Below are 60948 nucleotides of genomic sequence, written 5' to 3' on the forward strand. Positions count from 1 at the left end.
ACCGTCACCAACGCGTATTACGACTGTATCGGCGCAGCGTCGAAACCGTCATTGACGCGTATTACGACTATATCGGCGCAGCGTCGAAACCGTCATCGACGCGTATTACGAATATATCGGCGCAGCGTCGAAACCGTCATCGACGCGTATTACGACTGTATTGGCGCAACGTCGAAACCGTCATCGATGCGTATTACGAATGAATTGGCGCAGCGTCGAAACCGTCACCGACGCGTATTACGACTGTATCGGCGCAGCGTCAAAACCGTCATCGACGCGTATTACGAATGTATCAGCGCAGCGTCGAAACCGTCATCGACGCGTAATACGAATGTATCGGCGCAGCGTCGAAACCTTCATCGACGCGTATAACGAATGAATTGGCGCAGCGTCGAAACCGTCACCAACGCGTATTACGACTGTATCGGCGCAGCGTCGAAACCGTCATCGACGCGTATTACGACTATATCGGCGCAGCGTCGAAACCGTCATCGACGCGTATTACGAATATATCGGCGCAGCGTCGAAACCGTCATCGACGCGTATTACGACTGTATCGGCGCAACGTCGAAACCGTCATCGATGCGTATTACGAATGAATTGGCGCAGCGTCGAAACCGTCACCGACGCGTATTACGACTGTATCGGCGCAGCGTCGAAACCGTGATCGACGCGTATTACGAATGTATCGGCGCAGCGTCGAAACCGTCATCGACGCGTAATACGAATGTATCGGCGCAGCGTCGAAACCTTCATCGACGCGTATTACGAATGAATTGGCGCAGCGTCGAAACCGTCACCGACGTGTATTACGAATATATCGGCGCAGCGTCGAAACCGCCAGCGACGCGTATTACGACTGTTTTGGTGCAACGTCGAAACCGTCATCGATGTGTATTACGAATGAATTGGCGCAGCGTCGAAACCGTCACCGACGCGTATGACGACTGTATCGGCGCAGCATCGAAACCGTCATCGACGCGTATTACGAATATATCGGCGCAGCGTCGAAACCGTCATCGACGCGTATTGCGACTGTTTTGGTGCAACGTCGAAACCGTCATCGATGCGTATTACGAATGAATTGGCGCAGCGTCGAAACCGTCACCAACGCGTATTACGACTGTATCGGCGCAGCGTCGAAACCGTCATCGACGCGTATTACGACTGTATCGGCGCAGCGTCGAAACCGTCATCGACGCGTATTACGAATGTATCGGCGCAGCGTCGAAACCGACATCGACGCGTTATACGAATGTATCGGCGCAGCGTCGAAACCGTCATCGACGCGTTAAACGAATGTATCGGCGCAGCGTCGAAACCGTCATCGACGCGTATTACGACTGTTTTGGTGCAACGTCGAAACCGTCATCGATGCGTATTACGAATGAATTGGCGCAGCGTCGAAACCGTCATCGACGCGTATTACGACTGTTTTGGTGCAACGTCGAAACCGTCCTCGACGCGTATTACGACTGTATCGGCGCAGCGTCGAAACCGTCATCGACGCGTATTACGACTGTTTTGGTGCAACGTCGAAACCGTCATCGTCGCGTATTACGAATGTATCGGCGCAGCGTCGAAACCCTCATCGACGCGTAATACGAATGTATCGGCGCAGCGTCGAAACCGTCATCGACGCGTATTACGACTGTATCGGTGCAGCGTCGAAACCGTCATCGACGCGTATTACGAATGTATCGGCGCCGCGTCGAAACCGTCATCGACGCGAATGACGAGTGTATCGAGGCAGCGTCGAAACCGTCATCGACGCGTATTACGACTGTATCGGCGAGGTGTCAAAACCGTCGTTGACGCGTATTACGACTGTATCGACACTGCGTCAAAACCGTCATCGACGCGTATAACGAATATATCGGCGCAGCGTCGAAACCGTCATCGACGCGTATTGCGACTGTTTTGGTGCAACGTCGAAACCGTCATCGATGCGTATTACGAATGAATTGGCGCAGCGTCGAAACCGTCACCAACGCGTATTACGACTGTTTTGGTGCAACGTCGAAACCGTCATCGATGTGTATTACGACTGTATCGGCGCAGCGTCGAAACCGTCATCGACGCGTATTACGAATGTATCGGCGCAGCGTCGAAACCGTCATCGACGCGTATTGCGAATGTATCGGCGCAGCGTCGAAACCCTCATCGACGCGTAATACGAATGTATCGGCGCAGCGTCGAAACCGTCATCGACGCGTATTACGACTGTATCGGCGCAGCGTCGAAACCGTCATCGACGCGTATTACGAATGTATCGGCGCAGCGTCGAAACCGTCATCGACGCGAATGACGAGTGTATCGAGGCAGCGTCGAAACCGTCATCGACGCGAATGACGAGTGTATCGAGGCAGCGTCGAAACCGTCATCGACGCGTATTACGACTGTATCGGCGCAGCGTCGAATCCGTCATCGACGCGTATTACGACTGTATCGGCGCAGCGTCGAAACTTTCATCGACGCGTATTACGAATATATCGGCGTAGCGTCGAAACCGTCATCGACGCTTATTACGACTGTTTTGGTGCAACGTCGAAACCGTCATCGATGCGTATTACGACTGTATCGGCGCAGCGTCGAAACCGTCATCGACGCGTATTACGATTGTATCGGCGCAGCGTCGAAACCGTCATCGACGCGTATTACGAATGTATCGGAGCAGCGTCGAAACCCTCATCGACCCGTATTACGACTGTTTTGGTGCAACGTCGAAACCGTCATCGACGCGTATTACGTATATATCGGCGCAGCGTCGAAACCGTCATCGACGTGTATTACGAATGTATCGGCGCAGCGTCGAAACTGTCATCGACGCGTATTACGAATATATCGGCGCAGCGTCGAAACCGTCATCGACGTGTTTTACGACTGTTTTGGTGCAACGTCGAAACCGTCGTCGACGCGTATTACGACTGTATCGGCGCAGCGTCGAAACCGTCATCGACGCGTATTACGAATGTATCGGCGCAGCGTCGAAACCGTCATCGACGCGAATTACGAGTGTATCGAGGCAGCGTCGAAAACGTCATCAACGCGTATTACGACTGTATTGGCGCAACGTCGAAACCGTCATCGACGCGTATTACGACTGTATTGGCGCAACGTCGCTACCGTCATCGACGCGTATTACGACTGTATCGGCGCAGCGTCGAAACCGTCATCGACGCGAATTACGACTGTATCGGCGCAGCGTCGAAACCCTCATCGACGCGTATTACGAATGTATCGGCGCAGCGTCGAAACCCTCATCGACACGTATTACGACTGTTTTGGTGCAACGTCGAAACCGTCATCGACGCTTATTACGAATATATCGGCGCAGCGTCGAAACCGTCATCGACGCGTTTTACGAATATATCGGCGCAGCGTCGAAACCGTCATCGACGTGTTTTACGACTGTTTTGGTGCAACGTCGAAACCGTCATCGATGCGTATTACGAATGTATCGGCGCAGCGTCGATACCGTCATCGACGCGTATTACGAATGTATCGGCGCAGCGTCGAAACCCTCATCGACGCGTAATACGAATGTATCGGCGCAGCGTCGAAACCGTCATCGACGCGTATTACGACTGTATCGGCGCAGCGTCGAAACCGTCATCGACGCGTATTACGAATGTATCGGCGCAGCGTCAAAACCGTCATCGACGCGAATGACGAGTGTATCGAGGCAGCGTCGAAACCGTCATCGATGCGTATTACGAATGATTTGGCGCAGCGTCGAAACCGTCACCGACGCCTATTACGTTTGTATCGGCGCAGCATCGAAACCGTCATCGACGCGTATTACGAATATATCGGCGCAGCGTCGAAACCCTCATCGACGCGTAATACGAATGTATCGGCGCAGCTTCGAAACCGTCGTCGACGCGTATTACGACTGTATCGGCGCAGCATCGAAACCGTCATCGACGCGTATTACGAATGAATTGGCCTAGCGTCGAAACCGTCCCCGACGCGTATTACGACTGTATTGGCGCAACGTCGAAACCGTCATCAACGCGAAAACGTCATCGACGCGAATGACGAGTATATCGAGGCAGCGTCGAAACCGTCATCGACGCGTATTACGACTGTATCGGCGAGGCGTCAAAACCGTCATCGACGCGTATTACGAATGTATCGGCGCAGCGTCGAAACCGTCATCGACGCGTAATTCGAATGTATCGGCGCAGCGTCGAAACCGTCATCGACGCGTATTACGACTATATCGGCGCAGCGTCGAAACCGTCATCGACGCGTATTACGAATATATCGGCGCAGCGTCGAAACCGTCATCGACGCGTATTACGACTGTATTGGCGCAACGTCGAAACCGTCATCGATGCGTATTACGAATGAATTGGCGCAGCGTCGAAACCGTCACCGACGCGTATAACGACTGTTTTGGTGCAACGTCGAAACCGTCATCGATGCGTTTTACGAATGAATTGGCGCAGCGTCGAAACCGTCATCGACGCGTATTACGACTGTTTTGGTGCAACGTCGAAACCGTCATCGACTCGTATAACGACTGTATCGGCGCAGCGTCGAAACCGTCATCGACGCGTATTACGAATGTATCGGCGCAGCGTCGAAACCGTCATCGTCGCGTATTACGAATGTATCGGCGTAGCGTTGAAACCCTCATCGACGCGTAATACGAATGTATCGGCGCAGCGTCGAAACCGTCATCGACGCGTATTACGACTGTATCGGCGCAGCGTCGAAACCGTCATCGACTGTATTACGAATGTATCGGCGCCGCGTCGAAAACGTCATCGACGCGAATGACGAGTGTATCGAGGCAGCGTCGAAACCGTCATCGACGCGTATTACGACTGTATCGGCGAGGCGTCAAAACCGTCGTTGACGCGTATTACGAATGTATCGGCGCCGCGTCGAAACCGTCGTTGACGCGTATTACGACTGTATCGACACTGCGTCAAAACCGTCATCGACGCGTATTACGAATATATCGGCGCAGCGTCGAAACCGTCATCGACGCGTATTGCGACTGTTTTGGTGCAACGTCGAAACCGTCATCGATGCGTATTACGAATGAATTGGCGCAGCGTCGAAACCGTCATCGACGCGTATTACGAATGTATCGGCGCAGCGTCGAAACCGTCATCGACGCGTATTACGAATGTATCGGCGCAGCGTCGAAACCGTCATCGACGCGTATTACGACTATATCGGCGCAGCGTCGAAACCGTCACCAACGCGTATTACGACTGTATCGGCGCAGCGTCGAAACCGTCATCGACGCGTATTACGAATGTATCGGCGCAGCGTCGAAACCGTCATCGACGCGTAATTCGAATGTATCGGCGCAGCGTCGAAACCGTCATCGACGCGTATTACGACTATATCGGCGCAGCGTCGAAACCGTCATCGACGCGTATTACGAATATATCGGCGCAGCGTCGAAACCGTCATCGACGCGTATTACGACTGTATCGGCGCAGCGTCGAAACCGTCATCGACTGTATTACGAATGTATCGGCGCCGCGTCGAAAACGTCATCGACGCGAATGACGAGTGTATCGAGGCAGCGTCGAAACCGTCATCGACGCGTATTACGACTGTATCGGCGAGGCGTCAAAACCGTCGTTGACGCGTATTACGTATGTATCGGCGCAGCGTCGAAACCCTCATCGACGCGTAATACGAATGTATCGGCGCAGCGTCGAAACCGTCATCGACGCGTATTACGACTGTATCGGCGCAGCGCCGAAACCGTCATCGACGCGTATTACGAATGTATCGGCGCAGCGTCGAAACCGTCATCGATGCGTATTACGAATGAATTGGCGCAGCGTCGAAACCGTCATCGACGCGTATTACGACTATATCGGCGCAGCGTCGAAACCGTCACCAACGCGTATTACGACTGTATCGGCGCAGCGTCGAAACCGTCATCGACGCGTATTACGAATGTATCGGCGCAGCGTCGAAACCGTCATCGACGCGTAATTCGAATGTATCGGCGCAGCGTCGAAACCGTCATCGACGCGTATTACGACTATATCGGCGCAGCGTCGAAACCGTCATCGACGCGTATTACGAATATATCGGCGCAGCCTCGAAACCGTCATCGATGCGTATTACGACTGTTTTGGTGCAACGTCGAAACCGTCATCGATGCGTATTACGTATGAATTGGCGCAGCGTCGAAACCGTCACCAACGCGTATTACGACTGTATCGGCGCAGCGTCGAAACCGTCATCGACGCGTATTACGACTGTATCGGCGCAGCGTCGAAACCGTCATCGACGCGTATTACGACTGTATTGGCGCAACGTCGAGACCGTCATCGACGCGTATTACGACTGTATTGGCGCAGCGTCGAAACCGTCATCGACGCGTATTACGAATATATCGGCGCAGCGTCGAAACCGTCATCGACGCGTATGACGACTGTTTGGGTGCAACGTCGAAACCGTCATCGATGCGTATTACGAATGAATTGGCGCAGCGTCGAAACCGTCACCGACGCCTATTACGTTTGTATCGGCGCAGCATCGAAACCGTCATCGACGCGTATTACGAATATATCGGCGCAGCGTCGAAACCGTCATCGATGCGTATTACGAATGAATTGGCGCAGCGTCGAAACCGTCACCGACGCGTATTACGACTGTATCGGCGCAGCGTCGAAACCGTCATCGACGCGTATTACGAATGTATCGGCGCAGCGTCGAAACCGTCATCGACGCGTAATACAATTGTATCGGCGCAGCGTCGAAACCGTCATCGACGCGTATTATGACTGTATCGGTGCAGAGTCGAAACCGTCATCGACGCGTATTACGAATATATCGGCGCAGCGTCGAAACCGTCATCGACGCGTATTAAGACTGTTTTGGTGCAATGTCGAAACGGTCATCGATGCGTATTACGAATGAATTGGCGCAGCGGCGAAACCGTCATCGACGCGTATTACGACTGTATCGGCGCAGCATTCAAACCGTCATCGACGCGAATGACGAGTGTATCGAGGCAGCGTCGAAACCGTCATCGACGCGTATTACGACTGTATCGGCGAGGCGTCAAAACCGTCGTTGACGCGTATTACGAATGTATCGGCGCCGCGTCGAAACCGTCGTTGACGCGTATTACGACTGTATCGACACTGCGTCAAAACCGTCATCGACGCGTATTACGAATATATCGGCGCAGCGTCGAAACCGTCATCGACGCGTATTACGACTGTATTGGCGCAACGTCGAAACCGTCATCGACGCGTATTACGACTGTATCGGCGCAGCATCGAAACCGTCACCGACGCGTATTACGACTGTATCGGCGCAGCGTCGAAACCGTCATCGACGCGTATTACGAATGTATCGGCGCAGCGTCGAAACTGTCATCGACGCGTATTACGACTGTATCGGCGCAGCGTCGAAACCGTCATCGACGCGTATTACGACTGTATCGGCGCAGCGTCGAAACCGTCATCGACGCGTATTACGACTGTATCGGCGCAGCGTCGAAACCGTCATCGACGCGTATTACGTATGTATCGGCGCAGCGTCGAAACCCTCATTGACGCGTAATACGAATGTATCGGCGCAGCGTCGAAACCGTCATCGACGCGTATTACGAATGTATCGGCGCAGCGTCGAAACCGTCATCGACGCGAATGACGAGTGTATCGGCGCAGCGTCGAAACTGTCATCGACGCGTATTACGAATGTATCGGCGCAGCGTCGAAACCGTCATCGACGCGAATGACGAGTGTATCGAGGCAGCGTCGAAACTTTCATCGACGCGTATTACGAATATATCGGCGCAGCGTCGAAACCGTCATCGACGCGTATTACGAATGTATCGGCGCAGCGTCGAAACCGTCATCGACGCGTATTACGAATGTATCGGCGCAGCGTCGAAACCCTCATCGACGCGTATTACGACTGTATCGGCGCAGCGTCGAAACTGTCATCGACGCGTATTACGACTGTATCGGCGCAGCGTCGAAACCGTCATCGACGCGTATTACGAATGTATCGGCGCAGCGTCGAAACCGCCATCGACGCGTATTACGAATGTATCGGCGCAGCGTCGAAACCCTCATCGACGCGTAATACGAATGTATCGGCGCAGCGTCGAAACCGTCATCGACGCGTATTACGAATGTATCGGCGCAGCGTCGAAACCGTCATCGACGCGTATTACGAATGTATCGGCGCAGCGTCGAAACCCTAATCGACGCGTATTACGACTGTATCGGCGCAGCGTCGAAACTGTCATCGACGCGTATTACGAATATATCGGCGCAGCGTCGAAACCGTCATCGACGCGTATTACGAATGTATCGGCGCAGCGTCGAAACCCTCATCGACGCGTAATACGAATGGATCGGCGCAGCGTCGAAACCGTCATCGACGCGTATTACGACTGTTTTGGTGCAACGTCGAAACCGTTATCGATGCGTATTACGACTGTATCGGCGCAGCGTCGAAACCGTCATCGACGCGTATTACGAATGTATCGGCGCAGCGTCGAAACCCTCATCGACACGTATTACGACTGTTTTGGTGCAACGTCGAAACCGTCATCGACGCGTATGACGAATATATCGGCGCAGCGTCGAAACCGTCATCGACGTGTATTACGAATGTATCGGCACAGCGTCGAAACCGTCATCGATGCGTATTACGAATATATCGGCGCAGCGTCGAAACCGTCATCGACATGTTTTACGACTGTTTTGGTGCAACGTCGAAACCGTCGTCGACGCGTATTACGACTGTATCGGCGCAGCGTCGAAACCGTCATCGACGCGTATTACGAATGTATCGGCGCAGCGTCGAAACCGTCATCGACGCGAATTACGAGTGTATCGAGGTAGCGTCGAAAACGTCATCAACGCGTATTACGACTGTATTGGCGCAACGTCGAAACCGTTATCGACGCGTATTACGACTATATTGGCGCAACGTCGCTACCGTCATCGAAACGTATTACGACTGTATCGGCGCAGCGTCGAAACCGTCATCGACGCGAATTACGACTGTATCGGCGCAGCGTCGAAACCCTCATCGACGCGTATTACGAATGTATCGGCGCAGCGTCGAAACCCTCATCGACACGTATTACGACTGTTTTGGTGCAACGTCGAAACCGTCATCGACGCGTATTACGAATATATCGGCGCAGCGTCGAAACCGTCATCGACGTGTTTTACGACTGTTTTGGTGCAACGTCGAAACCGTCGTCGACGCGTATTACGACTGTATCGGCGCAGCGTCGAAACTGTCATCGACGCGTATTACGAATGTATCGGCGCAGCGTCGAAACCGTCATCGACGCGAATTACGACTGTATCGGCGCAGCGTCGAAACCGTCATCGACGCGTATTACGAATGTATCGGCGCAGCGTCGAAACCCTCATCGACACGTATTACGACTGTTTTGGTGCAACGTCGAAACCGTCATCGACGCGTATTACGAATATATCGGCGCAGCGTCGAAACCGTCATCGACGTGTATTACGAATATATCGGCGCAGCGTCGAAACCGTCATCGACGCGTATTACGAATATATCGGCGCAGCGTCGAAACCGTCATCGACGTGTTTTACGACTGTTTTGGTGCAACGTCGAAACCGTCGTCGACGCGTATTACGACTGTATCGGCGCAGCGTCGAAACCGTCATCGACGCGTATTACGAATGTATCGGCGCAGCGTCGAAACCGTCATCGACGCGAATTACGAGTGTATCGAGGCAGCGTCGAAAACGTCATCAACGCGTATTACGACTGTATTGGCGCAACGTCGAAACCGTCATCGACGCGTATTACGACTGTATTGGCGCAACGTCGCTACCGTCATCGACGCGTATTACGACTGTATCGGCGCAGCATCGAAACCGTCATCGACGCGTATTACGAATATATCGGCGCAGCGTCGAAACCGTCATCGACGTGTTTTACGACTGTTTTGGTGCAACGTCGAAACCGTCGTCGACGCGTATTACGACTGTATCGGCGCAGCGTCGAAACTGTCATCGACGCGTATTACGAATGTATCGGCGCAGCGTCGAAACCGTCATCGACGCGAATTACGACTGTATCGGCGCAGCGTCGAAACCGTCATCGACGCGTATTACGACTGTATCGGCGCAGCGTCGAAACCGTCATCGACGCGTATTACGAATGTATCGGCGCAGCGTCGAAACCGTCATCGACGCGAATTACGACTGTATCGGCGCAGCATCGAAACCGTCACCGACGCGTATTACGACTGTATCGGTGCAGCGTCGAAACCGTCATCGACGCGTATTACGAATGTCTCGGCGCAGCATCGAAACCGTCATCGACGCGTATTACGAATGTATCGGCGCAGCGTCGAAACCGTCATCGACGCGTATTACGAATGTACTGGCGCAGCGTCGAAACCATCACCGACGCGTATTACGACTGTATCGGCGCAGCATCGAAACCGTCATCGACGCGTATTACGAATGAATTGGCCTAGCGTCGAAACCGTCCCCGACGCGTATTACGACTGTATCGGCGCAGCGTCGAAACCGTCATCGACGCGTTATACGAATGTATCGAGGCAGCGTCGAAACTTTCATCGACGCGTATTACGAATATATCGGCACAGCGTCGAAACCGTCATCGACGCGTATTACGAATGTATCGGCGCAGCGTCGAAACCGTCATCGACACGTAATACGAATGCATCGGCGCAGCGTCGAAACCGTCATCGACGCGTATTACAAATGTATCGGCGCAGCGTCGAAACCGTCATCGACGCGTATTACGAATGTATCGGCGCAGCGTCGAAACCCTCATCGACGCGTAATACGAATGTATCGGCGCAGCGTCGAAACCGTCATCGACGCGTATTACGAATGTATCGGCGCAGCGTCGAAACCGTCATCGACGCGTATTACGAATGTATCGGCGCAGCGTCGAAACCCTCATCGACGCGTATTACGAATGTATCGGCGCAGCGTCGAAACCGTCATCGACGCGTATTACGAATGTATCGGCGCAGCGTCGAAACCCTCATCGACGCGTATTACGACTGTATCGGCGCAGCGTCGAAACTGTCATCGACGCGTATTACGACTGTATCGGCGCAGCGTCGAAACCGTCATCGACGCGTATCACGACTGTATCGGCGCAGCGTCGAAACTTTCATCGACGCGTATTACGAATATATCGGCGTAGCGTCGAAACCGTCATCGACGCGTATTACGACTGTTTTGGTGCAACGTCGAAACCGTCATCGATGCGTATTACGACTGTATCGGCGCAGCGTCGAAACCGTCATCGACGCGTATTACGACTGTATCGGCGCAGCGTCGAAACCGTCATCGACGCGTATTACGAATGTATCGGCGCAGCGTCGAAACCCTCATCGACACGTATTACGACTGTTTTGGTGCAACGTCGAAACCGTCATCGACGCGTATGACGAATATATCGGCGCAGCGTCGAAACCGTCATCGACGTGTATTACGAATGTATCGGCGCAGCGTCGAAACCGTCATCGACGCGTATTACGAATATATCGGCGCAGCGTCGAAACCGTCATCGACATGTTTTACGACTGATTTGGTGCAACGTCGAAACCGTCGTCGACGCGTATTACGACTGTATCGGCGCAGCGTCGAAACCGTCATCGACGCGTATTACGAATGTATCGGCGCAGCGTCGAAACCGTCATCGACGCGAATTACGAGTGTATCGAGGCAGCGTCGAAAACGTCATCAACGCGTATTACGACTGTATTGGCGCAACGTCGAAACCGTTATCGACGCGTATTACGACTATATTGGCGCAACGTCGCTACCGTCATCGAAACGTATTACGACTGTATCGGCGCAGCGTCGAAACCGTCATCGACGCGAATTACGACTGTATCGGCGCAGCGTCGAAACCCTCATCGACGCGTATTACGAATGTATCGGCGCAGCGTCGAAACCGTCATCGACGTGTTTTACGACTGTTTTGGTGCAACGTCGAAACCGTCGTCGACGCGTATTACGACTGTATCGGCGCAGCGTCGAAACTGTCATCGACGCGTATTACGAATGTATCGGCGCAGCGTCGAAACCGTCATCGACGCGAATTACGACTGTATCGGCGCAGCGTCGAAACCGTCATCGACGCGTATTACGAATGTATCGGCGCAGCGTCGAAACCCTCATCGACACGTATTACGACTGTTTTGGTGCAACGTCGAAACCGTCATCGACGCGTATTACGAATATATCGGCGCAGCGTCGAAACCGTCATCGACGTGTATTACGAATATATCGGCGCAGCGTCGAAACCGTCATCGACGCGTATTACGAATATATCGGCGCAGCGTCGAAACCGTCATCGACGTGTTTTACGACTGTTTTGGTGCAACGTCGAAACCGTCGTCGACGCGTATTACGACTGTATCGGCGCAGCGTCGAAACCGTCATCGACGCGTATTACGAATGTATCGGCGCAGCGTCGAAACCGTCATCGACGCGAATTACGACTGTATCGGCGCAGCATCGAAACCGTCACCGACGCGTATTACGACTGTATCGGCGCAGCGTCGAAACCGTCATCGACGCGTATTACGAATGTCTCGGCGCAGCATCGAAACCGTCATCGACGCGTATTACGAATGTATCGGCGCAGCGTCGAAACCGTCATCGACGCGTATTACGAATGTACTGGCGCAGCGTCGAAACCATCACCGACGCGTATTACGACTGTATCGGCGCAGCATCGAAACCGTCATCGACGCGTATTACGAATGAATTGGCCTAGCGTCGAAACCGTCCCCGACGCGTATTACGACTGTATCGGCGCAGCGTCGAAACCGTCATCGACGCGTTATACGAATGTATCGAGGCAGCGTCGAAACCGTCATCGACGCGTATTACGACTGTATTGGCGCAACGTCGAAACCGTCATCGACGCGTATTACGACTGTATTGGCGCAACGTCGCTACCGTCATCGACGCGTATTACGACTGTATCGGCGCAGCATCGAAACCATCACCGACGCGTATTACGACTGTATCGGCGCAGCGTCGAAACCGTCATCGACGCGTATTACGAATGTCTCGGCGCAGCGTCGAAACCGTCATCGACGCGTATTACGAATGTATCGGCGCAGCGTCGAAACCGTCATCGACGCGTATCACGACTGTATCGGCGCAGCGTCGAAACTTTCATCGACGCGTATTACGAATGTATCGGCGCAGCGTCGAAACCGTCATCGACGCGTATTACGACTGTATCGGCGCAGCGTCGAAACTTTCATTGACGCGGTTTACGAATATATCAGCGCAGCGTCGAAACCGTCAACGACGCGTATTACGACTGTTTTGGTGCAACGTCGAAACCGTCATCGAAGCGTATTACGAATGAATTGGCCTAGAGTCGAAACCGTCCCCGACGCGTATTACGACTGTATCGGCGCAGCGTCGAAACCGTCATCGACGCGTATTACGAATATATCGGCGCAGCGTCGAAACCGCCATCGACGCGTATTACGACTGTTTTGGTGCAACGTCGAAACCGTCATCGATGCGTATTACGAATGAATTGGCGCAGCGTCGAAACCGTCACCAACGCGTATTACGACTGTATCGGCGCAGCGTCGAAACCGTCATCGACGCGTATTACGAATGTATCGGCGCAGCGTCGAAACCGTCATCGACGCGTAATTCGAATGTATCGGCGCAGCGTCGAAACCGTCATCGACGCGTATTGCGACTATATCGGCGCAGCGTCGAAACCGTCATCGACGCGTATTACGAATATATCGGCGCAGCGTCGAAACCGTCATCGATGCGTATTACGACTGTTTTGGTGCAACGTCGAAACCGTCATCGATGCGTATTACGTATGAATTGGCGCAGCGTCGAAACCGTCACCAACGCGTATTACGACTGTATCGGCGCAGCGTCGAAACCGTCATCGACGCGTATTACGACTGTATCGGCGCAGCGTCGAAACCGTCATCGACGCGTATTACGACTGTATTGGCGCAACGTCGAGACCGTCATCGACGCGTATTACGACTGTATTGGCGCAGCGTCGAAACCGTCATCGACGCGTATTACGAATATATCGGCGCAGCGTCGAAACCGTCATCGACGCGTATTACGACTGTTTGGGTGCAACGTCGAAACCGTCATCGATGCGTATTACGAATGAATTGGCGCAGCGTCGAAACCGTCACCGACGCCTATTACGTTTGTATCGGCGCAGCATCGAAACCGTCATCGACGCGTATTACGAATATATCGGCGCAGCGTCGAAACCGTCATCGATGCGTATTATGACTGTATCGGTGCAGAGTCGAAACCGTCATCGACGCGTATTACGAATATATCGGCGCAGCGTCGAAACCGTCATCGACGCGTATTAAGACTGTTTTGGTGCAACGTCGAAACGGTCATCGATGCGTATTACGAATGAATTGGCGCAGCGGCGAAACCGTCATCGACGCGTATTACGACTGTATCGGCGCAGCATTCAAACCGTCATCGACGCGTATTACGAATGTATCGGCGCAGCGTCGAAACCGTCATCGACGCGTATTACGAATGTATCGGCGCAGCGTCGAAACCGTCATCGACGCGTATTATGACTGTATCGGTGCAGAGTCGAAACCGTCATCGACGCGTATTACGAATATATCGGCGCAGCGTCGAAACCGTCATCGACGCGTATTAAGACTGTTTTGGTGCAACGTCGAAACGGTCATCGATGCGTATTACGAATGAATTGGCGCAGCGGCGAAACCGTCATCGACGCGTATTACGACTGTATCGGCGCAGCATTCAAACCGTCATCGACGCGTATTACGAATGTATCGGCGCAGCGTCGAAACCGCCATCGACGCGTATTACGAATGTAGCGGCGCAGCGTCGAAACCGTCATTGACGCGTATTACGAATGTATTGGAGCAGCGTTTAACCCGTCATCGACGCGTATTACGAATGTATCGGCGCAGCGTCGAAATCGTCATCGACGCGTATTACGAATGAATTGGCGCAGCGTCGAAACCGTCACCGACGCCTATTACGTTTGTATCGGCGCAGCATCGAAACCGTCATCGACGCGTATTACGAATATATCGGCGCAGCGTCGAAACCGTCATCGATGCGTATTACGAATGAATTGGCGCAGCGTCGAAACCGTCATCGACGCGTATTAAGACTGTTTTGGTGCAACGTCGAAACGGTCATCGATTCGTATTACGAATGAATTGGCGCAGCGGCGAAACCGTCATCGACGCGTATTACGACTGTATCAGCGCAGCGTCGAAACCGTCATCGACGCGTATTACGACTGTTTTGGTGCAACGTCGAAACCGTCATCGAAGCGTATTACGAATGAATTGGCCTAGAGTCGAAACCGTCCCCGACGCGTATTACGACTGTATCGGCGCAGCGTCGAAACCGTCATCAACGCGTATTACGAATGTATCGTCGCAGCATCGAAACCGTCATCGACGTGGATTACGAATGTATCAGCGCAGCATCGAAACCGTCAACAACGTGGATTACGAATGTATCGACGCAGCATCGAAACTGTCATCAACGTGGATTATAAATGTATCGCTGCAGCATTAGGCATTAGCTTTTCATAGGGACTCCATGTTGCGAATTAAGAGAAAAGTGGTTTTAATTATAATTTGATATTTTAATTTGCTACATTAATTTTAGGTATATCGTTTGTACACAGGGTTTCAGTACTGAACTTACATTTACTGAATGACGAAATAATAATATCAATCTCTCTTCACACCGTTACCATTCTGCGCCGTAGCTAACTTGTCGAGCATTTCTCGGCGATGTGTCTGATACCTGAAATTATAACAAAACCAATTATTAAATTTTCTCAAAAAGAGTATATTCGGTCCAACGATCACGCCGTCAACAACACCAGACGAATTACAATAGCGTTACTCAACTAAAGTAGAACTACACACTATTTTGAAAGAATTCATGATATTACACCGATCAGCTTCATAAAAATGCTACACATAGAGGTCTTTTTCCTTAGTTTGGCGTGCGTGAGATTCCCGATAGTCATGACGTCATCCATTACTAATTATATACAAATAAACTAAGTAGCTATAGATAGATAGGTACTTAGTTTATTGAATGATGAAATGAAAGAAATATTTATTAAGTAGTAGTAATTTACATTTTGTATAGTGCAATTATTAAAATTCACTTGAATATTAGGTATGTTCTTTCGCAGCGTTAAAAATATCTGGTGGTGTGCTCTCAAAACTTAAATCGCTCATTTTATGTAAACAAAACAATAAAAATATCGAAGAAAAATGGCGGGGACTCGAATAACCTACTTTTTTTTACGGCGCGCGACACACGTTCTGGTAGTGTGGAACGCGCGTAAACGAAAATGTTCTTTTTTTGAAATTCGTACAGATACCACGCATCGAGCAATAAGAATGTGGCTGTCTGTTGAAACCCTTTGCGCATGAAGAGATCGAAAAAAACATAGGAGTGTTATTATGAAATTCAGTACAACATTACAACACTCATTTGGTTGATGTAATGGTTATTAGGACATTGGGTGTTTTAATGTTGGCAATAAGCTAACTGTTTCAGAATCTTTAATAGATGATTTAAAGCATGGGTGTAGATAAAAATATAAAAAGCTTAAAAGCTCGGTTTTCCTTATCATCCCACTCCATTTTAATATCGCAAAATATTGTACAATGTATTGGCGCCAAAATGAGAAAACTCAATGAATATTCATATAAAAATGACAGATTCTAAATTCAAATGTAATATTTTGTTTATTTTTAATTGTAACAGTATTTATGGCTAGACAGTATACCTATCTATAACAGTATAATTTTAAAAATTATTCTAACCACGATACATATGCAATGTGATACAACAAAAAAATCAAATGTATCAACTTACCTACTTAAAATTCAAATAAATAATATTATCTACAATCGACAAAATTGATTCATGACTCAATTAGCTAGTAATTCTTTTTAAATCAACTATTCAGTTTTGTCGATAGTATCTACAATAACCTATGAAACTTAAAAAAGTTTATTAATTCTTTGGTTACCAGCAGAATATTTTGTATAATGTCGTTTTTAACAGACTTCAAAAAGGAGGAGATTCTCAATTCAATCGGTATTTATTTTTTATTTATGTTCACCGATTACTCTGAGATTTATGATCCGATTTATGTTATTCTTCTTTGTTTCGATGTGGAATAAATAGCATTTGGACCCACAAATTTTACATAGTTTGGTCCAGTAGTTTTTGTTTTACGAAAATTTTTGTTTACGTTGATGATATAATTGTTTTTGTGCACGGCTGTTTAAGGATATTTCATTCCGGTTGATTATATATTATTATTATTAACTGATACTAAAAAGTAAAAAATAAAAAAAACTACATTTACGGTACCGACTTAAAACCTATCAATAGGTAGCACATATAAATAATAGTATTTTATTAATATTAAAGGTAAAGGTTTGTATTAAATTAAATTTTTAGTTATTTGATACTTTTCAATTTTTGAAGTCGGTTTTTTTAAACGTAGTTATTTTATGTATTACAAAATTTGTAATTGATATCAATAAAGGACTGCAACACTTTGATTATCGTCGTAGTGACTCGTGATGGAGCTTGGGCAGTTTCCATCAGTTCACTTGTAGTCTCTCGTGGTCTCAGTTTCTTTGAAAGGAAAATTTGTATATTATAGATCAACTTGTCACCGTACCCTAGTGTCACGAGTAATATTAGTTAAATCACGGCTAACTGATTACATTTGTTTGTATCACGGCAAGATACGCCGTTCCTAACGCTTGTCCGCGGTTCTGGCTATTGGCCAGAGAATCTGCTATGACGAATGGCCTGTCATGGTCATAATGGATTTGAACTGATCACGGCCACAAATGTAATATTTGTTATTATTTAACATCTGATATGTTTTCACACATGACTAGCAATGCCAATAATTATGCTAACATATTGTTGGTAGGTACAATTTATCACGACGCGTTCGAATTATGATGCAGCAGCGGTAAAATAAATAAATAATCAATAGTAGTGAAACCAGAAGGTCTTGTGCATCTAATAGTTTAGCTATGATTAGGCAGCTATAAGCGCATTAGCATTCAGATCGTGAAATTTACTACTTTAACACTATTCACACAGGTTTGTTCGAACTCCTGACAGAAAAGGATATAGGGCATCCGGTAGAGTTCGCGAGGAAGAGCTATTTACGAATGTTGAATGGGTCGACATATTATACCGAAACATTGCTTTACAACGAAATAGAAAGAATTTATAAGTACAGAGACTTAAATATAGTGATGCAAAAAGAGAGCCCTTTATCTGGCTTAGCTACGTCCCACATTGTTCTTTGTATCTACAAGATCTAATGAGTAAAGTAATGTGAAAGCTATTAGCATGAATAAGAACAAACAAAAGAGTCGGCCGGTCCCGGTCGGTCGTTAATTCATTAGTAAACACCGCGTCGTACACTAAATGCGATGTTTTAATTCAAACTATTTATATTGCATTCGCTAACGAGGCCACTGCCAAAGGCCGTATTTTGTATATATAGCTTCCGTAAATCACAACAATTTAGAGGTTCAAATAAATTGATACAAGTAAAAGATTTGGGTCTCATTATAATTTTTCGATTATGGCACACATTATATGAATTTGTGAAGGTAGGTTATTACATACAGTCAGATAAGCCTTATTTCCATTGTTTTGTAGCAACCTGAAAAAAGCCCTAAACTACCTACCATACCATTCAATAATAAGTATCTATTTTCAACTCAGATAACAGAATAATTACCATATATAGTACAAGTAGTTTTACTATTATGTTCTATACTATACAGTATACAGTAGTTACTCTGTGTTATGATAATTTTGTTTAAAACCAGTTTATCTACGGTCGGTATTTTAAATGGAAACACTCGTCGTAAAACGTAACTAATGACTATACTATACTTATTACCACTTATCATTGAGTCCGTTAGTTTCAATCAAATGTAAGTGCCTATCTATTATTATATCACTGCAATGGAAGCAACGAGAGAAAATTAAAAGCGTCCGAACAAATATACAAGTTTGTTGTTCTGTCATTCTCAAGGTACCATTCTAAATAAAGAAGACGAACTTTTGAGGAGTGGGTGGTTGCTTACCCAGCATTTGTTTCATGATGTTTCATCTATTAACCTCGTAATATTACGTCCATCAGAAATGATTCCCTACGCGATAAAGACTTTGTAGAATGTCAGTCAGCTGGTTGGATAGGTATAACTTTCGGTTTCGGTTCTGGCTAACCCCCGAAAGTTTAACTGTTGTGGTGTGACATGAGACTACTGTTATGGTTTATGGTGATTTTGTTTCATACATTTTATATTTCGTGCTATTACATTTTGTATTCATACAAATTAACCATTATTGAAAATCCGGCCTCACCTAGGTGTGCAAAAGGGGAGAAAGATTGTAATACTTTTATTAAACGGCCAGGGTGGTTCCCAGCAACTAACTACTTAAATTATTTCTAGCTGTGGCTAGGTGATAGGTGAAATAATTATTTTTAAAATAGTTTTTGAATTTCTCCATTAAAATAACATAAAGTTAACTAAATAATTACATGGGGTGAGAGGGTGACAGGGTGTACGAATTGTACAATAATTTACTAGTACTGAATCTCGCTCCGTGACGTCATATGGGCCCACGGATTGGACTCGATCAAACAAGACGATCGTTATTCGCTGCTATTTTATATCGCATTCGCCTAGAGATCACATTTTGTTTAGAATATGATTATTAAAAGACAAGGTCGATATCTCTAGTAACATTCCTCCTCTATTTATACAGGGATATTTTTATGTAACAAGCCGAGAAACTGATATACATGCAATCATAGAGCAGCATAAATTGTTTTGTTTAGTTATTTATGGTATTAAGATGGGTGGCATGAGACATTCCATCTTTACACCTCAGACTATCATTGCAATGTGTATACGAGGTGTGTGGAGCACAGTCTGTCGAGCTGTAATCATGTCGCTTGGAAGTCGCATCGCATTATATTTCGTTAGGTAAATGAACTCAATGAAAAAATAAATTTGAAGTTATTAAAAATTTAATAATATGACGATAAATCTTTGCCATGTATGAAGGTGACATTAAAGTTTCATCCATGTTTGAACTGATAAGCTTGCACCCGTATTGTATGTTCAATAACCAATTAAGGGTTTAAATTGGAATGCTTACTCGTATATGGTACGGAGGAAAGGCCTAGGCCCTAACAAAAGAGATTTCCATTGTAGGTACGGACCCTTAGAAGCCTTCAAAATGTTGATAATGTGAATATCGCGAATTTCCTGGAGACGTGAGATCCAGAACGAGACGGTTCTGCAGCTCATGACGATGACACTTGAAGTGCTCAGAAAAGGAAGCTGCAATATCACAACGAAATGCGTCATATTAAATACCGGCTGTGGAATCTCATCATGCAGGAAACAAGGAAAACGGGGACCAGGTACTAGGCGGCTTCATGGCTGAAAAACCGAAAATAGTGGTTTGGCTTTATCTGCTGCTACTTTCAGAATACTTTCAATCAGAAACATAATCTTTTAAAACAAAAGCTATTTATTAGTTTGTACGTAAAAATAAATATCATTTAAGTACATAAATATTATACAAATTGAATATAGGTATATTCTTCACAGACTTCTGTAGGTAATACTGTACTAATTAATACAACATTTATTTTTTAGGTATAAACATCTTCTGTAAGTACTTTTGTTTTGAAAATAGTTAGGTTGGCCAATAACATTCCTGTCTGACGATGAAACTTGTTTTTGATAGTGAAATAACCAATATTTTTTTGTTGTTAACACCATAATAATAACGGACGCTATATTTGATATATACCCAGCCTCCTCTCATTTGCGAAATTAAAATGTGTGCACTTTATTATAGTAGAATTTGTATTCTTGGTAAAGTGTCGTTAGAGGTAGTGATTTATCTCAAATTTAGAAAAAAAGGCATATCTGAGGAATTTTCCTTACAACAATACATGTATTATGTATTGAGATCATTTCTGGAATACGGGACTAAAATATAAAAGGTTGAGTACGTACCATACAACAAGCCTTCCACAGAGCATGAAAAAGAAGACAATAGTGGGCGCGCATCTGTCGAAGGGATCGCTGATCATCACGTGGGAGTAGCCTGCCAGCAGCATCAGCAGAATGAGACCGATGTTGGCTGCGTTCTTTGTTCGTTCTGTTAACAAACAGCTTTATTTTAATTGATCAAAGTATTTTTTATTCAATTTCCTTATTATATATATAATAATAATATTGACACACTTTTTCACCAAATATCTTGCCCCAAACTAGGCATAGCCTGTAATACCCATAGGGGTACAAGACAACTATCTATCTATCGATATAAACATCCATGACTCGGAAACAAACATCCATATTCATCATATAAATGTTTGCACCTACCCAGATTCGGAACCCGGGACCTAGCTTAGTAGTCAGGGTCACTAATAATTCGGCTATATGGGTCGTCTTATCTTCTATACTTAAAGATTGCCTCAAAATTTTAAAGAATAATATTTTTAAAAAGGTCTAGGTAACTTATTCTGATCTATTTGATGCCCCTATTACACAAATAATAGAGGAATGAGATTTTACATGCCCAAACTATCTGAGACAATTCTTATTTTGGAATTTGAAATCTTCCTATGTATGGTAGTATTGGTAGCCTGGGTATAAATAATTGCAACACATTCGCAATTAACTCTAGGCCTGTATTTCCCTTGCGGTAAATATATGTTAATATTGAGGTCCATGGAGAATAAACCTGCTCCAAATTTTTTTTTACTTCTAAAATCATTGGCTCCTGGACTATCGCACGTTTATAGTGAATCTAACGAAGATCAATCAATGGGTTTTTATATTATTCATCCAATCCGCAAATAGTTAGAGTTAGAAGAAAAAAACAGTACTTACGATGTGGTATTATTGCCAAGGCGAATCCGAAGAGAATCTCACACGAACCAATTGCTCTCCTGTACCATTTCGATGGTACTTTGAAGTCTAACGTTTCAGTCAATGGAAATACTTTGGCGTACCTCACGTATTCCTTTCTCTGTAAAGAAAAATAATAATATTTTGAACCTTTTCTGAAACAAAAAAAAACAATAGGCGGGTGTGATCACAATATACTGTAGGTATATTGTGATTTTATTCGTCAAAGAATTACCGGTTCGTTTCTAATAACAATATAAAAAACATTTCTATTCCCCTCCGGAAAAGATATGGAAAGATCGGAAGATTCGCAAGACGACAAAAGTATGTACACAAAGTTTAGACCCTAGTCTATCCGATCTTTCTATATGGCGCTGAGATAAACCCTGAAGGAGACAGGTCGTTTTGCCGCCTATGATGAGGTGCTGGCGGCGCATGGTACGCATCCCATGCATTTTTTTTAAAGGAAGACATTTTTCATAGCAGTGAGTTGACTTTGAAGGAGCTCAACATCAAAGAACGGCTTTCCGTCATATAAAACGTAAATAACTGCAGATGAGTATACTATAGTACTTCGGGCACATCGTACCGAAACTAGCGAATAATCTAGAAAACATAAAGTCACCGGAAAATGGTAGGGGCAAGATACAGCCTTTAAAAGAATCCGTATCCGTACGTTGACCCTATCAAAATATTTAAAAGCAAAATGGCCGCAAATTTCCGGCATCAATTTTATAGTCGAACTATAACTATATAATATTATAAAGTCTCCAACTAGATACCGCAGGCGTAGTCGCAAAGTGCGGCAACTAATACTACGCCCAAGTGGGCGTACTCGAGCCAGTCACGAACAATATGTGTGTGACGTTGACGCAACATGTCCTGTTAAACTTTGCTAATAATTGAAACTAAAATGCCGGGTTGCGTAGTAAAACTTTGTAAAAAGAGTACAACGAGAAATAAAAAAGATACTGGCATCACATATCAACAAAATTTGAAAGATGCCATTGAGTGTCAAGATGCCACGCACACAAGCATCTAATAGTTGCCGTGATACAAAAGCTACTTACATCAACAATTATTTATTCAGGCATATTTCGTTATACTACCTAAGTGCGCAGCGGAGACCACAGATTTGTGACCACATTGATTTTATATCTGCTGTATTTGCTAAAATTAAAATGATTTAATATTTTTCCTCGCAGGTAGGTGTATATTATAAAGAACTATGTATCACGGTCGCGTCGTGAATATATATATATATATATATATATATATATATACTAGCTGACCCAGCAAACGTTATATTGCCGATATTAAAATCGCGATACAAAAGTAACTGTTGATCGTAGATGGGTGAAAATTTGAAGTTGTATGATTTTTTTAATGCTGACTCACAATCAAACAAATTTAAATTAAAATGACAAAAAAATAAAAATTCGTACGGACATCGTAGGGGGATGAAAAATAGATGTTGTCCGATTCTCAGACCACAGAAATATGCACTCAAAATTTCATGAGAATCGAGACGAGAAAAAGAGAGAAAACGACGAGAATTTTATATATTAGATATAAATTAATTATTATATCTAGCACGACGGTACGGAAGACGTTTTGGCTTTTTTTCAAAATTGAATCTTCTATATTAGTGTTTACTGGAGACTAGTTATTCCTAGAACAAAGTAAGTAAAAAATCAGTCAACTTTTTATAAATAGATGACACATGGGAAGAGAAGGTGCGGAGGAGGACAGAGGACGTTCGCCGGCTGACGATCACAGCTACTTGAGTGTCGGAGCAATCGGGGTCACCACTTCTGAGTTAAAATTTTACAATATCATAATTTTGTTTCAGTCTACCTTTTATTAATCATTATTTATTTTTAAATTAGAAGGACAATTTTAAAACTATTTTTAACCGACTTCAAAAAAGGAGGATGTTCTCAATTCTTCGGTATGTTCTTTTTTTTATGTTTGTTACCTCAAAACTTTCGACTGCGTGAACCGATTTTGATAATTCTTTTTTTATTTGAAAGCTGGTGCTTACCGTGTGGTCCCATTGTAATTTAGTCCAGATCTGACAATGGCATCCATGAGAAAACCATAAAAGTCTTAATATACATACGTATAGCAAAGTGGATGATAAATTTACGAATAAGTCAATATCGCGCCAACCGATTTCCATGATTCTTGTTTTATTGGAAAATATACTTGGAAGATCTAATTAATTAATCTAATTCTAGTTGCAATTATTGTTATTTTTGGAGTTGGTGTTATCCAAGATAGGTTTGTTACTGCATACATAGTTATAGGTGAGATGTGCTTCAGTCATGAGGAGGCGAAAAGCAAGAGCGGGTCGCGGCGGAAGGACACCGATTCCAAAAGTAACAATAATCGTAACTAGAATTAGATTAATTAATTAGATGTATAAAAATATGCAATTATTTTTAAACTTTTTAGTGCACATTATATCTATTGTTTTGAAATAGTGTTTTTGAAGTCAGTTATTTTTTTGTTAAAAAATTTTTATAAGTCATTTTTTATTGTATCTACCTACCTATACAATAGGTAGTTGTTCATCTTAAAAATTAATAAGTTAGCAACTTTTTAGTAAAAAAAGACATTAAAAATCACAAAATTACGTGTGCCTCATAGATTTGATGTAAGTAAAGCTACGAACTTGAAATAAGATCGATCAATGAATTTTGCGTAGATGAATATGCGATACCGACGTCCCTACATACGTCTCGCGCTAAATCTATGTGAAAACAAACACGCTACAAGGGAAGATGGCCTACTTACTAGAGATACTTTGCCTAGAGAAAATTCTGCATAAGCAAGTAGGCATATTCTCTATCTAAAACTGTAGTCGCTGGAAAGTAGTTCATATTATAGTGTTCATATAACATTAAAGTGCGCAAGGTCTCAAAATATTACAATAACAGATCTATTAAAATTTAAAACCGGTACCTACCCTACCTCGAGCCCCAGAGCCTCACCCCTTCATATTTGAAGTGAACCTTTATTAAAAGGGGTGACTTGCATTACATTAATAACGTAAGTCTAAAATTGAATTGAATCTATCATGAGAATGAATATCACATATTACAATTGATTTCATTAACTATTATGTACTAGTATTATTTGGTTGTGTGAATGAGTAGTTTATTTAAAAAAAAATTAAAAACTTTCTCCACAATTATCGAAATAACAATCATAAATAAAAAAAAAGTATCGAACAGCTTTTATCACACGGAACAAAAGGGTTTCGAAATTACATAGCTATTTACATTAATTCCGGTCCAAAGTGAAGACCGTATTGCTGTATGGGTGTGAGACATGGAAGGTTGGCAAGCCCATCTTCATCATCCACTTCAGGTTTTCGCTATCCGATGCCTTCGAAATATCCTCGGTATTCACCGGCCCGACATAATTTCCAACGATCATCTTTGGCAACGCTGTCATGAAGTCCCAATCGGCCTACAAATAAAGCGCCGCAAATGGAGAACGCAAACGTGGTGGCGGACTGTCATTGAGGAAGCGAAAGACATCGGAAAGACCTGGACTGAAATTAAGACAGATGTTCAGGACCGATCGCGATGGAGATGTACTGTGGATGCCCTCTGGCCCAGGTAGGGTATAGAAGAACTTAAATGATAAATGATTATTTATTCAGGCATTTTTCGTTATGGCATATGTAATTAAATGATACATATAAATATTCGCCAAAAATCGCTATAATTAGGTGGGACAGTTGTTAATCGCAGCTTATTAAACATACAAGATGGAACATAGATTCGATTGGAGTTTCTATGAAATATAATTGAAGGCACGAGTTGTCGGTTCGGAAATACTGCAATACATGCATGCTACAATAAAGTCCCAGCCACTGTTCAGGCATTATCTATAAATAAATTTAAATGTTTTATAAAAAAATGGCTCTGTCGTAAATCCTATTACTCCACTGCTGAATATCTAAATGATCGGACAGCCTGGGACTAGATTGTGATTATTTTATAGCAACTGTACAATATTGTATATTTTTATTGAAAAGAGCGCAAAAAAAAGAATGCTGGGAGAGTTTCTTGCGCCGCTTCTTCTCTCTCAGAGCGCCATTTGTTTCCGAAGCGGTAGTAGTATCTAGTAGTATAAGAAATGACATCAAAAAGAATTCTAAAGGAATCAATTTTGAGAAAATAAATGCCTTTTATGCCTTTTATGCAGCTCGCAGCTTTATGGAATCCACAAAGCGGATATGCGAGGCAAAAAGTCTATTGCGAAACATGCATTGTCGGACTTTGAATCCGAAGGGTTCCAAGTGAGCATTAACTAACCTTAACTATGTAGACATTATTATAGGTGACGTGAAATATAAACTACACGCCTGTTAATTGCTAGAACACATTGATAAATCGATACATAGAACATAATCTAACAGAGCACCGACAACATGACGATGTACCAAATGAATGTCATATACGTTGAATGATTACAGCGGCTGATGCAAATATTAAATAAATGATATTATATAATAGTTTAAAAAAAAACTAAAAAACACGCTAAAAGGCACAAAATTCGCTTAACAAAAATTTTCTTTGTTTTTTTTTTGCAAATTGAAAAATGGAATAATTTTATCAAATTAATGTATTGTCATCAGTCCTCGATAAATCTACGAAGTGTGAAAGAAAACAGGCCGCTTAAAGTAGGTCACAATCGCGCCCAAATGAGTCGGTTACAAACAAACAAACAAACAAAAATACAGGTGAAGCTAATAAAAAGCATGTAATAATACTAATAGATTCAACTTTAATTTGTTATTCGACTTTTAATTGAATATGAAGACAAAAGAGGAGCAGCTTACGTGTTAGTGCTAAGTGATCACCACTTCCCACACTCTCTTGCAACACCAGAGGATACCGATACAGTGCGGTTTTAGAGGAAATTTCTTCAACGTGCAACCAAACTATGGATTGATTGAGATTCCATGCGCGGTGTTTCCCGGACGATACGACTCGGTAACTTAAAAGAAAGCGCCTACACTTTCCTAGAAAGTCGGCAACTTTTCTCTGGTGCTGCAAGAGTATGGGCAGCGGTGTTCTCTTAATATCAGGTAACCTGAGCGCTCGTTTGTCCTTCTTTTCCATCCATATACCATCCGACATAAAAATATACCTACACAGCTGTGGCCTAGTGAACGCCGATTCAATTAGGTAAGAACATTTAAATATTATCATTGTCAGCGTTTATCAGCATGTTTAACTAACATGATAAATGTCATAAGTTTTAATAAAGCTGATGAATTTGTATGAATGAGCATCCATGCGTTTTCTACCCTTTTTAAATCTGTTTTATGTCCTACCTCTTCATTAAAAAACTATATTGAACGCAATTATTAAACACAATAAAAACGAATGTAAGAGATCTGCAAAATTCTCTGTCACCAGACAGTTCCGTCGCGACTCGCGATATTAGGCGTCACGCCAAATACCGAAATAGCGAACAACCTTTGATAAAATACAAGCTTAGATAATGCGAGCTGCTAAGCACTACATACTTTATATTCAAATTATTGAGTAGCGTCTCTATACATATACGCTAATATAAAATTTAAAAAAAAATGAGGATAAAACTAGTATTCTCCACTCTGGTTGCATCGGTAGCGCGTCATACATGATTGGTGATCAGCATTAAGAGTCACCTGATATATTATACATAGTACATAAATGTTCCCAATATTTGAAATTTCAAAATATATTTGAAGTGCTTCGAACCAGAGAACGTCTATATTATATACTTAGAATATAAGCATACTATGACCAATCCTTCTAAATAGATTTGGTCATCGGCATCAAAAATTCTAATCAAATGGAATTTAATAATACAGAAAAATATAATAATATTTATGATTTACTTAAATCTTATTAATCACAGTGATTTATATTAATATAGAGAGACATTAATTATTGATTGAAATATTGGTTTAATTAATCTTAAATTACATACCATCAACTATTTTAAAATAGATAGAATCGTAAACTCGGGAAAAGATAAAAGAACTGAGTCAGAAATCAATACATATAAAACAACCTTAATTTTCATAAATAAATAGGTAATTATTGTACTGTATAGCCTTACTGTATAAGCTCTGCATAAACTTACCAATTCCTTGTGTAATTCCTTGGAGATAAATGGAGTAATTTTTGTTATTCCCATAAAAATGAAGAATAATCCTAATAGAATAGATAAACTTTTAAGAACAATAGAACCCATTATTTAAATATTGCAATTATGTCAGGTTATGAAATCACTGTAAAATGTATTGATTATAGATTAATACACAAATCATAAACACAAAATGTTCATTTTGAAGCACAATAAGAGACACACACAAACTAAATAGATTCATTTAAATCATATTGCTATTCAAAAATGTTACAATATTATTCTAGCAAACCGAAAAATGGAGAAATCTAATCATCCTTCCACTCAAACTTAAAAGTACGAATACGTTCGCGCCGGCGCGAAAAAATCAATAACTACCTACTTTTTTAATTTTGTATCTTAGACAAAGAATATGAAGTGTTTTTTTTTTTTCATTTCTTGGCCTGCACGGTTTGTGCGTCAGCCGTAATATGATGTGTTCTATGACTACGTTCAAGCTTTTGGTCTCTGATTATTTTTAAACCCAAAACATTACAGCTCAGATCCTAGAATATTGACACTTTGTAGTATCCGCGTGCCCCTTTTAGATAGCAATAGTTTTGACAGCAGTAGTCTTAGGTGTTGTACGAGGGCGGCACTGAAAATTTCGGGAATCAAGGAAGTGACACAACATTACTATTTAAAAATCCATTTATTGCTTTTCGAAGTATTCTCCGCGAAATTTGACACATTTTTCCAAACGATGGAACCAATCATTGAAGCAACTATTCCATTCGGAAATTGGGTCTCCAAAATGATCGTTTTGTAGGCGTCCACAGCTTCTTCAGGTGATGAAAGTCTCTGACCACGCAATTTATTCTTTATTTTAGGGAAAGTATAGAAATCATTAGGGCGTAGGTCGGGGCTGTACGGCGGATGGTCTAATAATTGTTATTATTGTAATATTAATATGTTTTTGCTCTAAAAACTCTTTTGTTCTGTTCGCGGTGTGAGAACTCGTATTGTCGTGATGGAGGATGATGCGGCGGTTGCAGTTGTCTTTACGGAGTTCAGAACCGACCTGTGGCAAACAACTCCGTGAGCGAATAATTTTTGTTGGCTTCAACCCATTTTCGAACGTTGGCTTTAACTCGTGACTGGTTTTTTGTTTCGGGTTCGTACGCGTATATCCAGGATTCGTCACCTCATACGATGTTGTATACAGCATTTGAGGATCCTGCGTGGAAACTTTCGAGACTTCTGATGCACCAAGTAACGCGAGCCACTTTTGCTCTTCACAGGGCAAATGGGGTATCCATCGGGAAAACAACTTTTTTACACGTAATTGTTCATGAAAGATTATTTGTATTTGACTCATGCCAATGTCTAAAGTTGCCTGAATTTCGCGGTATGTCACATGTCGATCTTCCTCAATCAGCTTACGCACAGCATCAACGTTTTCTTTGGTGACTGAAGTTTTTGGACGACCTTGACGGGGATCATCACTGAGCTTGACACGTTCACGTTGAAATTCAGCAAACTAGCGATAAATTGTGGTTTTGGATGGGGCTTCATCACCAAATGCAGAAATCATCCGGTCAACACACTGTTTTTGTGTTAAACCACTTCGAAAGTCATAATAAATCATGGCTCTAGAATTTTCTCGAGTCAATTCCATTTTTTCAACGACTAAACAAGTTTGACAAGACCTTGTGACAAGACCGAGAACCTTTTTTAAATAAATAAATGGTATTCTATTTTTAAAACCAACGAGATTTCAATTAAAAATTTTAATATCACAGGAACAGTAAAAATATTCCATTCCCAATACTTTTAGTGCAGCCTATGTAATATCATTACTATGATTAAAATTACATGACCCTAACTGAATTAAATCTTACAACACGATGTCACATACTCAACAGATGATTGGGAATGTAAATGAATAAACACAATAACGAAAAGCATGTGCAAAAGCTGTTGCTTTATCTTACCATAACATAACAAAAGAGAAGTAATTTCAAATCAATAACCATTACCTTTTCAAATATTATGTGAATACTACAGTCAAAACTCTAATAATAATCAGGAAATGTTCATTTTGAAGCACAATAAGAGACACACACAAACTGAATAGATTCATTTAAATCATATTGCTATTCAAAAATGTTACAATATTATTCTAGCAAACCGAAAAATGGAGAAATCTCATCATCCTTCCACTCAAACTTGAAAATACGGATACGTTTGCGCCGGCGCGAAAAAATCAATAACTCTAATAATCTTAGACAAAGAATATGAAGTGTTTTTTTTTTTTTCATTTCTTGACCTGCACTGTTTGTGCGTCAGCCATAATATGAAGTGTTCTATGACTACGTTCAAGCTTTTGGTCTCTGATTATTTTTAAATCCAAAACATTACAGCCCAGATCCTAGAATAATGACACTTTGTAGTATCCGCATGCCCCTTTTAGATAGCAATAGTTTTGACAGCAGTAGTCTTAGGTGTTGTACGAGGGCGGCACTGAAAATTTCGGGAATCAAGGAAGTGATACAACAATACTATTTAAAATCCATTTATTGCTTTTCGAAGTATTCTCCGCGAAATTTGACACATTTTTCCAAACGATGGAACCAATCATTGAAGCAACTATTCCATTCGGAAATTGGGGTCTCCAAAATGGCCGTTTTGTAGACTAAACAAGTTTGACAAGACCGAGAATCTTTTTTTAAATAAATAAATGGTATTCTATTTTTAAAACCGAGGAGATTTCAATTAAAAAGATTTTAATGTGACAGGAAGAGTGGAAATATTCCATTCCCGATACTTTTACTGCAGCCTATGTAATATCATTACTATGATTAAAATTACATACCCCTAACTGAATTAAATCTTACAAGACGATGTCACATACTCAACAGATGATTGGGAATGTAAATGAATAAACACAATAACGAAAAGCATGTGCAAAAAAGCAAAAGAACCATAACATAACAAAAGAGAAGTAATATTACAAAAGTAATTTCAAATCAATAACCATTACATTTTCAAATATTATGTGAATACTACAGTCAAAACTCTAATAATAATCAGGAAATATCTATTGTCTTTTTTTATTTCTATTCACATGTATTTATTTTCATTCTTAAATTTAAGTATTTTATAATATGTATGAGAAACTATGTGTTATTGTACGTACATGACAAAATATCATAAAACTTAATCTTAGAGAGCCGCCGGCACATCGCACGGCTGCAGATAGAGCTATCAGTGTGTGCCTTTGAGCCAACCGCTTCGTATATCTTTGCCTCGCCTTTGAGACCGTTCGGCGTAAGGAGTATCGGGACTATGACCGTCGAGTCAACGTCTCATATGTCGGTTATGTCGTTAGCCAAGTCATTCTAGATGTCGTTTGGAGGAGCACATTGTTGAAAACTGGCTTCAGCTTGTGCCTTCTGATGTTGATGAAAGTATCTACAAATAAAAAACTAAGTCAGTGCTGGAACAAGAACTTATAAATTGTAAATAAATAGTGCCACCAAAAACATAACTTGTAAAACAAACTACAAATCCCAATAATTAAGGTATTAAAACCCTTTTCTCAAAACATGCATGGAAATATTGTCATTATTTTCGAAAAAAGAACACGCGAAGTATCGAATTTTCGGACACAAAAAAATCAAATCCTTTGCAGGAGCGTTTTTTGAATTTGGGACATTACAACGCTTCTGCAATGTTGTATGAAACGGCGTGCTGGGATTATTGAATACTCTTTGGTCGGATCTCTTTTGTCATTCTTGGCATACCATAGTCTCTGCGATTGCCTGTCGGCACAGATGTTAAAAAAAATTGGCGGCAAAGCTGAAAATTCGTCTTGATTTGTTATTTACATACCTACCTACTTAATACTTATAAATTTAATAATAATTAAAATGAGTTCCAACGGTTCAGAGAGTGAAATGGAGATTGTTCGTACTCCACCAGATTTAAGATCAGAAGCCAAATTCGCTATGGAAAACCTGGTTCCAACGAAGTCAAAAGAAAAATACATGAAAGTATATGAAAATTTTATGAGTTGTAAAAACGACAAAAAGGTGAATATTTTCTCTAAAACAGTATTTTTGGCGTATTTTTATGAGATTGCTAAAACTAAAAAGCCAACAACATTATGGGAATTTAACTACTTTTCTTAAACGACAATGGACTGGATTCAAAAGCAAGAAATCGAAAATTTTTACTGGCGTAGCAATAAGCATTACATAAGGTCCGCTCGACTTCCTGACTTCGAAAACAGAGCTTGCCAAACAGTTTTCTGTCTGAACTGTAGTTCAGGCAAAGAGCACTGACACCGGGGGATGGACGGCGGTGTTTTTCCGTTGTCGTCAAGAGTCGAGTTGGAGGCAAAAAGAGCGCACAGGAGATCGGCTTTCTCTTTTGCAGTATGGGCCAGGGTGTCATTCCTCATGTGCAACGGCGGCAGGGACGGCTGGTTGAAGTTACCAAGAGCAGCTTTCGACATCGACCAGAACTTACGTGTTCAGGTCGGGTAACTGGAAAGCTGCTCGCCGATTCTGACGATGTGCTTCGATTTACAACGAGCCATTTTCCGCTTCTAAAATCTGGAGGCACGGTTATATTTCCTCTTTAGAACTTTGCAGTTCAGATCCTACGAGCCCAATTTAAAATCCAAAAATTTTAATTAGTTCAAAAAAAGTGTGGGAGTGTAATCTTTACGTGAGATTGAAGTAAAACTTAATAATAATTAACTTTAGGAATAATTAACAGATACAAAAAAAAACATTATAATTATATAAATTAAGTGGTTGCCGTGTTACCAACTGGGCACTCACATGTTGCTGAAGAGCTAGGACCATTGTTATTTTTTTTTTCTCGGAAACGCTATACCTCATCTTTTGAGCAAAGTTGGCATTTCATTCTCTACCTAGAATAAAAAAAAATATTTATTAAATTTTTAACAAGTCAGGGTATAGGTATTTATTTTACAAACAATGATATAGAGTCATATTGATATTATTATTCATTAAAAAATAAACACTTACATTTTTACAGGTCGTCATTATCTGGTTCTTGATTTTCTCTTTTATTCTTATGTATTGATGAAAGAGTAAAATGTTCCTAGGAATCTGCCATTTTATTTAACTGATTATTATTTTCATTTTATATTCTATTTATAATTCATTAAATACCACTTGCACGTTTTAAAATTTTCACCCATTAAATAGAGGACTCACTGAGTAGAGGTAGAAGTCGACAAACACTTTTATTAAATTTACAGACGAGAAGTCTTACTGACCCGTCCTAGAACAAAATCTCTTATAACAACTCTGTTTACACCTGGTAATTAATTCCTTGTTTTGTTGATTGTAATTTTGTAGTATTAATACTCTGTAATATTGAACAAGAGTAATTTAAAGCCTAACAAGTTTATTAAAATAAAACAACTACTTAATAAAATAATTTTTAATTTCATTATGTAATAAAATTATAAACCCTTAGGCAAGTACATAATAAAATTTAACAAAACTTATCAAGTAGAATACTTACTGATATTTGCATTCACCCACCAGGCAATCACAAACATGTCTCATGTTTTAGATTAGGCTTGGAAGACAGGTCAAGCTGTTAAATAGATATGTTTTACCTGCCAATAAAACGCTTAGTACACACTTACCTTCTTCCAAGCCTAATGCTTTAAAACCCTGGTGGTGAAAATATTAGAGCCATGAGTAAAAACTTATTTTCAAAACCGAAACCACGGGCAGCCTGGGTGTGGATGAATTATATATAAATATGATATAAATTTTCATTGCCAAAGGTTGAGTGATACACAAATTTCGTTCATGCTGGTAAGAACCCATGATTCCAACATCTCGTTCAGTGTCCTTGCATAGGATCAGTATTGTACAAGCCTAGGACTGGTAATGAAAATTTGCTAAGAGCTGAGAGGGACCAATAGAGCCGCTGCTGAAGATGTGGATAGTTCTATCATTGCCACAGGTTCTTCAGCAGAAGACATCTCTATGAGATTGTCCAATAATGTCCCACATGACAATCACACAAATATAAATCTATGATTTAAAAAATAATGCCAAATTTGTTCTTTACTAACCTGAGAAATTCGGAAACTATGTAGTATATATTTTTATGTGAAACATAAATTTACGCATCGACCATCTTAGATTTTAAAAAATATCCCCGACTACCCCAAATTAACATAAATATTGTTGAAATAATAATTCTGCATTGCAGTCATCTTCGATATCAAAAAACCCCGAGAATCTTAGTAATGTTTGTAAGATGTTTTGTGTGCAAGCCACTTTGATTTTTACAAACAGTACCTTATTGTTTGGATGCCATAGCTAGAACCTTGGAAGTGATTTTGTTGTAATTAAAATTCCAATATGATTTAAATGAATAAAGATCATCTCTGAATAACACTTGGTCAATTGATTGACAACAATAATGTAAGGAAACTTTGGTCATATCATCCTCATCCCTTAGTATGATGTCTATGATCCAAATTAATGGTATTACACCAATTCCTTGACCGACCATAACAATATTTTTATATTTATTGGGAACAACATCATATGAGTTGAATGGCCCTCTCCATAATGTAGTGTCATTTCTTTCAAGATTATATAAATACTTTGAAACTAGACCACCCTCATATGATTTAATAATAATTGAAAAGTCAAAATCCTCTTTTAATTGTGTTGTTAATTTAATAGGGGTGTAAGCTCTGGAATATTTATCTTCATCCAATCTAATAAGAATAAAAAAATGACTGCCGGGTTTCCATGAAACAGTGTTTCCTTCAGTTCTTTTTTTAAATTTAATTAATTTATGATAGCGACATATGTCTATCGCTTCTACTACAAAAAACGGTGCATATTTATATCATTAGATAGTGTAGTAAATAAAAAATATTTGCTTTCTCCTTAGATTTTCTAAACAGTTTCATTTGCATATCATAAACATCAAAAATACAAGGATTACAACCATTGTTGCAGCAATCATCTTTGCTCGGTTCAATAGGTTCCTCCATAGTCCAAATCGATGTAAAAAGTAATTACTAATAAGTAAAGTATTCCGATATGATATAATAATTATTACAGATACAGAGAATTCTATTTTATATGGATAATGCTAGTATGATAATTTACAATTTTTGATATAATCATTTTTTTTTTTTGGGATTTTATGACCTGGTAACTGAGACCTTTAAGTCAAGTCTATTTTTATTATCTATGTATGCTTTTCATTTCACAGTTCACTTATCACTTCACTTTATTTTATATTGTTAGAAATGTATTCTTAATATATTTATATAATGATTTATAACTTCTTTTGTCTCTTAATAATTGATCAAGTGGAGGCGGGCGGGATGAAGAATCACGTAAAATTTTGGAGTCACTGATTTGACTAGCCAGCACAAGTCTGTCAATCAGAAATGTTTGGCAGTCGAAAATAAGGTGGTCCATAGTTCCTTCATATGAATTGCAATGTGGGCAAATTTATTTATTTATTAATCAAAGTGATTTATATCTATATAGAGACATTAATTATTGATTTGAAATATTAGTTTAATTAATCTTAAATTACATACCATCAACTATTTTAAGATAGATAGAATCGTAAACTCGGGAAAAGATAAAAGTCAGAAATCAATACATCAAAAACAAACCCTTAATTTTCATGAATAAATAGGTAAATGTGTACTGTATAGCTTTACTGTGTAGGCTCTTCATAAACTTACCAATTCCTTGTGTAATTCTTTGGAGATAAATGGAGTAATTTTTGTTATTCCCATAAAAATGAAGAATAATCCTAATAGAATAGATAAACTTTTAAGAACAATGGAACCCATTATTTAAATATTGCAATTAATATGTCAGGTTATGAAATCACTGTAAAATGTATTGATTATAGATTAATACACAAATCATGAATCACAAAATGTTCATTTTGAAGCACAATAAGAGACATACACAAACTGAATAGATTCATTTAAATCATATTGCTATTCAAAAATGTTACAATATTATTCTAGCAAACCGAAAAATGGAGAAATCTAATCATCCTTCCACTCAAACTCGAAAGCACGAATACGTTCGCGCCGGCGCGAAAATAATCCATAACTACTTTTTTAATTTTCTATCTTAGACAAAGAATATGAAGTGTTTTTTTTCTTCATTTCTTGGCCTGCAAGGTTTGTGCGTCAGCCTTAATATGAAGTGTTCTATGACTACGTTCAAGCTTTTGGTCTCTGATTATATTTAAACCCAAAATATTCAGCTCAGATCCTAGAATATTGACACTTTGTAGTATCCGCGTGACCCTTTTAGATAGCAATAATTTTGACAGGAGTAGTCTTAGGTGTTGTAATATCATTACTATGATTAAAATTACATACCCCTAACTGAATTAAATCTTACAACACGATGTCACATACTCAACAGATGATTGGGAATGTAAATGAATAAACACAATAACGAAAAGCATGTGCAAAAGCAAAAGGACCATAACATAACAAAAGAGAAGTAATATTACAAAAGTAATTTCAAATCAATAACAATTACCTTTTCAAATATTATGTGAATACTACAGTCAAAACTCTAATAATAATCAGGAAATATCTATTGCCTTTTTTTATTTCTATTCACATGCACACACATTCACACACAAATTATTTTCATTCTTAAATTTAAGTATTTTATAATATGTATGAGAAACTATGTATTTTTGTAACTACGTAAATGACAAAATATCATAAAACTTAATCTTAGAGAGCCGCCGGCACATGGCACGGCTGCAGATAGAGCTATCAGTGTGTGCCTTTGAGTCAACCGCTTCGTATATTGATCGAGGCTCTTTGCCTCGCCTTTGAGACCGTTCGGCGTAAGTATTTTCGAAAAAAAGAACACGCGAAGTATCGGATTTTCGGACAAAAAAAATCAAATCCTATGCAGGAGCGTTTTTTGAAATTGGGACATTACAACGCTTCTGCAATGTTGTATGAACTTTCAAATTCAAATATTTTTATTCAAAATTGGATGTGAAATCACTTATAGGCAAAAAAACTACAACTCATTCCAAAATTATCACCTAAGATGGCTGTTATTTGTTTCATTACTATATCTTCTTTAAATGTCTCTTGATTTGTTTAAGCATTCAAATTAATTCACTTGTATATGATTTTGAAAAAACCAGTTGCAATGTATAACAAAAATTAAAATAGAATTATATTTTGTGTTGGAACATTGCATGACAATAAGTGCTCATGGAAGTGATTCATGAAATCAGTAGAACCACAAAGAAGATATTGATTAGATGAACATATTTCCAACAAATTTATATTTAGTCTATTTGTTTTAATGGGTTCTTCATATCTACATGAACTGATTTGGTGACAGCTATTGCAGGCTTCAGTCTTACTTAAATATATGTAGTAATTAAAACTCCAATATGATTTAAATGAATAAAGATCATCTCTGAATAAAACTTGGTCAATTAATTGACAACAATAATGTAAGAAAACTTTGGTCATATCATCCTCATCCCTTAGTATGATGTCTATGATCGAAATTAATGGTACTACGCAAATATTTTTTTTTTACTACACTATCTAATGATATAAATATGCACCGTTTTTTGTAGTAGAAGCGATAGACATATGTCGCTATCACAAATTAATTAAATTTAAAAAAATAACTGAAGGAAACACTGTTTCATGGAAACCCGGCAGTCATTTTTTTATTCTTATTAGATTGGATGAAGATAAATATTCCAGAGCTTACACCCCTATTAAATTAACAACACAATTAAAAGAGGATTTTGACTTTTCAATTATTATTAAATCATATGAGGGTGGTCTAGGTCCAGTACCTTGACCGACCATAACAATATTTTTATATTTATTGGGAACAACATCATATGAGTTGAATGGCCCTCTCCATAATGTAGTGTCATTTCTTTCAAGATTATATAAATACTTTGAAACTAGACCACCCTCATATGATTTAATAATAATTGAAAAGTCAAAATCCTCTTTTAATTGTGTTGTTCTATTTTTAAATTTAATTAATTTATGATAGCGACATATGTCTATCGCTTCTACTACAAAAAACGGTGCATATTTAAGCTGGGAGAAACCATTACATAGTGTAGTAAAAGAAATACTTGCTTTCTCCTTAGATTTTCTAAGCAGTTTCATTTGCATATCATAAACATCAAAAATACAAGGATTACAACCATTGTTGCAGCAATCATCTTTGCTTGGTTCAATAGGTTCCTCCATAGTCCAAACCAATGTAAAAAGTAATTACTGATAAGTAAAGTATTCCGATATGATATAATTATAACAGATAAAGAGAATCCTATTTTCTATGGATAATACTAGTATGATAATTTTAATTTACAATTTTTAATATTAATTTAATTACGGTAAATTTTATATATTTCGTTTTCTTGCTATTTAACAGCAGGTTATTAGCGCTAAACCAGTACATGATGTCAGATAGAATATCGTTCACTTCGTCATACATAGCTTGGTTTCTTTTCACTTTGAAAATCAGTGAAGTGTCGTCCAAACAATACTACCTTATGTTTTTTCTCTATAAGATTAGGAAGATTATTTATATAGATAAGGAAGAGGAACGGTCCGAGAATAGACCCTTGTGGTACCCCCATACTGAGAGGAGTTCCAGGAGATCTCCTGCCATTCACGTTGACCTTCTGAATTCTATTGTTTAGATATGAAATCAGAAGATCGAGCGCAGTTCCGTTTTATGCCATAGTGAACATAGCTTCCTGACCAGCGTTGAATGTTGAACACAATCAAAAGCCTTAGATAAATCACAGAAGATGCCAAGAGCATTCTGCGATTCCTTCCAGGCATCAAAAATATTCTTGATAAGCTCAACACCTGCATTCGTTGTTGAACGTCCCCTAGTTAAGCCAAATTGTTTCAAATGAAGTAACTTATGAGAGTTAAAGTAAGTAAGCATTTGGCTTAAAATTATTTTTTCAAAAATTTTACTAAGGGTCGGCAAAGCCGACACAGGCCGATAGTTATTCGGGTCAGAAGAGCACCCCGATTTAAATATTGGTGTAATTTTGCTATGTTTCAGAAGGTCAGGAAACACGCCATGGTTAATACAATTATTAAAGACTATTGCAAGATATGGTGCTGTGACATCAATTATTGAACTTATTATTTTAACAGAAATGCCCCATATATCAACAGTTTTTTTCATCTCTAGAGATTTAAAAGTTTTAATTATTTCTCCAGGGCTAACAAAACTAAAATTGAAACTTTGTTGACATCCTATAACATTTTCTATAAGAAGTGACTCATCAACACTGGTGGAGGAGACAAGAGTGTTTGTTATAAAAACTGGAATCTCAGAAAAAAAATTCTCAAAAGCAGTAGCAACTTCCTGCTGAGATTGAATTATTGTATTGTTAGATTATATTCAATGTTGCGGTCTTTCAATCTTCCAGATTCCCAGTTAATAACATTCCAAGTCATCTTTATTTTATTTGGTGCATTTTTAATTATTTGTCTGATATGTATAGACTTTGCAATAGAACAAACACTTTTAAATAATTTAGAGTATTTTTTAACATACTCAAGAAAAGATGCATCATGATTATACATTGATCTCTCACTATATAGTTCATATAGCCTTTTTCTGCTCCTATGAATGCCAGCTGTTGCCCAATCATTGAATGACATGAGACCACCTGATTTAACTGTCTTAGAAGTAAATATAGAAGCAAACTCTGTTTTAATTATTTTATATAACACATCATACATTTCATTGGGATTAATATTATATTTGAATAAAACCAAATTAAATGGTTTAACTGACACATTGCCTCTATATTTCTCCATTCGCCTATTATTCACAGGAACAAACGTAAACTTTTTAATTTTAGTACATTTATTGACCTCAATATTAAAAGAGGCTAACTGATCAAAGTGGTCTGAACTCAGTTTGTTAATTATTGCCTGAGAAATGGGTTTATAATTGGTAAATATGTTATCAACACAGCTTTTGGAGGTGCCAGTTACTCTAGTAGGCTCTAAGAAAATATTGGTTAAATCATATGATTTGAATAAAGATCTGAATCTAATACTGGTTGTGGATTTTTCTAATAATTTTTTATTAAAATCACCACATATATATATATATATATATATACATACTTATTAGATAGATATTAGATATACTTCTTAGACTCAGATAATTTTAATGAAACCTCCTCTAATACACATTCAAATAATTCATATACTGCATCCGGGGGTCTGTATATACTAACAACAATGGCGCGCTCGAGCTCTGCACAGGCTATTTCAATTGTACGTTCAACAGAGAGGCCCACAATATTATTATTAATAATAATATTACTTATATAAATAATAATATTATTACTTATTCTAGTACTTGTTATATTACATTGTGTTTTTACACTGCTAGAGGAGTCCCCTATTGTCTTATTGTTTAATTTTTTGGAAAATATTCCAAATCTTTGCTTAAATTAGTACACTGCTCAATAGAAGCAGTGGTTATTAAATTAATACTCTGCTCAATAGAAGCAGTGGATATTAAATTATTATTCTGCTCAATAGAAGCGGAGTCCATAAAGTTATCACACTGCTCAATGAAGCAGTGCTTATCGACTTACAACTAAACTGCTCAAAAGAAGCAGGGGTTGCCAAATAGTTGGCAGTGTTATAGTATAAATAATATGATAGCGATTTTGCTATCTGTCTTTTATAGAAATTAGATAGGTGTAACCTATCAGATGTCAAAACCTTACATTTTTTATGATTAATTATATTATTTAATGTCTATTATCTGTATTTTATTAGATAATATATTATCATTACATGTCAAATAATGAGAATTAGACAATAGGGTTAACAAATTGTTTAAATTGTATCGTATTTTGTTCTCCTGTGGCAAATCAGGCATATATGGCAATGTGTACATTATAAGATTAGCTATTTAATTCACTGTATAGTTTTTGTAGATTTTTTTTATTTAAATTATCTCTTCTCCCAATCATTACAATAATACAAGTATTGGAGCAGTGAGCATCACTTAAAATTCGTTTAATAATTTGATACAACGACTCTTCACAACGCCTTTAAAATTATGAGAACACAGTTCACTAGAAAGTAGGTATTATAATATTATGTGATTTAAAATCCAAAAATTGTAATTAGTTCAAAAAAAGTGTGGGAATGTAATCTTTACGTGAGATTGAAGTAAAACTTAATAATAATTAACAGATACAAAAAAACACATTATAATTATATAAATTAAGTGGTTGCCGTGTTACCAACTGGGCACTCACGTATTGCTGAAGAGCTTGGACCATTGCTATTTTTTTCTCGGAAATGCTATACCTCATATTTTGAGCAAAGTTGGCATTTCATTCTCTACCTAGAATAAAAAAATTCTTTATTAAATTTTTAACAAGTGAGGCTATATTTATTTTACAAAGAATGATATAGAGTCATATTGATATTATTATTCATTAAAAAATAAACACGTACATTTTTACAAGTCAAGTCATTATCTGGTTCTTGATTTTCTCTTTTATTCTTATGTATTGATGAAAGCAATGATATTATATACAATAAAGAGGTAGATATCGCCTTAGCGCGCGCAAAATGTTGCAGACAAATTCAGACAATTGTCGTAATTTCATTTAGTCGGCTAACAGCAGCGAGCTAAGCGGAACGTTTTCGTGGCGTGACAATAATAATCTAAAATGCCAACCTGTGTGTTAAGAAAATGTAAAAACTATGTTTGCAAGATATATAAGAGTGAAGGTATTTCACACCATAAGAAATTATATAAAAGAAAGTCGTATTTGTATTTTATCACGATTTTATTTCTTATTTACAAATAAATCTCGAATTATTAACGTGGTGGTTGGAGCAAGATAGGGAATATGATGTCAACTGCAGCGCGACAAGGACAAATAGTATGTCATAGATTAATCAACCACAAGTGAAATCGTAGGCAAAATTCATAGCGTTCGTAACGGCTTGATTGCGGAATTTAAGTTTTCTTGTTAGTTAGTGAGCGTCTTTCTTAAATAATATTATGATGAATATAAGAAGTTCTGGCTTTCAAAGTCTTATAATAAAGGTGGTATAGAATGAGATTAGTAATAGCAGGCTATTTGATATTTTATTAGTACTTAATCTTGGAAAGTATGTAACGTACCAGGAGGTCTACTCACAAAATCGACAACGACACATTTGGAACGATACGATAATACTCCGAATATACCGCAACTACCCTGTCTGATGATCGAGGTAGTATATTTTAGGACAATTTCGGAAATGGTGTAAAAAAGGCGTTGTTACAGTAAATGTAATATGAAGTTTGATATTTTTAAATAAACAAGTGCGTATAGGTGAACTATCAAACTACAAAAACAAGTTTTAGGGTAGGTAGCGGACGTACACAGTAAATGCTATCTGCTTGCGTAGGAGTTTTTTTAGTAACACTGCCCTTTCGGTATATCCCTTGCTAACTGCAGAAGAATCAATGGAGCATTTTCTGTTTCTCCCTTTATCTTATTGTAATAAACCTTCAACAAAAATACATTCATAAATAATATAATATACCAGAAATAATTATTGTCAACTTAAAAATTTTTGGGAGCTATCGTTAGTAAAAATGGAACCCTTACTGTTTCGGTTTTGTTTTGATATGTCTGTATGTTTTTTTGATATTTTATATACACATAATTTATACCATTAATATGGCTATATATTATAATAAATATTATTTTTTTAAATCAATAACACCTAATTTACCTAATTTAAATGTAGTTTTACTACTTTATAACTCTTATTACATGAACTCATGAATTAATTTTATTTTAATCATAAATCACGGTGTACGGTAAAAAATTATATCTGGTGAATGATTCTGTGTTTTTGCTATGCAAATACGAAGCAATTAGCAAATTAGAGTTATCTCTTTTTCACTTGCGATAATTGCATTTACTATCCTTCTTTGACGTGTAATCGTAATGTAGTGTGCTATTGCAATGTTAAATTATTCATGTGTGCGTTTGTGTATCATTTACAAACACCGAATGTTGTCTAGGTAACCTATCTATACTTTTAAATATCATTGGATGAAAGAGTAAAATGTTTCTAGGAATCTGCCATTTTATTTAACTGATTATTATTTTCATTTTATATTTATAATTCATTAATACCACTTGCACGATTTAAAATTTTCACTCATTAAATAGAGGACTCACTGAGTAGAGGTAGAAGTCGAGAAACACTTTTATTAAATTTACAGACGAGAAGTCTTACCGACCCGTCTTAGAATAAAATCTCTTATAACAACTCTGTTTACACCTGGTAATTAATTTTATATTTTGATGATTGTAATTTTGTAGTATTAATACTCTGTAATATTAAGCAAGGGTAGTTTAAAGCCTAACAAGTTTATTAAATTAAAACAAACTACACGAAATAATTTTTAATTCCATTATATAATAAAATTATAAACCCTTAGGCAAGTACATAATAAAATTTAACGTAACTTATCAAGTAGATTACTTACTGATATTAGCATTCACCCACCAGGCAATCCTTACCTTCTTCGAAGCCTAATGCTTTAAAACCCTGGTGGAGAAAATATTCGAGCCATGAGTAAAAACTTATTTTCAAAACCGACACCGCCGGCTGCCTAGTGTGGTAAAATGTCAAATGGGCGGATAGGTAGAATTCCCTATATATTATTATAGTTTTTGGTGGAATGGCAATAGCCAATTGGTAGTCTGGACATCAATAGGTACCAACATTCGCCGGAAATCGAGTAAGCTACTATCTCATGTTTTAGATAACGCTTGGAAGAAGGTAAGTGTTTAATAAGCGTTTTATTGTTAGAACGTATCTATTTGCATTCAAATCGGATGATTTTAATTTTTTCCGTCCCTTTAGAAAGTACAATACCGAAAGAGGTTTTAATCATTTGAGAATTTTACTGGCACATTTATGAAGTGGTGTATAAAACACTTTATTCCAAATTCAAATTTAAGACACAGTCGTACTTTAATAGAAATTGCAGTTAATTTTGAAGCCGCTGGCAAAATTATATATGGGGTAGGATTTAGAGAATTGTTCTCCTAGGTTGAGATAGATTTTTTCTTCTTTCAGTGCTTCTACAGCTAGTGAAGGCTGGCAGTCAGCTTCGCATATTTCAGTCTTTGGCGAGGTTGTAAAGCTCCGCGAAAATTGTCATTCTGGATAATTACCAGCTACGAATCAGCATTATCAATTTAAATAGCTCGTTTCTGGAGTAGCCAAGTAACCAAACCTACCCTAAGTTAGTGATTTAGATAAGCCATCTTCATTAGATGATCTGCATCAGTTCGCGATTCACCTCCTCCAACCCCAAGTTATTCACTTAGCATCTAGCTTGGCCAATAAGCAATGCATGCATTTCCGCAGTTGCTCTTTAGAATCAAGGCCTCACATTCGTATTAAAGTATGGGCCTTATATAGGCATTGGAGTAAATGAATATGCGCAAAAATGTGATATAAATTTTCATTGCCAAAGGTAGAGTGATATATCAAATTCCTTTCATGCTGGTAGGAACCCATGATTCCAACAGCTTGTTCAGTGTCCTTGCATAGGATCAGTTTTACCAATTGAATCCAAAGTAGCAGAGATCAATGATTTTGATGATATGCATTATTTGTGATTGTACAAGCCTAGGACTGGTAATGAAGATTTGCTAAATGCTGACAGGGACCAATAGAGCCGCTGCTCTTCAGCAGGATGGATGGATGCTTCTATCATTGCCACAGGTTCTTCAGCAGAAGACATCTCTATGAGATTGTCCAATAATGTCCCACATGACAACCACACAAATAAAGGGTATTTTTTTTAGAGGTATAGAACTTTAAATTGCAATAAAACAACGATGGATTATTCGATTGACATGAATTTTATCTTGTGGCATTACATTTTAAATATGATTTCTGGCATATGACCGCCACGGCTGGCTCGGATGTAGTCCAATCTGGACGTCCAATTTTCGATGACGTTTTTTGTGGCCGTATATCGGCAATAACACGGCGAATGTTGTCTTCCAAATGGTCAAGCGTTTGTGGCTTATGCGCATAGACCAATGACTTTACATAGCCCCACAGAAATAAGTCTTGCGGTGTTAAATCACAAGATCTTGGAGGCCAATTCACAGGTCCAAAACGTGAAATTAGGCGGTCACCAAACGTGTCTTTCAATAAATTAATTGTGGCACGAGCTGTGCTATACCTCATATTTTGAGCAAAGTTGGCATTTCATTCTCTACCTAGAATAAAAAAATTCTTTATTAAATTTTTAACAAGTGAGGCTATATTTATTTTACAAAGAATGATATAGAGTCATATTGATATTATTATTCATTAAAAAATAAACACGTACATTTTTACAAGTCAAGTCATTATCTGGTTCTTGATTTTCTCTTTTATTCTTATGTATTGATGAAAGCAATGATATTATATACAATAAAGAGGTAGATATCGCCTTAGCGCGCGCAAAATGTTGCAGACAAATTCAGACAATTGTCGTAATTTCATTTAGTCGGCTAACAGCAGCGAGCTAAGCGGAACGTTTTCGTGGCGTGACAATAATAATCTAAAATGCCAACCTGTGTGTTAAGAAAATGTAAAAACTATGTTTGCAAGATATATAAGAGTGAAGGTATTTCACACCATAAGAAATTATATAAAAGAAAGTCGTATTTGTATTTTATCACGATTTTATTTCTTATTTACAAATAAATCTCGAATTATTAACGTGGTGGTTGGAGCAAGATAGGGAATATGATGTCAACTGCAGCGCGACAAGGACAAATAGTATGTCATAGATTAATCAACCACAAGTGAAATCGTAGGCAAAATTCATAGCGTTCGTAACGGCTTGATTGCGGAATTTAAGTTTTCTTGTTAGTTAGTGAGCGTCTTTCTTAAATAATATTATGATGAATATAAGAAGTTCTGGCTTTCAAAGTCTTATAATAAAGGTGGTATAGAATGAGATTAGTAATAGCAGGCTATTTGATATTTTATTAGTACTTAATCTTGGAAAGTATGTAACGTACCAGGAGGTCTACTCACAAAATCGACAACGACACATTTGGAACGATACGATAATACTCCGAATATACCGCAACTACCCTGTCTGATGATCGAGGTAGTATATTTTAGGACAATTTCGGAAATGGTGTAAAAAAGGCGTTGTTACAGTAAATGTAATATGAAGTTTGATATTTTTAAATAAACAAGTGCGTATAGGTGAACTATCAAACTACAAAAACAAGTTTTAGGGTAGGTAGCGGACGTACACAGTAAATGCTATCTGCTTGCGTAGGAGTTTTTTTAGTAACACTGCCCTTTCGGTATATCCCTTGCTAACTGCAGAAGAATCAATGGAGCATTTTCTGTTTCTCCCTTTATCTTATTGTAATAAACCTTCAACAAAAATACATTCATAAATAATATAATATACCAGAAATAATTATTGTCAACTTAAAAATTTTTGGGAGCTATCGTTAGTAAAAATGGAACCCTTACTGTTTCGGTTTTGTTTTGATATGTCTGTATGTTTTTTTGATATTTTATATACACATAATTTATACCATTAATATGGCTATATATTATAATAAATATTATTTTTTTAAATCAATAACACCTAATTTACCTAATTTAAATGTAGTTTTACTACTTTATAACTCTTATTACATGAACTCATGAATTAATTTTATTTTAATCATAAATCACGGTGTACGGTAAAAAATTATATCTGGTGAATGATTCTGTGTTTTTGCTATGCAAATACGAAGCAATTAGCAAATTAGAGTTATCTCTTTTTCACTTGCGATAATTGCATTTACTATCCTTCTTTGACGTGTAATCGTAATGTAGTGTGCTATTGCAATGTTAAATTATTCATGTGTGCGTTTGTGTATCATTTACAAACACCGAATGTTGTCTAGGTAACCTATCTATACTTTTAAATATCATTGGATGAAAGAGTAAAATGTTTCTAGGAATCTGCCATTTTATTTAACTGATTATTATTTTCATTTTATATTTATAATTCATTAATACCACTTGCACGATTTAAAATTTTCACTCATTAAATAGAGGACTCACTGAGTAGAGGTAGAAGTCGAGAAACACTTTTATTAAATTTACAGACGAGAAGTCTTACCGACCCGTCTTAGAATAAAATCTCTTATAACAACTCTGTTTACACCTGGTAATTAATTTTATATTTTGATGATTGTAATTTTGTAGTATTAATACTCTGTAATATTAAGCAAGGGTAGTTTAAAGCCTAACAAGTTTATTAAATTAAAACAAACTACACGAAATAATTTTTAATTCCATTATATAATAAAATTATAAACCCTTAGGCAAGTACATAATAAAATTTAACGTAACTTATCAAGTAGATTACTTACTGATATTAGCATTCACCCACCAGGCAATCCTTACCTTCTTCGAAGCCTAATGCTTTAAAACCCTGGTGGAGAAAATATTCGAGCCATGAGTAAAAACTTATTTTCAAAACCGACACCGCCGGCTGCCTAGTGTGGTAAAATGTCAAATGGGCGGATAGGTAGAATTCCCTATATATTATTATAGTTTTTGGTGGAATGGCAATAGCCAATTGGTAGTCTGGACATCAATAGGTACCAACATTCGCCGGAAATCGAGTAAGCTACTATCTCATGTTTTAGATAACGCTTGGAAGAAGGTAAGTGTTTAATAAGCGTTTTATTGTTAGAACGTATCTATTTGCATTCAAATCGGATGATTTTAATTTTTTCCGTCCCTTTAGAAAGTACAATACCGAAAGAGGTTTTAATCATTTGAGAATTTTACTGGCACATTTATGAAGTGGTGTATAAAACACTTTATTCCAAATTCAAATTTAAGACACAGTCGTACTTTAATAGAAATTGCAGTTAATTTTGAAGCCGCTGGCAAAATTATATATGGGGTAGGATTTAGAGAATTGTTCTCCTAGGTTGAGATAGATTTTTTCTTCTTTCAGTGCTTCTACAGCTAGTGAAGGCTGGCAGTCAGCTTCGCATATTTCAGTCTTTGGCGAGGTTGTAAAGCTCCGCGAAAATTGTCATTCTGGATAATTACCAGCTACGAATCAGCATTATCAATTTAAATAGCTCGTTTCTGGAGTAGCCAAGTAACCGAACCTACCCTAAGTTAGTGATTTAGATAAGCCATCTTCATTAGATGATCTGCATCAGTTCGCGATTCACCTCCTCCAACCCCAAGTTATTCACTTAGCATCTAGCTTGGCCAATAAGCAATGCATGCATTTCCGCAGTTGCTCTTTAGAATCAAGGCCTCACATTCGTATTAAAGTATGGGCCTTATATAGGCATTGGAGTAAATGAATATGCGCAAAAATGTGATATAAATTTTCATTGCCAAAGGTAGAGTGATATATCAAATTCCTTTCATGCTGGTAGGAACCCATGATTCCAACAGCTTGTTCAGTGTCCTTGCATAGGATCAGTTTTACCAATTGAATCCAAAGTAGCAGAGATCAATGATTTTGATGATATGCATTATTTGTGATTGTACAAGCCTAGGACTGGTAATGAAGATTTGCTAAATGCTGACAGGGACCAATAGAGCCGCTGCTCTTCAGCAGGATGGATGGATGCTTCTATCATTGCCACAGGTTCTTCAGCAGAAGACATCTCTATGAGATTGTCCAATAATGTCCCACATGACAACCACACAAATAAAGGGTATTTTTTTTAGAGGTATAGAACTTTAAATTGCAATAAAACAACGATGGATTATTCGATTGACATGAATTTTATCTTGTGGCATTACATTTTAAATATGATTTCTGGCATATGACCGCCACGGCTGGCTCGGATGTAGTCCAATCTGGACGTCCAATTTTCGATGACGTTTTTTGTGGCCGTATATCGGCAATAACACGGCGAATGTTGTCTTCCAAATGGTCAAGCGTTTGTGGCTTATGCGCATAGACCAATGACTTTACATAGCCCCACAGAAATAAGTCTTGCGGTGTTAAATCACAAGATCTTGGAGGCCAATTCACAGGTCCAAAACGTGAAATTAGGCGGTCACCAAACGTGTCTTTCAATAAATTAATTGTGGCACGAGCTGTGTGACATGTTGCGCCGTCTTGTTGGAACCACAGCTCCTGGACATCATGGTTGTTCAATTCAGGAATGAAAGTAAGTAATCATGGCTCTATACCGATCACCATTGACTGTAACGTTCTGGCCATCATCGTTTTTGAAGAAGTACGGAATAATGATTCAACCAGCCCATAAGGCGCACCAAACAGTCAGTTTTTGATTTGAGATGTAACGGTGTTTCGACATACACTTGAGGATTAGCTTCACTCCAAATGCGGCAGTTTTGTTTGTTGACGTAGCCATTTAACCAGAAATGCGCTTCATCGCTAAACAAAATTCGCTTACGAAAATCGGGAACAACGGCAATCTCGTTTTGGGCCCATTCGACGAATCTACGCCTAGCTTGATGATCGTTTGGCTTCAATTCTTGCACGAGTTGGATTTTGTAAGCACGCAAACCAAGATCCATCCGCAAAATCTTCCATAAAGTGGATGGACACAGATCCAATTACTGTGCTCGATTGCGGATGGACTTATTTGGGTCTTCCTCAATGCTACGCTCTACAGTAGCAATAGCTTCTTCTGTACGGCGTCTCTGGGGATGGGCTCTGAATGGGGGTCGCAATCTTGAACAGTAATGCCAACTTAAACCTCTAAAAAAACACCCCTAATAAATCTTTGATTTAAAAATAATGCCAAATTTGTTCTTTACTAACCAGAGAAATTCGGAAACTATGTAGTATATATTTTTATGTGAAACATAAATTTACGCATCGACCATCTTAGATTTTAAAAAATATCCCCGACTACCCCAAATTAACATAAATATTGTTGAAATAATAATTCTGCATTGCAGTCATCTTCGATATCTAAAAACCCCGAGAATCTTAGTAATGTTTATAAGATGTTTTGTGCGCAAGCCACTTTGATTTTTACAAACAGTACCTTATTGTTTGGATGCCATAGCTAGAACCTTGGAAGTGATTTTCTTTATGTTTTTTTCCTCCATCTTTTGTAAGATTTTGTGAACCCGTCCGTAGTATCTTATAGATTGTTGTACATGTCTTATAAGAAGCATCTGTAAGCTTTACGCATGAGCACAGTCATTCTGTTTTTTTTTAAATTTTCCTCAATATGGTAATATTTTGTAAATAAACTTATACAGTACATATTATTATTAAATTACTTATTGTAATTTAATTCACAAATGATAAATTTTAATTTTTTTTAGGTGAGTCATATACACTATGTATAAATTGTAACAAGCTATTGTTATAAAAATAATTTAAGGTTTTATTTGCCTGTTTCTTTTTTCAATTTTTATAATAAAAGCATACAATATGAACAAAAATCCTCTGTCATGTTATTTATAAACATAATTGCAATCAATATCATCAAACATGAATCATTTCATTGTACCGTTACTTATTTTGTATTCTTGCACATCTTATTATTACAACTATTATATGAATTACGACAACTGATCCCTAAACAACTTATATTTATTTTCAGTTATCCACCTGGACCAAAGATGGCTGTTATTTGTTTCATTACTATATCTTCTTTAAATGTCTCTTGATTTGTTTAAGCATTCAAATTAATTCACTTTTATATGATTTTGAAAAAACCAGTTGCAATGTATAACAAAAATTAAAATAGAATTATATTTTGTGTTGGAACATTGCATGACAATAAGTGCTCTTGGAAGTGATTCATGAAATCAGTAGAACCACAAAGAAGATATTGATTAGATGAACATATTTCCAACAAATTTATATTTAGTCTATTTGTTTTAATGGGTTCTTCATATCTACATGAACTGATTTGGTGGGAGCTATTGCAGGCTTCAGTCTTACTTAAATATATGTTGTAATTAAAATTCCAATATGATTTAAATGAATAAAGATCATCTCTGAATAACACTTGGTCAATTGATTGACAACAATAATGTAAGAAAACTTTGGTCATATCATCCTCATCCCTTAGTATGATGTCTATGATCGAAATTAATGGTATTACACCAGTTCCTTGACCGACCATAACAATATTTTTATATTTATTGGGAACAACATCATATGAGCTGAATGGCCCTCTCCATAATGTAGTGTCATTTCTTTCAAGATTATATAAATACTTTGAAACTAGACCACCCTCATATGATTTAATAATAATTGAAAAATCAAAATCCTCTTTTAATTGTGTTGTTAATTTAATAGGGGTGTAAGCTCTGGAATATTTATCTTCATCCAATCTAATAAGAATAAAAAAATGACTGCCGGGTTTCCATGAAACAGTGTTTCCTTCAGTTCTTTTTTTAAATTTAATTAATTTATGATAGCGACATATGTCTATCGCTTCTACTACAAAAAACGGTGCATATTTAAGCTGGGAGATACCATTAGATAGTGTAGTAAAAGAAATCCTTGCTTTCTCCTTAGATTTTCTAAACAGTTTCATTTGCATATCATAAACATCAAAAATACAAGGATTACAACCATTGTTGCAGCAATCATCTTTGCTTGGTTCAATAGGTTCCTCCATAGTCCAAACCGATGTAAAAAGTAATTACTAATAAGTAAAGTATTCCGATATGATATAATTATTACAGATAAAGAGAATCCTATTTTCTATGGATAATACTAGTATGTTAATTTTAATTTACAATTTTTAATATTTTTTAATAATCAACAATTACCTACTCCGAAGAGGATGTAATTCCCTATATATTATTATACTCTTTGGGATGTAAATTATAAACATAGAATCAAAGAGAATGTAAAGGCTGATTTTATAATAATAAAAGCAATCAATATTTTTAGTTTTTACTTTTTACTATAAGTTGTAATTTGAAATTGTAAAAAATTAGTAAATATTAAGGCGCTTATTACACATGGCTGAATTTAGTCATTAATAAATTTAGAAAAGTATGATCGCATTCAACAAGCTAGCATCCTAAATTTAGAAGCCAAATTAGAAACGCATTCATTTAGTAGTACTGATTTTAGCCGCACGTGGGTCTTCGTGCGTGGAGGACGTAACTGTTTAAGTTTTGTTTTGTGTTCCTAAAAAAGTGAAGTGCGAGTGCGCAGCGTAGTCTATGAAATGACGAAAGAAAAAGAAGTTATGCTCAATATTTTAGAGCTGTATAAAAATATGCCCTATCTAAAGATATCCTAAAGGACAAAAAAGGTTAAATAGTGATTTCAATTTGATTATATCTGATTAAAATAAATAAATATTTTATATTAAAAAGTGTTTTAATTTCACTCACTTTTTATAATGTGCTGGCACATAATATAACGCTTTAATAAATAGCCCAACAAGTTTCAGTCATAATTTTTGTCAGCAGTTGATATGAATTTCCTGTTGCAATAAATCTTAGTGTTATGACTAATCTTTCTTTTGCACTAATACTGTCTCGTAGGGTAGGGTCTTGCTTTTTAATAAACGGTGTCACGAGATTAAATAATATGTCAAACGATCTCGAATCTATTCGTAAATAATTTCGGAAGTCTGTTGATTCTAAAACACTCATAATATTCATGTTTGCTAACTTTCCGCGCAGTAATAAATATTATTTCACCCATGTTCTTCTTATTCATTTTTCAATTTAAATTGAGCCAAGGGCCAGGGCTCGGCAAAGGTAAATTTTTGGTGCCTGGACAACACACGAGCCATCCTCGTACTTATACGACACGTCTAAATTCGCCGCGCTTTAAGTGGTGACTAATTCAGTAACTAAATTTAGAACAGTGTGATCAGAGGACTAAATTCAGTCAAATGTAAGTCACTTAATTACTTCGTACTATATTACTGTTTATTGTAATGTTTTATATTACTGTTTATTTTTATGTTTATTTAGATATATTACTGTTTATTCTAATGAATCTGAGATGGTTCACCTGGCGCAGGCCAACCATCACCTAAATTACGGACCCCGCACTAATAATTATAAAATGCAAAATAACTATAATTGAGACGAATGTAAAATTTAGGGAAGAGTATAATAATTGTAGGTTTTAGAAATGATCATAGTCATACAAGGTATGATAATTATTTTACATTTTATTCGTATATATATTTATTTAGACTCAGAGCTTACATTATCGATAAAAGATACAAGAAAAAAAAAGCACAAAGATAACCACGAACATAAGGAACACTGTTTAATACATCCTATCTCATTATCTCCCTTTTCACACTTTTTTTCGACTTTTTACTGTTGCTTTTTCGTTTCATTGACTTTCAAATCCCAATGATGCTAAAGATTTTTTCACTTAAATATGATAATAAGTAGTAGTAGTATTTATTATATGAATATTGTATTTTTAAGATTTTTTATAATACTGGGAGAATTTGTTATTTCAGTTATTGTCAAAGTCATATTTTTGTATGGTATAGGAATAATTTTGGTGTCTAATTTAATCAAAATTAGCCAGTATTCAATTTCACTTCTGTCGTGTAGTAAAATAATATGTATTTAATTTATTTCTTATGGATAATTCATAAATAATATTTCAATAATTCATTCAACATGAAACTTTAAAAATATTATGTACATTTTCAAAGCAATTATTTTTCTAACTATTGTAAGAACTCAAAACCAGTAGAGATTAGTCTTTCTACGCAACATGTTATTTTGACCTTTTGAAAATGCTTTCGCGCCCTCTGTACTGACGCCTAGGAAGAATTAAGAATTCCGAATTCTTCGCTTGGCTTTGGTTTGGTGTTAGTCGCCCGCCATAATCATTTTTGCGAATACATTATACTGTTTGCATCTTGCATTGTACAATTTGGTAAGTACAAATATTAAATAAATACTAAAAAAATTAAGAATTAATCGCATAAATTTTCATAATAACATTTTCATGCTAGCAATTTTATAGCTTAGTAGAGTTCGTTATAATTAGAGACGGCCGACTCCATTACTTAGAAGCTTGTAATTAATTTTATTTATGTGTAAGTACTAACTCTTAAAATAGAAATAGTTTGTACAGGCTTTTTAGTTTTGGTCGACAATATTCCCTTGTATAAAATATAAATTATAAACGTATTGTTGTCGAGCTTGGGTTCAAGCGGCGTCGCAGTCGGCTTGCAATATGTCTTCATTTGTTTGAGTGAGCTTGGGCTTGGGTTCACTGGTAATGTTACATATCTCTGAACTTTATGTTATAAAGGAAATAGAATGTTATTGACATTTTTTGATAATTCAAGAATAATTAATTATTATTTGTTTTTTTCAGATTTTATTTTGTATTTCTACCTAACTCAATATGTCTGATGATGGATCAACTGCAGTGGAGAAGAAAGGGCGAGGCAGACCCAAGGCAAATGGAACACAATCGGTATAAAGATAATTTTAATTTATATGACTAGTCTAGTAACCAATCAACCTGGATTTGATTTAAATTCATATTAAATTTGTTTCATTTAACAGGAATCAAAGGTTGATTCAAAAAAGCGTGGAAGGCCGGCAGTAGCACCAAAAGTCAAGGAATCTAAAAATTCATCAGATGATGAGCAAGCTCCAGCTACCAAAAGGGGTCGTGGCAGACCTAAGGGTTCCAAGAAGAAGGCGGCACCTAAGGCTAAGGTAAACTAAATCGATATTTTTTTGGAGTATTGTAATAATAACCAAATTTATTAATGTCTTAGTCCCATAGTCATCATCAATGATCTATCGTATAGGCTGTTGAACCCTCAATACTGATTTTATATTCAAAATGTAAATAGGTCATTAGCTATAGTTACATGTTATCTATAATGGTTATATAAACATTAATTTTTTATACATTTTAACATTGTAATTACTTAATTTTGAAAAGGGAGGATCAGGCGAATCCCGAGGACGTGGTAGACCACGCAAAGATGCTGCTCCATCCAAAAAAGATGCAGCTTCAACTGAAGAAGAACAGGAAGAAGATGAGGAAGAGGAAGAAGGCTCCGACCAGTAAATTTACTATATGTTTCACTTTAGTGTAATTTGGTTGTCACGGTAACTTCACATGGAGATTGCATTTAATTAATATAACTTTACTGCAGTTTGAACAAATGTGTCTGCAACATTTTTCAGTTATCTTGACAATTCAAGCCTCAATTGAGATTTCACCCAGATTTTAAATATGTAAATAAATATTTTTTCCAGGAATAATTGACTAACATATTTTGTTCTAATTTTAAAAGTATAGATCTAATTTACATGAGTAAAATTTGGGTTTGTCTAGCTCTCCCTAGAAACATACAAGTTTAAGATATAATTTGTAAGAGCAGTTTTGTAGATTTATTCATATTATAATAATAATCATAGGTATTTTGTAATCTCTATAAGGAATCAAATTAATATTACAATTTTTGAATCTATTGATTTGACTTCTATTTTGAAGTATTATTCTTTAATAAATATTTTTTCTAATTTGTTTTCTTTTATTATTAAGACAAATATGTATAGGTTATCATTGGCTTTTTAGGAACTAATGTAAAAAAAAATGGGTTCCTTCATTTTCCAAATTTAGACATAAAAATAATTTAAAGTTTATTAGGGTAGTGCCATTTTAAATAACAATCCTTTTGTCTGGAGAAATCTCATGAATATTGACATATTTTACTGTGTGTATGTGCATGGATGTACAATTTAGATTAATATAATATTATAAATCTCATGGTTTTATTATTTCTGTCTAAATTGGCTTAGGCAGAAAGACTAAAAAGATTCTAATATAGTTAAATTACCTATAAGCTAATATATTCATAAACTTTATTTTGGCACCCGAAATTCAAATTCATTGCTAAGAATGATTAATAATCAGCTGTGCAGTAATGTCATGGGAAGGTCATTTATGACTCGTATTTTTTTTAAAGGTGGACAAATGAGCTTACATGTCACCTGATCGAAATGTGTTTGGGAATTCACTCGTTCATAACTGCGTAGGCAAATAAACCATCTTGTACACCTAATAAGGGTGAAAACTGGATGAGGTAAAAGAGTGCCCCGCGGCACAGCCGCTCTCATTGTTTTTTGAATTACCAGTGCCCGCGGGCACGGCCGATGCGGAAAGGTTAAGTGACCACCATATAAGTTAGGAAAGTGTATATTATGCTTTTACAGTAACCATGTCATATCATCTTAGAAACACTACACAAGAAAGCTTTATTCTATTGATTGTATGTGAAAGAAAGTTCCATGGAAACCATACTCTAGAGGAAAGATACAAATACATGGTGGGGATGATATGATGCAATATAGGTAGATGCAAGTCGTGCTGTTATTAAAAAACAATAATGGTGTCGGTACAAGTAACATATTCTGTAGTTAATGCTTGACTCGATCTGAGGAAACTAGTGAATAACGCCATTTACTAAGAGATGTCTCCTTATCCTTATTAATGTATACCTAATATAAATGCGAGTGTTTTGACATAGAGGTATAAAAGCATTGGAATCGCCTATATTTTTTAGAATTACTCAAGAGCATTTTCATAGTATCAGTAGTAAATATATATCAGATCATTTCCTATGGTAAGTGCATTTGCTATGGCAATGCAGACAATATATTTATACCATCTTTGTGCTGCAGAAGATAGCTATTTATAACCTAGGTCCTAAAGAATGAATAAGAGGAAAATTTAAAGTAAACATTTGATTGTTGCTTCTCATTATATTATATAAGTACATAGGCACGTCATCGAATTTTCTAGAAACTGATAATCCCAGGAACAAACAAACTTGTTATACCTACTACTTTTTGTCTGGCGATGTACCTATATACGTAGTGGTTAGTTCTCTTAACAACATGATTCCAAAAACAAAAAGATAATCCTTACTTCTGGGATTAATTACACAAAATAAATTTTAAAACAAAATTTATGAACGATGCGTGACTAGAACCCGCGACCTCTCGCATTCCGTGCGAGCGCTCTTCCACTGAACCAACCGTTCGAGTGACGTCACGTTATATATACGTCTTGTTCAACTCTCAGGTTGTGGTTTCATCTACAGAATCTACTTCTAAAACCGTTCCAAACCACAATCATGTCGAAAATGAGTTAAGAACACAAAACTGGTCACGTGTTTCATTTAAACGGTCGGTTCATATCAAATGTCACTTTTTAAATGACATCATAACTTAGTAGCCTAACGCTCACGTATGGAATACACTAATAATTATTAAACTTTAAACACGAATTCCTTTATATGTGATGTTTGTGGCTTGGAACATTTTTCAGGAACTACATTCAAATATTCCTCGCATCGTCCATAAATTTTGTTTTCAAATTTAATTTCTGTTATTAATCACAGAAGTGAGTGTTATCAACGTATCACTTTAAAAAAACATATTTTTTTTGAAAATGAAGACTTAAAACTTCGAATTTAAACTAATTAAGTATCTGTCATGATCCATTCATTTATAAGTCAATGTACTACATATTATTATGAAGCAGCCAAGGCCTCACTTCATAAAATATACGTTACGCCACTAAACATAAATTTTGCTAGGCTCATCAAACTTAGCCCCCCAAAAAAATTTTTTTTTCTATTTTTGAATTTTCAATATCGCATATCGTTAGTTCGTAATTTGTTCTTAATTGTTCGCTATAAATGTTTTTTTTTTATTATTAAATAGAAGGACAAACGAGCGTACGGGTCACCTGGTGTTAAGTGATCACCGCCGCCCACATTCTCTTGCAACACCAGAGGAATCACAAGAGCGTTGCCGGCCTTTAAGGTAGGTGTACGCGCTTTTTTTGAAGGTACCCATGTCGCATTGTCCCGGAAACACCACACAAGGAAGCTCATTCCATAGCTTTGTAGTACGAGGGAGAAAGCTCCTTGAAAATCTCACTGTGGAGGACCGCCACACATCCAGATGGTGGGGATGAAATCCTAACTTGTGGCGTGTCGTGCGAAGGTGGAATTCGGCGGCAGGAATCAGGTTAAACAGCTCTTCGGAACACTCCCCGGGATAAATGCGGTAGAAGACACACAATGATGCGACGTCTCTACGCAACGCCAAGAGATCCAGCCGTTCACAGAGCACTGAGTCCCCGACAATTCGAGCTGCTCTACGTTGCACGCGGTCAAATGGATCGAGCAGATACTGGGGTGCGCCAGACCAGAGATGACAGCAATTCTCCATGTGTGGCCGGACCTGCGCTTTGTAGAGCGCTAGAATGTGGGCCGGCTTGAAGTATTGCCGTGCTCTATTGATGACGCCCAGCTTCTTCGAAGCCAATTTGGCTTTGCCCTCCAGATGGCGACGGAATTGGCAATCGCTCGAGATTTCGAGACCCAGTATTCCGATACTAGGCGCGGCTTTAAGAAAAGTGTTCTCGAAGAGCGGTGATACGACAAATGGGGTTTTTTTAGTGGTAAACGCGCAGACAAGGTTCAATTTACCCCATTCCGCGACCTGCTCGAGAGAGGACTCGAGAGAGGACTCGATAGAAGACACAAGTTTCTCCCGGCACTGGTCGACGATTTCCCGAGAGAGACCTGCATGGCCCGTGTATACGGCATCACCAGTGCTGTCGTCCGCATAGCAATGTATGTTGGAGGTGTCCAACATATCATTGATATGCAGAAGAAACAGCGTAGAAGATAGCACACAGCCTTGGGGCACTCCAGCATTCACGGGCTTCGGGTTCGAGCAATATCCGCCGACAACTACCTGTATGCTACGCCCAGTGAGGAAGCTGGAGGTCCACTTGCACAAGCTCTCGGGAAGCCCAAATGATGGAAGTTTGGAGAGGAGCGCCTTGTGCCATACACGATCAAAGGCCTTCGCTATATCCAGGCTAACTGCCAGGCCTTCCCCCTTGCTTTCAATAGCCGCCGCCCATCTATGTGTTAGGTATACCAGAAGATCACCTGCCGACCGTCCATGGCGAAAGCCGTACTGTCGGTCGTTGATCAACTGGTGACCCTCTAGGTATACTAAAAGCTGGCGGCTAATTATACTCTCCATGATTTTAGAGAGCAGGGAGGTGAGAGAGTTTCAAATGTGAGAGACATTTGAAAGTAACGGCACAGCAGGTACAGCACAGCACGGCTAATTAGAAGCCCCTTGCAATAAAGTCTCGTCGATACAATTAAAACAATAAAAAAATTATAAAAAGAAGTAATTGATATACTTTTATTAGAAAGAATAATCGAAGAGAGTCCAAAGTCCAAACATTAAGGAATTGGTCTCTCAAATTTCTACATATCGCATCTTCAATGCAATTGATTTACAGAGAACTCAATCTCAATTACCTTCTTCGGCCAAGTAGAAGTACAAGTCTAACTTTATTATTCTCGTGTGCCGTTGTACAAGTGAAAGTTTATTGTAGCTGATGTCACAAACTAATATAAGGTGCAGATTTTCTTTTTCGCCAAGCAACCACGCGCTTTTGTCATTTAGGGAATCGTCTTAAGCATTAGATGCCGTCACAAATATTAAAATCAACAGCGCTAGCAACGGCAACTACCCTACAGTAGAGTACTTATACGAAATATCGATTTACAGGACCCGTAAGATGAGATACTTGGCGAATTATCCGGTACCACGAGACGAACTACCATGCCATTATCGCTAGGATGCTAGATTAGATTAATGTGGATTAAAAGAAGGCCCACGTACATGCCGTGCTAGTCTATACTTTCTCATCTTTACGAAATAGCGAGAAAAGAAGTTCTAAGACGAAATTTCTACGCGATACAATAAAATCATTGGTTATAAAATTGATTTGGTCTAATATGCTCAAAGTTTCGTAAATTAATTCTGTCTTAAAGTTATTCTAAAAAAATACATTAGTGTGTTCAATATCCGGTCGCTTACATAAATAATAATCATATCGGATGATCCTTGTGCCTGCGCCGTTGCAGTAGCCGATGTGATACTGCAGGGCATGGATATTTTTATACCTAGTACCGATCGGTGGCAGATCACAGCCCTGGTTCGATGCGTCAGTTAAAGCAGCATCTTACTGCAAAAAACAGGCGTATCGAACTCGGGTTACGGCGCTGGGCACAAAGGATCCGAACTGCAAAGTTCTTAAGAGGAAATTTAACCATGCCTCCAGATTTTTTAAGCGGCAAATCGCCCGTGCGAAGTCAAAGCACGTCGTCAAAATCGGCGAGCATCTTTCCAGTTACCCGACCGGAACACGCAAGTTCTGGTCGTTGTCGAAAGCTGCTCTCGGTAACTTCAACCAGCCGTCCATGCCGCCATTGCACATGAGGAATGACACCCTGGCCCATACGGCAAAAGAGAAAGCCGATCTCCTGTGCGCTCTTTTCGCCTCCAACTCGACTCTTGACGACAACGGAAAAACACCGCCAACCATCCCGCGGTGTCAGAGCTCTATGCCTGAAGTACAGTTCAGACAGAAAACTGTTAGACGAGCTCTGTTTTCGTTGAACGTCAGGAAGTCGAGCGGGCCGGATGGCATTTCTCCTATCGTGCTTAGAACGTATGCCCCGGAGTTGACGCACGTTGACGAAGTCAGCCCTTGTCCATCCGATCCAAAAAAAGGAGACAGTTCGGATCCGGCAAACTACAGGCCTATTGC

At 38.7% G+C, this 60948-nt stretch overlaps 4 protein-coding genes and 1 long non-coding RNA gene across 5 annotated transcripts; 1 reads left to right on the forward strand and 4 right to left on the reverse strand.

Moving 5' to 3' along the window:
* Positions 1–15639: 15639 nt before the first annotated feature.
* Positions 15640–28554, reverse strand: LOC126970817 (novel acetylcholine receptor chaperone). The gene is made up of 4 exons (XM_050816945.1): positions 28187–28554; positions 22013–22151; positions 21131–21275; positions 15640–15824 (listed from the first exon to the last, which is right to left on the reverse strand). Exons 1-4 carry the CDS (start codon positions 28295–28297, stop codon positions 15749–15751), a joined length of 471 nt encoding a protein of 156 aa, XP_050672902.1. The 5' UTR covers positions 28298–28554; the 3' UTR covers positions 15640–15748.
* A 5080-nt stretch (positions 28555–33634) lies between these two features.
* On the reverse strand, positions 33635–35582 carry LOC126970837 (NADH-cytochrome b5 reductase-like). Its single transcript, XM_050816985.1, is given in 2 exon segments — positions 33635–35093; positions 35095–35582. Coding segments are annotated over 2 exon segments (708 nt in total). The 5' UTR covers positions 35238–35582; the 3' UTR covers positions 33635–34528.
* Positions 35583–37335: 1753 nt separating this feature from the next.
* LOC126980114 (uncharacterized) lies at positions 37336–38489 on the reverse strand. Its single transcript, XM_050829707.1, has 3 exons — positions 38372–38489; positions 37628–37693; positions 37336–37343 (listed from the first exon to the last, which is right to left on the reverse strand). Exons 1-3 carry the CDS (start codon positions 38487–38489, stop codon positions 37336–37338), a joined length of 192 nt encoding a protein of 63 aa, XP_050685664.1.
* Positions 38490–49087: 10598 nt separating this feature from the next.
* On the reverse strand, positions 49088–50543 carry LOC126970878 (uncharacterized). Its single transcript, XR_007730712.1, has 2 exons — positions 50348–50543; positions 49088–50055 (listed from the first exon to the last, which is right to left on the reverse strand). It is a non-coding gene; the product is annotated as an uncharacterized LOC126970878 (long non-coding RNA).
* A 3496-nt stretch (positions 50544–54039) lies between these two features.
* Positions 54040–56058, forward strand: LOC126970823 (high mobility group protein HMGI-C). Its single transcript, XM_050816960.1, has 4 exons — positions 54040–54198; positions 54646–54747; positions 54840–54995; positions 55228–56058. Exons 2-4 carry the CDS (start codon positions 54676–54678, stop codon positions 55354–55356), a joined length of 357 nt encoding a protein of 118 aa, XP_050672917.1. The 5' UTR covers positions 54040–54198; positions 54646–54675; the 3' UTR covers positions 55357–56058.
* Positions 56059–60948: the final 4890 nt, after the last annotated feature.

This window comes from Leptidea sinapis, chromosome 1 (assembly GCF_905404315.1).
Source record: "Leptidea sinapis chromosome 1, ilLepSina1.1, whole genome shotgun sequence".
NCBI classification, from domain to species: Eukaryota; Metazoa; Arthropoda; class Insecta; order Lepidoptera; family Pieridae; genus Leptidea; species Leptidea sinapis.

Coding starts and splice junctions, on each gene's coding strand:
- LOC126980114 (XM_050829707.1), bottom strand. CDS start 38,489: ATGGAGGAACCTATTGAACCAAGCAAAGATGATTGCTGCAACAATGGT. Junction 37,694..38,371: donor AAAATCTAAGGAGAAAGCAA/GTATTTCTTTTA, acceptor TAATTGACCAAG/TTTTATTCAGAGATGATCTT.
- LOC126970817 (XM_050816945.1), bottom strand. CDS start 28,297: ATGGGTTCTATTGTTCTTAAAAGTTTATCTATTCTATTAGGATTATTC. Junction 21,276..22,012: donor CTTGGCAATAATACCACATC/GTAAGTACTGTT, acceptor GTTTGTTAACAG/AACGAACAAAGAACGCAGCC. Junction 15,825..21,130: donor TGTGGAAGGCTTGTTGTATG/GTACGTACTCAA, acceptor TTATAATTTCAG/GTATCAGACACATCGCCGAG.
- LOC126970823 (XM_050816960.1), top strand. CDS start 54,676: ATGTCTGATGATGGATCAACTGCAGTGGAGAAGAAAGGGCGAGGCAGA. Junction 54,748..54,839: donor AGGCAAATGGAACACAATCG/GTATAAAGATAA, acceptor TTCATTTAACAG/GAATCAAAGGTTGATTCAAA. Junction 54,996..55,227: donor AGGCGGCACCTAAGGCTAAG/GTAAACTAAATC, acceptor AATTTTGAAAAG/GGAGGATCAGGCGAATCCCG.